The sequence below is a fragment of the Cornus florida genome, unplaced genomic scaffold (genome assembly GCF_030987335.1).
Source record: "Cornus florida cultivar Cherokee Brave unplaced genomic scaffold, ASM3098733v1 CherokeeBrave_3.0.0_Hap2_Chr08, whole genome shotgun sequence".
Lineage (NCBI taxonomy): Eukaryota > Viridiplantae > Streptophyta > Magnoliopsida > Cornales > Cornaceae > Cornus > Cornus florida.
In genome coordinates, this window is record NW_026775578.1 from 63,804,019 (window position 1) to 63,876,107 (window position 72,089).

General features: G+C 35.4%; 5 protein-coding genes across 5 annotated transcripts in view; 2 read left to right on the plus strand and 3 right to left on the minus strand.

Moving 5' to 3' along the window:
- The first annotated feature begins 28,404 nt into the window (after nucleotides 1–28,404).
- LOC132271892 (zinc finger CCCH domain-containing protein 48-like) lies at nucleotides 28,405–37,188 on the plus strand. The gene is made up of 9 exons (XM_059773399.1): nucleotides 28,405–29,243; nucleotides 29,454–29,549; nucleotides 30,085–30,174; nucleotides 30,311–30,412; nucleotides 30,856–31,002; nucleotides 31,146–31,265; nucleotides 31,365–31,424; nucleotides 36,476–36,573; nucleotides 36,708–37,188. Exons 1-9 carry the CDS (start codon nucleotides 28,824–28,826, stop codon nucleotides 36,847–36,849), a joined length of 1,275 nt encoding a protein of 424 aa, XP_059629382.1. The 5' UTR covers nucleotides 28,405–28,823; the 3' UTR covers nucleotides 36,850–37,188.
- Nucleotides 37,189–38,573: 1,385 nt separating this feature from the next.
- On the minus strand, nucleotides 38,574–42,386 carry LOC132271893 (sorbitol dehydrogenase). Its single transcript, XM_059773400.1, has 6 exons — nucleotides 42,172–42,386; nucleotides 41,939–42,006; nucleotides 41,308–41,544; nucleotides 40,013–40,303; nucleotides 39,089–39,276; nucleotides 38,574–38,971 (listed from the first exon to the last, which is right to left on the minus strand). The coding sequence occupies exons 1-6, from the start codon at nucleotides 42,290–42,292 to the stop codon at nucleotides 38,779–38,781; spliced, it is 1,098 nt and encodes a 365-aa protein (XP_059629383.1). The 5' UTR covers nucleotides 42,293–42,386; the 3' UTR covers nucleotides 38,574–38,778.
- Nucleotides 42,387–44,038: 1,652 nt separating this feature from the next.
- Nucleotides 44,039–47,053, plus strand: LOC132271895 (L-idonate 5-dehydrogenase-like). Its single transcript, XM_059773402.1, has 6 exons — nucleotides 44,039–44,234; nucleotides 44,798–44,865; nucleotides 45,000–45,236; nucleotides 45,815–46,105; nucleotides 46,318–46,505; nucleotides 46,625–47,053. The coding sequence occupies exons 1-6, from the start codon at nucleotides 44,054–44,056 to the stop codon at nucleotides 46,815–46,817; spliced, it is 1,158 nt and encodes a 385-aa protein (XP_059629385.1). The 5' UTR covers nucleotides 44,039–44,053; the 3' UTR covers nucleotides 46,818–47,053.
- A 125-nt stretch (nucleotides 47,054–47,178) lies between these two features.
- On the minus strand, nucleotides 47,179–50,264 carry LOC132271894 (pentatricopeptide repeat-containing protein At1g31430-like). The gene has a single exon (XM_059773401.1). It carries the CDS (start codon nucleotides 50,022–50,024, stop codon nucleotides 48,093–48,095), a length of 1,932 nt encoding a protein of 643 aa, XP_059629384.1. The 5' UTR covers nucleotides 50,025–50,264; the 3' UTR covers nucleotides 47,179–48,092.
- Nucleotides 50,265–69,387: 19,123 nt separating this feature from the next.
- LOC132270410 (uncharacterized) overlaps nucleotides 69,388–72,089 on the minus strand; it is a 5,279-nt gene continuing 2,577 nt past the window's right edge. Inside the window, exon 2 of the mRNA XM_059771591.1 lies at nucleotides 69,388–69,731. Within this exon, the coding sequence (XP_059627574.1) occupies nucleotides 69,388–69,731 (344 nt within the window). The remainder of the gene's footprint in view (nucleotides 69,732–72,089) is intronic.

Consider the following 72,089-nt stretch of genomic DNA (forward strand, 5'->3'; position numbering starts at 1 on the left):
AGAACATGGCATTTGCTTGCTCTTGATTTGGATTAGAAAGATTCTCCGGTATGGGGCAATCTTCCAAGAGATGGAAAGGACTAGTGCATGATGTGCAAACCGCACTTGCCGAATTTTGAGACAAAGAGGGGGAGAGATGTGGTGCCATCAATTGATAGAATTTATCAGCTATGGCATCGACTTGAGATGATTCTTCTCTCATGGTCTTCGGTTGACAAGGGTTAGTGTTCTTGGTATAGGTTGGACCACCATAAGAATTATGCTGTAACGAGTTTTCACTCAAATTCTCAAGTAAGGTCCATGCCTTATCCGCACTTTTAGATATGAACATTCTCCCACAAGATGAGTCAACCATCAATCTATGTGGGTCGGTTAACCCAGCATAGAAGGCTTGCACCAATTGCCATTTTGGGATTAGATGGTGCGGACATTTCCTAAGAAGATCTTGAAATCTCTCCCAAGTCTCATGGAGTTGTTCCCTCTCGCTTTGCAAAAAGCTAAGAATGGAACACCTCATTAAATTGGTTTTACTCACTCGATAATACTTTTTTAGGAATTCTTGCTGCAATTGAGCCCAAGAAGTGATGGAATTTGCAGCAAGGGAGTTCAACCAATACTTCGCCCTATCTTTTAAGAAAAATGGGAAAAGATGCAAATGGAGTGCATTTTCAGGGAAACCTCGTAACCTAATGGTCGAACAGATCTCAAGGAACTCATCAAGATGTTTATATGGATCTTCATTATCAAAGCCATAGAAGGATGGAAGCATTTGAATGGTACTTGATTTGATCTTATAGTGAGCCGCATCGATGTTTGGCATCACTATGCATGAGGATGAAGCATAGGTGGTAGGGATGAAATGGTCTCTGAGAGTCATTGGCTCTACATTTGGAATTTCGGCCCTATCATTATTAATTCCCTCATTTCCAACATTTCCTACATTTTCAGCTATTGTGTTAAATTCAGTTTCAAGTTCTCTTACTCTAGAAGATTCCCTAAGGTTTCGTCTAAGAGTTCTTTCGAGTGAATCTATGTCAGCTGGCGAGTCAAGAGTTGGTAAGGAAAGTGATTTACGGCCAAACATCAACAACACATAATGCAATCAACACAACAATTCATCATCATCAACTCTACATACGATGTTCCCTTTCTCCTCAATTATCAAGACAAAAATTAAATGGCCACGACAAGGACCGATGCTTTGTAATGGAAAATAAACAAGACAATAGCCTCAACAAGAGCTTCACAACTAACTAACACTAAGTTAAACACATGCGAGATATTCACAATTTTGAAACTAGAAGGTCAAGAGACTTACCTAGAGTCCTCTAGACTTACGAATTTGCTAGGGTTCCCTCGGCAAACATCAAGTCCCTAGAATCTCACAAACAACTTATACACAAAGATAGTTAAAACCACACAAGAAATATTTACAAATCACAATATTAACAATCAAACCAAAGTTACCCCTAGAACTTCGGTTGCTAAACCGTTTGCAGTTCCCGGCAACGACGCCAAAAATTGATCAACGGATCGATTATCAATTATAAATCAATCCATTTGCAATAGCACAAATCATTGTAAAATAGGGCTATTGGTCGGGTAAGTCGAACCACTGGGACTGCTAGTCTATGGCAACCAAGGTGTCTAGAATCATTTTAGAATGATATGAGGGTTTATAAAGGATTTGTTGGATTGTCACTAAAACTAAGAATGTAAATTGCATAAAACAAAAGTTTGAGAGAATTAAAAGAGATAAATTATGAGTAAAGAAAACTAGGGAAGTGAATCTGCCTCCATCCCTATACACATGCTAGATTAGAACTAATTTAGGGGAAAACCAATATACAATGGTCAAGAATTATATAGCAACACATGGTTGCCATATAATTAACAAGAAGTACATTGAATCACAAACAAGAATAATCCATCAAAGGTGAATATGTTTAGACTACCTAAACTAGAGTGCAGCTTAAACCTACTTACTTAAATGAAAGATTATCAGGCCCTTGATAAAATGATGAAGCACATGAAGCTAGAGATTAAGCATAAACCATCAGAGGGATTACCTAAGCAATAGCCTATCAAAGATATCTACCAACATGCCATTAAACCATTTCATAACCTTACTTCCATTGTCACCATAAAAACATAAGCAATATGATTAATGTAAGACACTATCTAGAACAAGATAATCAACTTAGAAAAATCATTCGTAAACATCAACATCCATTACAACAAATGAAATGCTCTTGATCATGAAAAGACCATAGATTATACATTGTAATCCCCAAAATAGAACTAAGCTAGAACATGCTTACAAGGGAGGGCTTCATCACTCCCTAGAAGAAGAGTTAGTTACCCATGGATGCCCTAGAAGAAGGAAGAAGCTTGGATCCAACCCCCATTTTTGAGCTCCCCTTTTTTAGCCACACAAAACTCTATCTTCTCCTCCTTTCTCTCTCCAAAAATCTTACAAAATGATATATGATCCCTAATCTCTTGGTTCCCCTCCCTTTTTGTAGACAAAAGCCTACCAAACCTCCTCCAAACAAGGCTCCATTCCCCTCAAAAGACATCTCCAACCAACTCATAAAAGAGGGAAATCCGAAGTTGAGGGAATCAAGGCACAAATGGGACTGCATGTTCCTTCGAGCACTCAAAGAAGAGGCTTCGAGGGCTCGAAGATGCTCGAAGTGATTCTGCCCGAATTCCGAGCGCTCGAAGGTCCTTCTTTGAGCGCTCGAAGATGCAACAGATTGCATTCTTCTACTTGTTCTGCTCTAAGCTACTTTAGTAAAAAGGCCATAACTTTCTACTCCGAACTCCAAATGACAAACCATTTGATGATTTGGAAGGCTAATTCAAAGCTTTAAGTACACCATGTTTTAATGGAAGTCCAATTCTCAAGTTTGTTAGGTCAAAAATGGAGAGCAAAGTCGGACTCCACTGCTGCCAGGCTGTAAACTTCAGCATTGCACACTTCGATATTCAAGAACTCATCAAAACATCATTTTTATTCCTTTTGGCAAACAAACCTGAAAATAAATAAAACATGCAAATGAAGATAATCTACATAAAATAATCAAATAATGGACTTAACTAATGTAACTAAGGGCGCTTGAATATGCAATATTCGGCGCTTATCAGATTCAAAGGTTATTAAATTTTCGTTGTTTATCCAGTGGTATGCATGGTAGAATCCATTTCTGTTTGTATTGATCATTTTACTACTAGTGGCATCTTTGACCGTTTTAAAACCTTAGCTTCCGCATTTATTTATTTTTTTAGTTCTATGACTTCTCGGGAAGTCACTTTAGCGTCTTCGAGGTGGTGTCCATCTCTAGAGATCCTTTCACTTTTTCTTGCTTTTGCATTTGGGATCCGTTATCGGGCCAGTTTTTGGGTTACTCGTTGATGCACCAGATTATACCAATAGTAGAAGCTTATACTCAATAAAACCTATTTTCCATCTCTGAAGGGTAAATTTGGAATTTTAGTTGAATCCTGAGCACAACGAAGTTTCAACAAACTTGATACACTTGAACAATCTATCTCAAATGACGGAAAACAATAAAATAGCAAGACATACACTTTTAAAGTTCAAACCAGTAGCATAAAAGCTAAAACCCTAGCTTTTAAGGTGTAACAAACACAACCCTTAGTATCTTTGAATTCTCCTCAACCAATGATTCTCATAGCTTCAAATCAGTGAAATACATTTGCTAATATGAATAAACAAGAGACTCAAGCAAGACAGTACAATATAAGTTCAAGACATTGACTGAGACCACACAACATGCACTATTATATTCTTACTTGTGTCTAATTATCCTTTTTTTAAAAAGGTTGGATACATTACTAGATACGTCTGGACACGCTGGAGGGTTGTAAGGATATGCTGGAGGACACGGCTATTCAAATTTTTTTTTTTTTTTAAAAAAGGAGGATGAGATATATGTGTGTATATTCTTTAATGCAACGTGGATGCTTCTTTAGTAGCTGGATGGTTTTGGCTTTGATGGTGTCTATGTATTCTTCAAAATTTGAGATTTTTTTTTTTGGGCGTTGTTTGGGGACTTTGAGTTACGATTGATCTTGAAAATAGGGGATTGTTTTTAGCCTACTTGATTGGAATATGATCTTCATTATGTTCTTGCTTGTGTCGTCAAGACATAACTCAAATACTGCAAATTTTTATCAAAAAATTAGGAAAGATGAATTACATTGAGAAACAAGAATATAGAGTTGAGGAGATAGAACTTGAGAACGCAAAGAAGGGGGAGAGCGAGGGGCTAAGATTACAATCTTACCATGTTATTAAGATAAAAATTCTCCTACTGGATACAAAAATAAACATATATTGTTTGTTTGTACTTTAATGAATTTTGGGCCTATGGATTTCTATAATTTTTAAAATGAGTATGAGTTATTTTATACATCTAATTTAAATGGGTTATGTTGCCCATATAAAGACTCTAGAGGAAGGGTGAATAAAGTCTTATGCAAACAATACCAAATAATCAGATTAATCAATATATGGCATTTAATAGAAATAATATGCAAAAATATATAAATAAGATTAATGTTTAACTTAAGCACAATTATAAGATTGAGAGAGATAAAGAATTACAAACACTTAACGCAATGATTTTAGCGAGGTTTGGTAACTCCTACTCCTCAACTTAAGATTCCTCTTGAGACTTCCCAAAATCACTAAGGCACCTCCTTAAGGGTGGAGAGCAAACTGGTACAAGAAGCACTCCGCTTTTCTTCTTCTTACTAAGAAAATAGACCTCTCTTAGTCTTTTCTGGGTTCATTCAACTCTTACAAATGAAGGAATTAAGCCTAAGCTTATTATAATCTCTTAAGATAGGATATGAAAAAAAAGGAGCTCAATCTCCTATAGCAAAAGAATAATACAACAAGATATTCTATGCTCAATAGGATTAATAATGATAAAAAAAGGTACGAGGGTTGAGTGATTTTGAATTTTTCAAAAGAAGATTGTTACTGTAGCACACGCACATCCATCATGTCATAATTTTGCACATATATAGAGCCCTATGAAGATCTGGCCAGAAAAGGTAAATAAACTTTCCAAACTGCTATGTGGGGATCTGATGTAGTCAGTTACATTATCCAAGTACTCAGTTAAATTAGATCTGCGATTTCATCTGATCGATTACTTTTTTTATCTGATTGATTACTTTACGTCATCTGATCAGTTAGATTAAGAATCCAATCGGTTAGATTAGATCCAAAAACTTTTACATTTCTCTCTGTGAAATCCAATTGATCGAGTAGATGATTTTAGTCGGTTAAATGAGTTCATCTGATCGGTTAGATCAGTGAACTAACCAGTTACAAGAAGGAGATTGGATTTTTAACATCTTTCTGTTTTCTTCACCTGATCGATTACATGTTTTCATTTGATCGATTACATGTCTCCATCTGATTGATTATTTGGCTGATCTAAATAGTTAGATTGCCAATCACAAATACATGCTCACTGTGTTCCTCACTTGATCGATTATATGCAGGATGTGATCGATTACATACCTTTGACAGATAGTGTAAACTCACTGTAATCCTCATCTGATTGACTACATGGATGATCTAACCGGTTAGATCATTTCAACTTTGAATATAGAGTTGAGATGTATGCATTTGTGAGACACTATATTGAGCTTTTAGATTACTTGTTGTAGATCAATTGCTTTACAAGTTATCTAGCTCTCACCATCCTAAGCTACCCATTTCAATGATTTTCATGAAGTATCATTTAAGCTTTTGTTTGCCATGATTGATTTTGTCAGAAGTTTTCCTATTACTGCAATACTTAAAGGAGAACGTTAAATACATTAATTCTTTGTTTGTTATTATCAAAAATATGAAGGAAGGCCTTTGTGCCAACAATCTCCCCCTCTTTGATGATAACAAACATATAATCAATTCATGATACACATGTATACAAGCAATAAAATATAAACCATAAAATTTGGACAGCCATAAATTTTTGGAACAATATTGTTAACATTTTCAAACATCATGTTTTTATCCCCCTTTGACATCAATCAAAAATAAAAAAATGAAACGATAAGGGAAGTTCCTACTTTTCACCCTCGAAGGAATCGGAAGAATCGGAGGGTATCTCGATGGGAGGCTCTCGTTTAGGCTGTGGAGGTGGAACTTTTGTGGATAGATTGCTGGAAGGAAATAGCTCAAACTTTTCCACAATTGCTTTCAAGCATTCTGCTATGTGCTCAAAGTTGACATTATTGACATCAAGGCGACGCTCAATAAGCTCATAGACATTGTTCGCCCGTTGTTTAACAATGCTCAAGTCAAAGGATTGACATGAGTTGTTTTCAAGAATAGTTAAGCCGATAGATTGAATGGTGTTCTCAATAGATAAGACACGAGATGCCAAGGCTGTAATAGCATTGGTGGATTGAATATGTTGCTGGTCTATTTTTAGAGATAGGAGATCAATTGCCGCCATAGTTTGTTTATGCTGATCCCGGAGTAGTGCTTCAATATCCGAAAACTAACTCGGGGTCGGTGGAATTTGATCATCAAAAAATATTTCTTCTAGGCTGATTTCTTAGTGAGGAGGAAGCATAGAGGTGGGTGAAGGGGGCTGCTGTGAGGAGGATGCAGAGGAAACCTTAGTCCAAACACCATTGACCTTTTTGGATTTCATATTTTTCAAGATTTTGAGGCTAAACTTGTCTTCCTCAGAGACATCCTTTTTATCTATTTCGAAGTCAAGAGGGACTTTAAAATGCTAAAAGATGCGAGTAAGCATCATTTTATAAGGAAGTGAATTAACCTTTGTTTTGGGTGTGGAAGTGGAAGATGTGGGAGTGGGGGCGTAGTTGAATATGATAAACCATAGATTCAACATTTATCCCGTGGACAAACACCACATCAAAAATATATCAAAATGGGATACATGAGTCTATCTGCTTCCACGAGGCAAAATACAGTAAAAGATATTATTCTGAATAAGGCAGTGCTTTAAAGTAAGATCCGATGTGGTGATCGGAAATTTTTTTGGGGTTGAGGGATTACCACAAAGAAATTGGATGGCGCCTTCCTCATTGAAATCGGGAGCTTAAACCCGAACCTTGTGGAAATAGAGACATTCCCCTTCATCAGTTAGGCCCAAGATTTCATTTAACTTTTGATAGTTGAAAGTGATTTTGACCTTTTTTACATCAGAGCAAAGACAAGGGTTTTTGAACTCAAGTTGGGTGTAGAATACCTAGAGTAACGTTGGGTAGAAGGATTCGGAGATGGATATGAATGAATCCCATCTGAGATCTTTGAATTTTTGGAAGAAGGTGAGACCTTCAACGGTGCAAAGATCCTTGGGAAAGACTCGGCCATGTGCGATTTCACGATTTCAAAATTGATTATTGAAATGATCTTCTATATGTGCCGAAAGGAAATCTGCAGCAAGAATGGGGTTAGAGGGAGTTGAAGATGAGGGATTTGTTGAAGGGGCTGATCTTGTACGTTTAGAGGGAGGGAGATCCAGAGTTAGATCATATTCTTCATCGTCACCTCGAGATGGACAAAGATGAGGGTTAGCCTGAGAAGAAGAAGGAAGACGGGGGTTTCTTTCTCCTTGTGTACGAGAGGTTCGGCCTCTTGAGGAAGTAGGGGAGGTGTTGAGATTGGTGTAAGCCATGGAAGGAGATGGTAGATGGAAATCGGAGAAGATGGTGAAGAGAAATGGCCGACGGTGAGTTGAGATGAGTGGAGAGGAAATGATCGAGAGATCTGAGCGGTTAGATGAGGAGAAAGAATAGTGCAGTATATATATAATATGACATCTAATCGATTAAATGAAGCGATCTAATCAGTTAGATTAGATGTGGATCTAATATAGTCGATTGGATAAGGTGATCTGATCGGTTATATTAGATTTAGACCTAATCTAGTTGATTAGATGAGGTGATCTAACTGGTTAGATTAGATTTGGATCTAATCTGATCGGCTAGATTGGCTCATCTACTCGGTTAGATGAATTAATGAAATAATAAAAAGAAATCAACTAACCGGTTACACACCTGATCTGTTCAGGTGGCAGCACTGAGGAATTATCCACTGGAATTCTCATCTAATTGGTTAGATTATGGATCTAATTGATTAGATGACATCATGTGTGCACACAGATGACAATCTACTCGGTTAGATGGTGAAATTTTCAAAGCCTTTTTTCCATCATTCCTAGTTCTCTGTGTATTTGACAAAATCGATCTTTGGGAAGCGGTTTAGTGAAGATATCAGCTAGTTGATCCTCTATTTTGATAATATCAGCTCAATACCCCCCTTTTCAACATGGTCACATAAAAAGTGATGCCTAATCTCGATGTGCTTGGTTCTGGAATGCGAGATAGGATTTTTGGATATATTTATAGCATTGGTGTTGTCACATCTGATGGGAGTCTGGTCAAAAATTAGCCCAAAATCCCCAAGTTCCTATTTGATGTACAATATTTGAGCACAACTGTTTCCTACAGTAATGTATTCTGCTTCAGCTGTAGATAGTGCAATGGAGTTTTGTTTCTTATAAGACCATAACACTAATGATGATCCCAGAAAGTGACCAGTGCCACTTATGCTTTTTTGATCGATTTTGCAGCCTACAAAGTCTGCATCTATATAGCTAGTTAGTTCAAATAAAGTGTGAGATGGAAACCATATAAATATTGAGGATCCGTTTAACAGCAAGTAAATGGGATTCCTTAGGGCAGGATTGAAATCTAGCACATAGGCATACACTGAACATAATGTCAGGTCTACTAGCTGTTAAGTAAAGAAGACTGCCAATCATTCCCCTATATTTCTTTAGGACAATATTTGCCTACTCATCGGTGAGTAGGAAGTACATACTTACTCCTGATGTAGCGTAAAAGTAATGTGACAAGTGTCCCTAAAATAGAAAATAATAAAAATTTAAATGCTTACCGGGTCAACCCAAATGGATGCAAATCAAATATTAATTTAACTCTCCCTCTCTTTCTCTCTCTCAAACTATTCCGCTGAACCCTAATATGCTAATAGTGGAAGTTTTGACTTTATCTTTCATGGTTTAATGTGTAATCCTTATATATACTTATCAGTTATTTTTATCTAAAGTACACCAAATATATAAAATCTGGTTAACATGCTTTGATAGATAGATTTGTTGATTGCAGTATAGATTGTTATTGCTTATTTATGATATTCTTTTTCTTTTGGCGGAAAACAAATATCTATATATCATTACACTTATAGTTATTATTTCTATTCATCATCGCGAGCTTTGTTTGTATCTTTTAATATTATTTTATTTAAGAATTTTAGCTTAAAATGTTTTTTTTTGGACAAGATCCCTTCTTATTCACTCCATGGACAAAAAAAAGTAGCGTGAGAGAGGGGAAGAGAGTTAGATTTGGATTATATTGGGTTTAATCCAGATAACCTCTCAAATATTTTAATTTTTATTATTTTATATTATAGGGACACGTGTTCCACTAAATTTGTGCCACATCAGGGTAAGTATGAACTTCCTACTCACCGGTGAGTAGGCAAGTATTGCCCATTTCTTTATGCCTACTTCTTTACCTTTTTCATCCTTGTCAAGTTTTAAGGATGGACTCATGGGAGTTTTGGCATGTTTGGCATCCTCCAGGCCATATTTCTTTAGCAAATCTTTTACATACTTAGATTGGCAAACAAAAATGACATCAAGTGTTTGTTTGATTTGCAAACCTAAGAAAAAATTGAGTTCGCCCATCATACTCATTTCAAACTCATTTTGCATAATAGAAGCGAATTCTTTACATAGTGACATATCTGTTGAACCAAAAATAATATCTTTTTTTTTTTTTTTTCATAAATGGTTTTTGTATAAAAGGAAAAGATAAGTATTTACATGTGCACAGAGGGCATACCCTCAGAATTTTACTAGAAAGTACAGAGTCTTAATGAAGAAACATTTCCAGTAAATAAAAGAAAATAAAGAAGCTATTATCTAAAGAATGTCTATAAGAGAGACATTGTAAACATCTAAGACCTCAAACATAATTTGTCTAGCCACTTCAGAGGTGGAACTAGAATTATTTCCATGTAGTCTTCTATTTCTTTCTTTCCAAATACTCCAGCAGCTAGCAACAAATAAAGTTTGAATCTTTTGCTAGTCTGTTGTGTGAACTATAACAACATGTCCTCAATAGTATGAACTGAACCTAGTCCAACCCCAATCCAAAAGCATCCTTCAACCAGTTCCAGAAATGTCTAGCAAAAGGGCATTGAACAAAATGTGCATAGTTATCAAATTTGCACAGTTATCAAATTTTTATTTGTGGTTTTGGTAAAGAGGGTGTTATCAATTTTGCCTCTAATAAATCCATTTTTAATAAAAAAAACCACTCAATCTTTCATACCAAGCTCTAGGGGTTTGTTTTAACCCGTATAAAGCTTTAGTTAGCTTATACACATGGTTGATATTCTTGACTTTCAAAGCCGAGTGGTTGTTCAACAAGAACTTCTTCATTAATGAACCCATTCAGGAATGCACTTTTGAAATCCATCTGATACAACTTAAAGTTTGTGTTGGATGTAAAGGCAAGTAGCATTCTAATTGCTTCAAGTCTAGCAACTGGAGCAAAGGTTTCGTCGTAGTCGATTCCTTCCTCTTGATTATAACCTTGAGCAACAAGCCTGACTTTATTTCTTACGATAATTCCATGTTCATCCTTTTTGTTTCTAAAAACCCATTTTGTTTCGATGATAACTTATTATGTGGTCTTGGAACTAAATGCCAAACCTGATTTCTTTTAAATTGATTTAGTTCTTTTTGCATTGCCAATAACCAAGACTCATCATGTTCTGCTTCATGAATATTTTTAGGTTCAATTTAAGAAACAAAGGCTACATAATTGTAGGCATTTCTTAATTGAGACCTAGTTCCAATCCTTTTTTATGGATTACCAATGATTTAATCAATTGAATGATTTTTCACAAATTTCAATTCTTTGGGAAAAGTGTCCTCTGGAGATATTGCTACTAGAGATGTTGTCTAGAGAACTATCGATAGGAGACTCATTTATTTTGAGTTCATCGATACAATGCTCAAGATTAATATCTTGAATATCATCTAGCAAAATTCTTTTATGCAGAGAAGAGGTGTGATGACCTTGTGGGCGGGTGTGCCGTGGGCGGGTGCGAGAGACACTGTCAGGCTACCACACTGGCCAGTTACAGGTGCACAGTCCCACATCTCCTGGGTAGAGGAAAGGTGAAGTGCTTATATGTAAGTGTGTCACCTCCAATTGGTATGAGGCCTTTTGGGGTAAAGCCCAAGAGCAAATCCGTGCGGGCTCAGGCCTAAAGCGGACAATATCATACCATGTGGTGGAGTGGGTCGTTACAAGAGGTTTTATCAAATACAACATGAATAGATTCAACAACAACTAAAGTTTTTTTATTGTAAACTCTATATGCTTTGCTTCTTGAGGAGTAGCCAAGAAAGATACCTTCATCTGATTTAGAATCGAATTTTCCTAAGTTGTCTTTGTCATTTAAAACAAAACATTTACACCTAAATTTTTTGAAATAGCTAATGTTGGATTTTCGATTATTCCAAACTTCATAAGGAGTTTTATTTTGAAGTTTTCGAATAATAACTCTATTGATGACATAGCAAGAAGTATTAACGGCCTCAGCCCAAAAGGATCTAGGAGAGTTATGTTCATTTAACATGGTTCTAGCTATTTCTTGAAGAGATCTATTTTTTCTTTCAACAACCCCATTTTGTTGGGGAGATCTAGGAGCTGAAAGGTTATGATCATATTCGTTAGAATCACAGAATCTCTTAACATCTTGATTTTCAAATTCTCTTCCTCTATCGCTACGAATTTTCTTAATCTTGTACTCTTTTTTATTTGTAACTCTTTTACAAAATTTAGAAAAGATTAAGTGAGTCTCATTTTTATGAGTAAGGAAGAACACCCAGGTATATCATGAGAAGTCATCAACAATGACAAATGTATAAAATTTATTGCCTAGATTGGCAACCCTCTCTAGACCGAACAAGTCCATGTGAATTAGGTCAAGTGGTCTAGAGGAGGTGATATCATTTTTACTTTTGAAAGATGTTTTGACTTGTTTCCCAGCATGACATGAACTGCAAGTTTTATCTTTTATATACTTAGTCTTTGGGAGGCCTTTGACTAAGTCTTTTGTAGATAATATTGACAGTAGGTCTATGCTAGCATAACCTAATCATCTATGCCAGAGCCAATAATCTTCAGATGGTGAGGAAACAAGGCATTTAATATCTTTGGCATGCAAATAACAAAGGAGCAATGTATATTCATTTCCATTTCTATTAGTGGAGAAGACATGCTTACCTTTTTGTTCAACTATCCATTTTGTGGATTTAAAGATAACGTTAAATCCTTTATCACATAATTGACTAATGCTAAGGAGGTTATGTTTCAAACCACTTACCAGTAAGACGTTTTTTATTAAGAGTGAAGAGGATATACCGATAGTGCCGATGCCAATTACATTTCCTTTTGAGTTATCTCCAAAGGTTACATTTCCTCCATTATAAGGTTTGAGAGATAGTAACGTGTTTTGGTCTCCTGTCATATGTCGGGAACATCCACTGTCTAGAAACCATTTGTCTTTTGAAGATAGTGATGTAAAGCATAACTGAAAGACAAAATTATGTAACTGGTTTTGGTATCTATCTAGATTTGGATCCAACCGGGTTAGGTATATGAGATCCTTTAACCACCTAAATTCTTTTTGTCATATATTTTTCTTTAAAAGGACAGTTAGGGAATTTATAACCATTTCTTTTACAGTAAATGCATTTTATATTAGAAAAAGTAGAGAATGAGCTTTTGACAAATGCATTGTGGAAGGGTTTCCTTTTCTTGAGTAAGCATGCATCTTTTGTGTGTGGATTATATCCTAGTCCTTCTTTAAAATAGGTGCCTATTTGTTTACCAAGGATTATTTCCAAGTTGTCTCTTCCTTTGGTGAATTTTGCTAGAGTGTCAATTTGGTCTTCTATTGTTTCCCTGAGATTCTCATTTTCTAAAACAAGCTTTGATGAGGACTCATTTAATAATTTTATTTGGTTATTAAGTGAGTCATTTTCACTTTCTATTGTGGAGAGCTTGCACGAGAGAATATGATTCTCCCTTTTTAAGGTCACACATTTTGAGACACTCTTCTTAAGTTCATCATGCAGTTCAATGAATGTATTGTGCAAGGCATTATAAGATTCAACAATATCATCATAAAAAGGAAGCTCATCAGAGTTAGGTGATACCTTATCCTCAAATACCATAAGGCAGAGGTTAGCTATTTCATCTTGGTCACTATCACATTCTGAAGATCTTGATTCGTCGTCTTCCCAAGATACCTACATAGCAACCTTTTTCTTTTTGTTTTTGTTATATTTTGTGCAGTCGGATTTGTAGTGCCCCAGCTTTCCACAATGGAAATAGGTGGGAATTTCTTTTCTGGGTTGACTACTAGATGATTCTCCCTATCTCATAGGGTTTTTCCTTTGAAGCTTTCTTGACTGAAGAATTTTTCTGAGCCTTGAGTGATGAGTGCAACGTCATCATCATTAATTTCAGCATCAATGGTTAATTTCTTCTTTGAGTGCGGCTTGTAGGGCTAGTCCTTTCTTTTGATTTGATTCACCTTTTTAATTTTTTAAGGTGATTTCCCAAGTAAGCAGTGAACCGAGTAATTCATCTATTCCGAGTGTGTTCAGATTATGAGCTTCCTTGATTGTAGTTGTTTTTGCATCCCATTTGGCTGAAAGGCTTTTGAGAATCTTTCTGGCAATATCTGAGTTAGAAATAGTTCTACCAAGATGCTTTAGACCATTTATAATATCAGTAAAACAAATGAACATATCATTTATGGACTCGTTATCCTTTATGATAAATAATTCATATTGATGCATTAACAGATCAATTCTAGACTCTTATACTTCTAAAGTACCTTCATAGGTTACTTCTAGTTTATCCCAAATTTCTTTAGCAGTCTTACATGTGGAGACTCTATTATATTCAGAAGGACTAAGTGCACAATTCAAATTAACTTTGGCTTTAGCATTTATGGATATTAATTAGCTTGTAGTCAGTTGTATCCCATTCATCCATTTCTTTGGGGATTTTCTCTTTATCAATCTCTTTCATAGGGACATAGGGACCATGAACAACAACATGCCAAATTTAATAATCAATAGCTTGAAGAAAATCAATCATTTTATTTTTCTAATAACTATAGTTGGTTCCATTAAACCAAGGAGGTCTAGTGTTAGATTGACGTTCTTGAAAGTTATTACCATTTAAGTTTGCTATGATCGATCTCTAAGACGATTAAGTCTTTTACTAGAGATTAGGCTCTGATACCAATTGTTGCCCAGATAATGACTCTAGAAGGGGGGTGAATAGAGTCTTATGCAAATAATACCAAATAATCGGATTAATCAATATATGGCATTTAATAGAAATAGTATGCTAAAATATATAAATAAGATAAATGTTGAACTTAAGCACAATTATAAGATTGAGAAAGATAGAGAATTGCAAATACTTGACGCGATGATTTTAGCGAGATTCGGTAACTTCTACTCCTCGGCTCAAGATCTCTCTTGAGACTTCCCAAAACCATTAAGGCACCTCCTTACGAGTGGAGAGCAAACCAATACAAAAAGCACTCCGCTTCTCTTCTTCTTGTTAAGAGAACAGACCTCTCTTAGTTTTTTCTGGGTTTATTCAACCCTTACAAATGAAGGAATTAAGCCTAAGCTTATTACAATGTCTCAAGATGGGATATGAAAAGAAAAGCTCACTCTCCTAAAGCAAAAGAATAATACGCCAAAAGATTCTATGCTCAATAGGATCAACAATAATCAAGAAGGTACGAGGGTTGAGTGATTCTGAATTCTTCAAAAGAAGATTGTTACTGTAGTACACGCACATCCATCATACCCAGTGAAGATCTGGCCAAAAAAGGTAAATAAATTTTCCAAACCGCTGTGTGGGGATCTGATGTAGTTGGTTACATTATCTAGGTACTCGGTTAGATTAGATCTATGATTTCATCTGATCGATTACTTTTTCCATCTGATTGATTACTTTGAGTCATTTGATCGGTTAGATCAGATCCAAAAACTCTTACCTTTCTCTCTGTGAAATCCAATTGACCGAGTAGATGATTTTATCTAGTCGTTTAAATAAGTTCATCTAATCGGTTAGATTAGTGAACTAACCGGTTATAAGAAGGAGATTGGATTTTTGACATCTTTTTATTTTCTTCATCTGATCGATTATATGCTTTCATCTAATCGGTTTCATGTCTCCATCTGATTGATTATTTGGCTGATCTAAACTGTTAGATTGCCAATCACAAATATATGCTCATTGTGTTCCTCATTTGATCGATTATATGCAGGATGTGATCGATTACATGCCTTTGACAGATAGTGTAAATTCACTGTAATCCTCATCTGATCGGTTACATGGATGATCTAACCGGTTAGACCATTTCAACTTTAAATATTGATGAGTTGAGATGTATGTATTTGTGAGACACTATCTTGAGCTTTTAGATTACTTGTTGTAGATCAATTGTTTTACATGTTATCTAGCTCTCACCATCCTAAGCTACCTATTTTAATGATGTTTATGAAGTATCATTTGAGGTTTTTTTGCCATGATTGATTTTGTTAGAAGTTTTCCTGTTACTACAATACTCAAAGGAGAAGGTTAAATACATTGATTCTTTGTTTGTTATTATCAAAAGTGTGAAGGAAGGCCTTTGTGCCAACAGGTTATATTTATGAATGTAGATTAGAAAAATCCTATCAGTTTTGCTACTTCTTCACTCCCTGAGAAAGGTTAAGTGTCCAACCCATTATAAGTGATATTAAAGGTTTCGTAGAAAAAGCGTTGCAAGTTTGAGCGAGAGTTACTTTCCCACACGATACCATTACACTACGCATATGCAAACCTATGTGCATAAAAGGCCCAACTCATCTTATACCTAAGAGTAAGTATAAGGTAAGTCAGACATATCTAGTGCTAGATATGCCCACTCAATAAAAAACTAATAAATATTTGGGTAAATTATACTGACACCCCTTAAGGTTAGGTTAAATCTCACCTAGATGAACATTTTGGTTTTAAATTTCACTCACATATGAAATAGTGGTTTCATATTTCACTTACATCTCAAATATTAGTTCTCAATGGTGTCAGACTACTTTTTTGGTGTAAAATGACTATGTTATCCTTTTGACCTTCTATTGACCTAAAAAAAGTGTATTTAAATTTTTTTCATGATAAAAATACCCTAAAAGGACCATACAAGTAGCTGTATGCATGCAACCATATAATCGTTGCCCTTCGCACCAAAAGAAAAAATAGAGCAGTTGAAAAGTGTTGTTAGTTCTGTTGGACTTGCAAAAGAAATACTTATATCTTTCTTCATTACTTGCATATTTGAAGCTAATGAATGTGAAGGAAGGTTTACATGCTTAAGGACCAAAAGGTTGGTTTGCAATATTGGTAAAAGAAAACTGTTACAATCCAAAAGTTTTTTTATTTATAAAAACTTGTAAAAAAAATTGGTTAGGAAGCTATTACAATGTCCACCTTTTTTTTTTTTTTTTTTTTACTAAACCTGTAAAGCAATTGGTAAGGAAGCTGTTAAAGTCCAAATTTTAATTTAAAACTCGTAAAACAATTGGTTAGGAAGCTGTTACAGTCCAAAATATTTTTTTTAACCTATAAAGCAAATGGTAAGGAAGCATTTACAATTCATTTTTTTTTTTAAACCTGTAAAGCAGTTAATAAGGTTTGCAAAAAAATTTTAAACCTCTTACAGTCTAATTTTTAATTACTTTCATATTTGAAGCTAATGAATTTGAAAAAATACAGGGCATCAAGTGAGTAATTTAAGCTTAACATAAGTCTCAGAATATCATTCCATTCGCAACTTGAAATATTAAAATATCACAAAAAATACATCAATAACATTCTTAACTTAAAATCTCAAAATATCACAAAAAAATACATCAATACCATTCCCAACTTAAAGTCTCAAAATATCATAAATACCAAATACCAACTTAAAGTACTAACAAGTTTAAATAACTACCACAGACATAAAATAACAACTTAAAGTACTAAAGTCTCATAAAATGCCATTAGATTCATTACATCTTTAGTTGGGACTTATAATTCATATTATAACCAAAATGTGTGCTTTGTGTGTGAAAGTCAGCTCATATTGCCAATTAATTGGTGTTAGTACTATACTAAAAAAAAAACCCATCTCAATGGTTTTTAGGTCCTACTTCATGGTGCAACATGAAGCTTGGAATGAAATCAAATACATGTATTAAAATACAATTATATACCTGAGAGCTTTGTGTTTTGCTGTTAATAGGATCAATAAATAAACTACATACCTAAGAGCTTTGTGTTGCTCTTGTTGCTGCTGCCCTACTTCCTGAAGCCTAATATGAAAACAATAACATAAATAACATATAACAATGCATTAGAAATCTAAACAAAAGAAAATTGAGATGAAGATAGCTTTATTCAATGAATTTAATACCTCAAAGCCTTGTGTTGTTGGTGTTGTTGTTGTTGCTACTCCAATCCTTCTTGATCTGTTACTGATGATGATGATGGGTTTACTGTTGCTATTGCCTGTTTTGTAGTAGGAGCCTTTTGACATCCCCTCTTATTGTGTCCAAAATATCCAGATACATTGCAATTCACAACAGTTGTCCTTTTACTTGCTTCTATTTCACTATCCTCCCTCTTTCTTGACATTCTCAGTCTGCCACATAGTCTTTTAAACTCTGGTGGATCTAATTCAGGTTTGTTAACCTCAGTCTACATACTTTTATGGTGCATGGGGTGGATGAAAGGAGTGTCAGTCTTTGTATATACATCCTTACTGTAGAAATCTGAACATAATTTCTTAACATCTACCATTGTGGTAGTAATAGTTGCACATGCATGCATACATGGAACTCCACTCACCTACCATTCCCTACAACAACAGGTCCTCTCCCCAAGCATAACAATATAACTCTTTTGTTTGCATTATCAGTTACTTTATACACACCTTTAGTGGGTCATATCAGTTCATAAGTACCAGCTTTGAATATATTGGAGTTCAATCTTTTCTTAATTTTTGGCACTACTGTGGTTATCCAATTTACTGTCCTTTGAAACCTTTTGTTGAATTTGGACATCAGTTTTGTTCTTATACATTAAAAAACAACAGTGATTGGTTTTGCTCTGACTAATTGCCTCAATTTGCCTCATTGCAGTTTTGAAATCTTCTTCATTATATGCATTCACAACTTCCTAGAATAGTTTCTTGTACTTCACACCAAGCCACCTTATCTTAAAGTTAGCATATATGTGACTGCAGCATCTCCTAGTTATTGCCTGTGGAAAAATTGTAGAGAGAGCAGCTAAAATGCCCTTTTGGCCATCTAACATAAAAGTCCATGTCATATTAGCTGTTGTATCACCTAGGAATTTATACAAATGATCCAAAAACCAATTCTTACTATCTTTAATTTCAGACTCAACTACAGTTATTATAAATGGATACGATCTATTATGCCCATCAAGTCCTACTGCACTCATCAAAATATTCCATATAGCCCATTAAGAAAACATCCATTAATGCTAATAAATGGCCTGTAACCATTAATGAACCCATTTTGTCATGTTACAAATGATTAAAAAAAAAAAAAAAAAGTCTCTTAAACTTGGGAGGGTCATTTATAGTTGGTTTTATAAAAATTGAACTCCTAAGATTAGATTTAACCACCTCAGCTATAATACCCCCAATTTTAAAAGGATAGTCTCGGTATTTATTTATTTATATTAATTGTATTTTTATTTAATTATTTGCTTATTTGGCTATGGTTAATTGAATTAATTGTTTAAATTAAATTGTGTGTACTTAAATGTTTTGTTTGAATGAAATTATTTATGATGTGTTTGTTTAATTGGTTTAATTACTTAAGTGTGGTATTTGTTTAAGTGTAATTATTTTTTAAATTAAATTATTTGTTTTATTTTATTTTATTTTAAAAAAGATATGGATTTGGATAGTAGTAATGGACCAACCCAAAGAGTCACATGGACTACTTGAATAGGAAGTTTAATGGGTATGATATCTACCCATATATGGATAGTGGTATATACATACACACACACACACACACACACATATATATATATATATGAGTATATATGTATATAAAGATAGAGTAATATTATTATTCTTAAAGGTAATAATAATAATATTAGGATGACTAATATATTTTATATAATTATAAATTATATTATAGTTATATATAATATATCACGTACATAAACTATACCTTATGTATATATGTATTATTTTATTCTATTCTCTTTTTCTTTTATTACAGGAATTGGTTTTTATATAGGATTAGGGTTGGAATTTAACTTACATATACATAGGATATATGTCTGCCAAGGGTTTAGAACCCTATTCACGTATTATTGGTGGTAGAGTAGGTTTGAGAGAAAACAGAGAGTTTTTAAGAGAGAAAAAATTAGGGTTTTGGCCAAGGACTTAAGGCCGAACCAAGGAGGAAGATTGAGGGTTGTTCAGGGGTTGGAACCAGAACAGTAGGAGGCTTCGATGGCAGCCAAAGATCGCCGAAAAAGCTAGGAAGAAGAGGTTAAGGTTTCAATCCGAAACCTAGAGGCAAGTTTTACTTCTATCTCCTTCCCTTAGATTCGTGTTCTATACATGCCTTGGTAGATTCTAGGTTTTAATGGACATTAACTTGATAATGTATGTATGCTAAATCAGATTAAAACAGTGAGTGTACTAATGAAATTGAATTTTATTGATGTTGATTGTTCTTGCATAAAATCTAGTTTTAATTTGTGATTTAGATGTGTATGGACTTTATATAATTATCTGGGATTATTGGGACGTAGAATAGAGGCTTAAGACTATTAATAGTGGCGATCGGAATGTCTGAAAGTCGTCAGAGACGAAGAAGACGGAGGATAGCAGAAGTAGAATCGGCTCTACTTGGAGTAGAACATGCTCTACTCTTGGGGCTTTACCTAGGATGCCAAATTTGGCTATTGTTTGGGATTTTTGGGATTTTAGTGATGGTTGGTTGATGATGGGAATAATATTAATTGACATGTTTAAATCCCAGGAAACATAATTTACATGCATATACTAAGGATTGGAACAATATGAAATTTTATATAAATTTGCATATGGTTATTTGATAATTTAATTGCTTAAATTTTTTCTAGTAATTTAAATGGATATTATATAATTTTGATCATGTATTAGTAGTATAATATGTTTAGTTATTTACCTGATTTTCATTATGCTAAGGATTTAATCAGTATGAAATTCTAATTACATTTGCATGTTGATAATAGAGGATTTAATTGCTTAAAAATTAATTTAGCAATTAATATAGATATTATGATTTTAATTCTTGTATTGGATGCATAATGTGATCATGTACCTAAGTGATTTTTATTATGCTTATTTCTGGATTTTTGATGTATTTAGATTATTGCATCAACCATAGATTTATTTGATGTATTACTTTGGATATTGCATCATTTATGAATCATATGTATTATATGCACGGGTATGGGACGGTGGCATATTAGGGATGGATTAACTAAAAACATTAAGTCCTACCTATTTATGTAACAGAATGGATTAACAAACAAATGTTTAATCTTACATATTTTCATGTTAGGTCAACGGAATCAGTTGGATGACATACCGGATGTTTATTTTCTGTTTTAGATTAGGATGGATTATATATATATAATTATGGTGCCATGATATGAGCTTGAGTCTTAGGATCATGGTTATGTGCGTATATTGCCTAAGATGGATAACTGGATATAGTAGACATCTGGGTGCCCTGGTAAATCTACGTACTTATGCCCACTTTATGTGCGATTTGCATGTTACCTTCTATTCAGGTTGAAACAGACCTATAGTTCAGTGAGCGTCCTATAGTGTGTATCTATATATGTATACGGACTACTAACTATTATTGGATTGACTAGTATGTATACATATATCAGGTCTATGTATACATATATCAGGTCTCTGTTTGGATTGTAATAGAGTAGAACTTGTTTGTGGGCCTGACCCACCATTATTTTTTAGGTGTTCGTCAGGAGTAGGGGTTGTTCGTGCTGAACAGGGATCAGTCTAATTCACTCTTCTGAATTATCTACATAGGAGTTTCCTTTATGTTTTAGTGTTCTGATGTAGACAGTTATTGCTGTCACTTGTTCAGTTGGGATTTTCTAGAGGTCCATATAGTATGGATTCCCAAGTTGTATTATTATTGGAGGATTGGATGTATCAGAATATTTTAGTATTTATGAAAATTTATTTTGAGTATTTTATTAATGGATTATTATTTTAGTTTCTTTTAGCAATTTATCTATTCTTAGTTATCATATTTGTATTCTATGTTCGATTGTTACCGATTTGTTTTTTATATCCTCGGGTATTCGGGCGTGGGCCTAGCCAACCCGCATCCGAAAATTCGGGAGTATCACATCAGCTGCATATGTCCACAGCTTTTTATATGAAGCAGAATGGCTCCCTAGAATTTGATCTCAATATCAGTTGCAAATGTAAGAAGTTTTTCTCGAACTTTAGCTTTCACTTTTTAGACAATAATATCAGGATTCGTTCTAAACTTCTCCATTATAAAGGTTAAGTCACACTCTTGAGTTTATATGTTTTAATGCAAGTGTGCACTGGGCCTATATATTTCACCTTATATGTCAACTGATAATCCAATATAGTTGCATGAATTCTCCAACTAAAGCCTGGGTTGGCACAGTGACAAGTAATTCTATCAATCTCATTTTTTTCCCTAGCAATGTTAAAACCTTTTTGGATTGAATACTCCACCAAAACCTCTCTAAAATGGTGGATGTCATAAAAAATATGGTCCTTCTCAAATTCAGTTTTCCCCATTTACCATATTTGAACAACTTCCTTTTAATGGTTTATGTAGATATTCCATGGTCGTTCTTGCTTTTCTTTTTCTCCCTTTCCTTACATTACTTTCTATTTCATCCTCACTTTCTCTAGTCTGATCTTGATTCTCACTATAATTAGATAACCCACCATTAGTGCTCACATCTGAAATTTCCTTTTCTAAGCCAATGTTTTCAAGATTATTGTCTCCCAAATTCTCAGCTCCTTCATGATCACCAGTCCAATCTTCATCATCACTGTCAAAAAAACTATACTCAGATCCACCACTATAACTCTCAATGTCCTCTTCTTGCCTCACCTCTTCACCAATATTTTTTTCTTCACTCATCTCTTCACTAATATTCTCTCCTTGCCTTACCTTTACTTCATGGTGTATCACCTCCTCAACATCACTATCCCTATCCAAAATATTACTAGTACATGAAGCTAAACAATATTGAGCCACTTTAACATCAATGTTTATATCAGTACAACCTATCATCATCTCGAATATGATGATCACCTCTTCATCTATTTCTACCAACATTCTTTGATCAGTTCTAGAAAATTTAAAGAAAATATTAAATGTCACACCTTTCTGAACATCATTACTCAACAATACAATAACATTATTATTCAACATGACATAGCTATACTTGTCTGGATTAACATTCCAAATTACATGTATGTGTCCCTCAAAATGAACAATTATATCATGCAATCTGTTAGATGCCATTTCAAATTGGAATAACATACAACAAACATGTCAGCTAATATCTTTAAAAAAAAAAAAAAAAAAAACATGTAAGATAAGTATAAATATATATTACAGTAACAAATTTTATGTCATAACAGATAACCTACTAAACCATGAACATAAAGATGCACTTGAACCAAAACATGAGCATGTAGAAACAATTGAACAACACTTTCAATAAATTAGGATTTATTAACCCTAATTAAAGCATAACCCCAATTATTAACCAATAGTTTCAATAAATTAGGGTTAATAAACCTTAATTTAAGCAAACCCCCAACAAATTAGGGTTAATAAGAAATGAAAGGCAAACAGAAACATAGTTAGATGCAAAAGACCTAAGATACCTAACCAAAAAAAAAAGGGGTTAGATGCAAATACTTAAGATTAGGGTTCTTCAATGACCGTGCTTGTGTCTCTGTTGACAACACCATCCTTACCTCTATTCGCAACACCTTACCTCCATTCATAACATGAAATTAACCAACGATTACAAACACAAATAAGAAAAAAAAAATAGGGTTTTTAACTGTTAGAAGAAAACAGGTTTGATAGTACATACAAGAGCTTTGATGGCCTCTGAAAATGGGTTTATTGTTGAATGAAGGGGGTTTGATGGAGTACAAACATGGTTTTGCTCGTAAATAAAAGGGTTTGGTCGATCAAACTTTGAGGTAAGTTTGATTGGGTTTTGTAATGACCCGGTCATTTTCCTTCCTTTTCTTTTTCTCAGATTTTCACGGATATTTTTTTTCCGTTGATCTTTTCCTTTTTGAGTTTAGTTTCTCATCACTTAGTGTCATCTCAAGTGCTCGGGAATGGTTTTTAAGACTCTTTCTTAGGGATTGACAACTTCCTTAAAAGACAGCGTCATTTTCGCATTTTCATTTTTTCGGCACTTTCACTTTTTGTCCTTTTCCTTATTTTGTTTTTTCCCCGTTTGTCACTTTTGGGCACAACTTCACTTTTTGTGTTCAGAGTTGATTTTTGACTTCACGTATCTTCATTCTAAGTAGTTTCGACGAAATACGTATCTTTACGTTTGCAGAAAAGTACTTTGGTTGCTCCCGGTGTCCATAGGGATATGGATGCACAGTTCTTCAGAAACATTTTCCTTTCTTGGGGTATTTTTCGTAAATATCTTTTAAAGATATTTTATTTTAGGAGTTTTTAAGAAAATATTTTTCTGGGTCATTAGTGCAGTTATCACTTTTTGGATGGGCCATTGTGCAATTAATGAAAGTTATTGTTAAATGCCTTGTTCTGAGCCCGAATCCTTGTATGGGATTCATTTTCACTTTTTGTCAAGTCGGGTACTCTTATAATTTTCTTCTGGTCGTTTTTCCCAATTTCAGGGTTTCCGGCCCCGGTTGCCTCCGAACTTGTTTGGGGCATATCTCTCTGCTCGGGACTTGGTTTTTGATGTCGTTTCTTCCATTGTTCATTTTATCTCATTTCAGTTCTTTTTTGTTTACAGTGTTTTACGGTTTGACAGCGTCTAAATAGGGGGTGAGATAAGAAAAATCAGATATTTTATTCTTCTTCCTCCATCTTGGCCGGCAGTCATGGAAGCCCATGGGGATGCCACATTCTCTCTTTTCTTTTGGACTTCTTCCCTTTGTTAAAAAGTCGTAGTGCCTTTGTGTTTTATGTTTGTCTTGACGACGCACATCTTTCCCCCTCATTAGAATCCATTTTTGGCCATTTTTTGAGTTCCGGTTTGAGGTCAAGTTTGGATTTTGGTATATCATCTTTGGAGTTTAATGTTCACTGTCTTGTCCCCGACATAACCTAGGAGTGTCGTCGGATTCAGAGCACTTTTCTTTCGGTGGGGAATTGAGATTTCATCTTAAATAGAGGTAGGGGATGTTATAGTTTATATTTTTGTTATCTTGTATGCTATTGATGTTTATACAACTTGTACGCATGCTTTAGTTCAAGTTCTGGAATTTAATTTAATTATTTTCTATATTTAAGATTTAATTCTCATGATGGTGTACAACTTAGAATTAAATTGTGGCATGCTAGAAAATTTGGCTTTAGTATGTTTGTTAACATATATTAAATTTGGATTATTTGAAAAAGAATTGCAACTTTTATTTAATAATTTTCTTTTGTGAAAGTTTAATTCTCATGGTCGTACCTTGCATGGAATTAACTTGTGATATGCTATTAAATTAAGTCTTGGCATGTTCTTTAACATACTTTAATTTGAGAGCATTTAGATAAATATGAAAATTTAGAGATTTTAATTAAAAGAATTAATTAAAATCTATTTAATTGTTCCATTGGCTAAATTAAGTTTTTAACTTGATATTGTTGATAACCATGCCATGTTCTTTAACATACATTAAATTGAGGCCATTTAGAATTGTTTTAAAATCTAGAGATTTTAATTAAAATGAATTAATTAAAATCTATTTAATGGTTCCTTTGATATAATCAAGTATTTGAATAGATATAACTTGTGTAGAGAAGTTATTTGATTTAGTAGATTAATAAACTCTTGTGATTTCATAGTATTATGAATGTGAATGCTTATTATGCATTATTGGAAGTTAAATTGCTAACTTGTTGCTATGTAGTAGTAATATGAGATTCTTATGAATTATTAATACTATTAGCCTTGTAAACTTATTGTTACAATGTCGTAGAATTAGTGTTTAAAATTTACCATGGAGGCATGATTTAAATTGTTAAGTAGATAATATTATATTGTACATTGTATCATAGTAAAGACTTGACATTTTATATGCCATTTTAGAATTGAAACTCTAAGGCATGGATTGTGTAGTTTCAACCTACTTGTGCATGGAAGGTGGTTTCGTGCATCATTTAATTGTGTATAAGTTGTGAACTTAGGACATTGTTAAGAATTGGTGGCTAAGGTTTGGCTCTAGTACGGGGACAAGAGTCCTCTAAGTCAATTGTACGTGCATTGGGTAGGCTGCCCAGGGGTTAGTAGCCCAAAAGTAGCCTTTGTGTCGGTCTGATCCGATTGATGTCCAAGTATATCCGCCTTTGCTGATTTTGCACTTTAGATTTCAAGTTGATAACTTTGAGAATCTATGTCTTGATGTGTTGTATTATAAATCCTAATTTTACTAAATTGTTGTATTTAATTGTTATCGCACTTTAAATTTCAAGTTGATGACTTTGAGAATCTATATCTTGTTGCGTTGTATAACATGTTTCTATGTTATTTAAATTACATGAATGATGTGATTTTATGCTAGGAATGATCTAAGGTAGCTTAGGATGCTCCCTGAGTCTCACCTTTGACATAGATGTTGGTGGCATGACCCTTTGGAATTGTTTCACATTAATGTGATAAGTTTGTAAAACGTTAGGTCCTTGCATGCTCATCTCCTATGAGTAGCTTTATGTTACTCACCCCAAAGTTACTGAGGTCATTTTTCAGGTACATGATTCAAGATTTGAGGATTTGCATTTGCCTTGGGTGATTTGTAGACTTGGAGTCCATTTAAATGTATTCTTGTTCACATGCAAGTGTTAGCATGTTTGAGTTTTACCTTTAAAGTTGTAATACTTAGTTAGGTTCAATTATGTCATTTTTGCCTTATGTTATGTAAAGTGCACTTGGATACACTATTTGGAACCTATTTGATATGTATGATTTGAGGCCAAAACTACAAACTTTAAAGTTTAAGTGTATGCATTTAAATTTCAAATTTTGCCTTTGAAATGTAATTTTTCTAACTTGGAGGTTTGACATGTGATTTGGAGTAAATGATATGTAATGATGCCACAAGCCATTGTAACACACTTCATTTTGTAAAATATACTTGTTGGCATGCTTGTATAGCTTTAAATCTTATTTTTGGACCAAATTCATGTTGGAGTTTGAGGCTTGGGTGAAGCCTTAACAATTCTTGTTCATAACAGGTTTTTCAGCACCATTTCAAGTCATTTCAGCTGATCGAAAGGTCATTTCAGTCGACTGATGGCTTTTGGGAATTTCATTGAACAGTAAAACACAAATTTCAGTAGCCAAAATCACTGTTTTGGTCCATTTCGGTCGACTGATGCCTTATTTTGGTCTACCGAAGTGACCTCCCCTCAAAAACCAACTTTCAGGAAAATTTATGTTCATTTTGGTCGACCGAAATGCCATTTCGTTTCGGTCGACTGAAATAGCTCTCATGCACCAACTTTCCAGATTTTGTTTCAACATTAATGTTCCGACTTCAAATGGTCATAACTTCTTCATTTCTAAACCAAATGGGGTGATTCTTGAGCCTAAACTCAAGAATTTTGAGTCAGCTCTCCAATGGTACTAATTTCATTCTCAGATTCAAATCACAGTGGGAGTTATTTATATTTTAGTAAGGTAGTGTTAGTTTTTACTTAAACCGGGAAAAAGGGCATTTTTGTGGAATTCTTGGCCAAAGTTTTTAGAACCTCTTGGAATGTTGTGAAATGATTAGATTAGGTTGTATTCACTTTGTTTGACTTATTTAGAGTAAATTTTCTCCTTTTATTTGTGAATTGACTATTTTGCCCTTAATTGACGGATTTTGCCCGTTTTGACTCTCGTTTGCTCATTCACTTTTCTTTGAGTTCTGTGATTTTATGGAAGGTCACTTTGGTATCTTGGGGATGATTTATATCTCTATAGACTTTGGTTTTATCTTTCGCTTTCGCATTCTGGATTCGTTATCGGGTCAACATTTAGTTCATTACTAACGCACCGAGTTAAAAACTTGGGCCGTCACAGGTTTGATGGTGGTTGTGTATGCTTAGTGGTTAGGGTTCTATTGAAAGGTTTTCATTGTCACGTGGTTCTGTATGTGTTAGATGCAGAGCGATAGATGTGTGGAGCGGAAAGGGAAAGGAAAGGAAAAGTTTAAGAAACTGAACGGTTTGTGTGTTTGGTTTTGTGTGTATGATGAGTACTATGGAGTTAGAGCGAGAGAGAGATATTGACAGTGATCTGGTGGGAGTTGAGTGATAAATAGGAGTTGTTTTGTCTTTTAAGATTATCTATATTTTGTGTTAAATTGTATTAAAAATGAAGAGTAAAATGGTCAATTCGCATGGGTAAGAGCCCAAAAAGTAAATTAATATGTAAGCAAAAATTAAAATCAAAATGTTCATTTAGGAGAAATATGATCTAACCTTGAATGGTATCAATATAATTTATCCCAAGACTCCGTTTGTTTGGATGTAAAATATTTTTTAGGAAAATATTTTTATTTGATGGTGTTTGGTTGTCGTAAAATATTTACGAAGAAAAAAAATACTAAAATTTAATAAAAATAATTTATCTATTAATTTTCGACAAATTATTTTACATATCTCGTTCGATAAATTCGACCTTAATTTGAACGTAGATCTTTACCGAATACCAAAAAATTAAAAATTAAAAAATATTTTACCTTAAAAATTTTTTTTTACGTGAGCAATGTTTTTGCAAAAAGTGTTAGGACCACTTTCATTGTGAATGTGAATTTTTGCAAAAAGTGTTATCAAGCTGACGCGGAAACCTTGTCAAGTTGTTTTTATTTTAGGTTCAGAGATCTTTCTTGTAATATTACTAATAATTTGCTTGGCTCGTCCTCCCGCAGAGGAAGACTTAACTTTGCCTCTAAGGCAAAAATTAGGGTTTCTGATTGCATTTTCAAAAATCAAAACACCAAATCACAACCGAATCTCCTCTCTCTAAACTCTCTCCTCTCTCTAAATTCCCTCATCTCTCCATAGCACACACACACAAACTTTTGCCAAACCCGATCTGAGTGTCCAATCTCGAGCCTTCCTACACCGCAAAGCCGTTAATTTGAATCACTTCCTGTGATGATCGTATCTATTCAACCGACTGTTTCAATCTCTCATACCAAGTGGTTACAACTCTCTATACCACCTTCCGATTGTTCTCAATCCAAAGATCCAAGAATCGAGTAATCTTGATAAATATACAAGATTGTAGATTTGTAGTGATTGATTATGGATGTTGAGGGAAACAAGCGTGTGTTCCAACGTCTGGGGCCTTCAAGCGATAACAAAAACCAGAGGGTTTGTTACCATTGGAGGGCAGGCAAGTGCAGTAGGTTCCCCTGTCCTTTCTTGCATAGAGAATTAACGCCGGCGCAACCATCACAGCCGCCCATCAGCAACGGAATAGGAACGTCGAAGCGGCCTCATGGGTTTGCCGACGACCAGCATTTTATCCGGCGGAATACTAATTTTAACAATTCTTCGACATGGGGGCGAGTTCATGGCAATAGGGTTCTGAAGAAGACAGAGAAAGTGTGTAATTTTTGGCTTCAGGGAAGTTGTAATTATGGGGACAAGTGCAGGTTTTTGCATATTTGGAGTACTGGAGATTGTTTTTCATTGTTGACACAGCTTGAAGGACATCAGAAGGTGGTGATGTTTGTTATACACTTATATGTCAATTCAATTGTTTATTTGTTAACTTTGAACTTTTTCTGGGATTTGGATTTGATGAATGTTGGGCTGTTCTTTAACGAAATTTACATTCTTTATCTGGAAAGGGGTACTGATTCTTGGCATTATTACTTTTTGTCTTTGTATTGCTGCAATAGTTGGGTTAATTAGTGGTGCATTGAACAGGTTGTTACCGGGATTACTATGCCATCTGGGTCCGATAAGCTTTATACTGGGAGTAAAGATGAGACCATGAGGGTCTGGGATTGCCAGTCTGGGCAGGTTGGTGTTCATCTTTTGTGATTCTTTATTGGACCAAATTTTTATTTTTATTTTCTTTTAATCACTTAATGCTCTTTTGATGTGGAAAAGATGTTGGAGATGAAAAGAAACTAAAGCTTTTAATTTTAGACTTATGATTGGTTGGAACTTGTAGTTATGGATGTACAATTGCATATCCATCTAACATGGTTCATTTCATTAGGGCTGTCTGGTGCATCATCGTAACATGCATTTTGAATAAAAATAGAATATGTCTAATTTGTGCTTGTTTTGGAAAATTGAAATTAAAATACGTGCTAAGATAAGTACAATAAAAAAGAATGACACCTTGGAAACAGGAGCTAACACACAAAAGCGCAGTTAGTTTAGTTGTTATGAGTATTTGTCTTTCATAAAACAAAGCAAATTTCCACGTGTGAATATATATTGAAAAAGAAATGGGATCATATTTATTTTCGTTTCCTTGATTTTATTGGCTACTAAATGGATTGTGGTGTATTCCATTCATATATTGTTGTGTCTTTGTTTTCTGTAGTGTGCCGCTGTGAGTAATTTGGGTGGTGAAGTAGGTTGTATGCTCAGTGAAGGGCCATGGGTATTTGTGGGCCTACCAAATCTCGTTAAGGTAAGGTGTGAAACAAAAAATTTGTTCCTTTTGTCTTGACTTAGTTCATTTTTATTGTTTTTGTTTCTTTTAAGCTTATAAGCTGCAGGAGTAAGCTATTTTCCTGTTTGTTGGGCTTGTGATGGTGATATTGCAGGCATGGAATACTCAAACGTCTAGTGGTCTAAATCTTAGTGGACCTGTTGGACAAGTCTATTCCCTGGTTGTGGGGAATGATTTGCTCTTTGCGGGTACACAGGTACTCTTTTTATCATAGTAGATTGTATTAGTTTTTCTGGTTTACTGTATTATTCTGTTTACATAGTCTACCTGATCGTATAGGGGTTTTTAGTGATAGATTGCACAAGTTCAAGAGGACCAGATCTCTGTGTAACTTTTGCAATTTATTGTGTTTTCATGGATGAATTACTACAAAACGACTTCTATAGGAAGTCACTGTGCTGTGTATTGGTTAGTTAAGGTTTTCCACAATACATACATGCATACTTATATGTATGTTCTCCCAAAAATCATGGTTATCTGGAGACTCTAGTGCCCTAGACTCTTGCTGGAGTTAGAATTGTGCCTCTGCAACTTGGAACCTGCTAACGAAATCCGTTGCATGCTTAATTTAGTTTTTGTTCCTTCTTTCTCTGGCATTTGCATGTTTTTCATTTCATGAAAGGAGAACTTCTGCTGCAGGATGGAACTATATTGGCATGGAGATTTAATGCAACCACCAACTGCTTTGAAGAGGCTGCATCACTTAAGGGTCACACTCTGGCAGTTGTGACACTTGTTGTTGGAGCTAATAGGCTATACTCTGGTTCCATGGATCATTCTATAAGAGTAAGTTTGTAATAGTGAAAAATGCATCCCAGTTATCTGTGATTGTTAAGAAGAGGTTTTAGATGACTTTGGGCATCATTGTAATATTGCTCGAGACTTGTCATTTCTTACATTTTGTTTTCATATCTGCTTTTTGCTTATAGGTATGGAGCCTTGAAAACTTGGAGTGTGTACAGACTCTGACAGAGCATACTTCAGTTGTAATGTCTGTTCTATGCTGGGATCAATTTTTATTATCATGTTCACTTGACAAGACAATAAAGGTTTGTGTTTTTACTTAATAATGATGATGATAACATTCTTGCACCTATATGGGTTGTAACATCTGTTACTTATTCATTTAATTTTTCGTGTTTGTGCAGGTGTGGGTTGCTACTGGGAGTGGGAACCTAGATGTAACATACACCCACAACGAAGAACATGTAAGTTTATGTTAAAGTATCTCCATTGTCTTATATATATTTGTGTGTGTCTTTCTGTTAAAAAAATAAAAAAAAAAATAAAAAATTTTAGGCCAGCTTTTTGGCCCCCCTTTTGCAGGACTTCTAATTTTGACAATGACATTAAATTAAAAGGTGTTGCTTATGCCTGGAATATTTACATACATACTTATCAAAAAAAAAAAAAAATTTACATAAGTTCGTTGTTACTTAATTAACCTGAAGATGCTATTAGGTCCTGGTGTTAAAGTCTTTTTTTTTGGTCACTCCTGTGTATAACGGCCTTTTATATTCTCTTATTTGAATTTGTAAGGTTTATTATTTATTAGGAGTGAATTTTTACTTTTAATTCAGTATTACTTCTTTGTTGTGTAAACTAAAAATTTTAGGCAAGCTTTCTGGCCCCCCTTTTGCAGGACTTCTAATTTTGACAATGACATTAAATTAAAAGGTGTTGCTCATGCCAGGAATATTTACATACATACTTATCAAAAAAAAAAAAATTTACTAAGTTCGTTGGTACTTGATTAACCTGAAGATGCTATTAGGTCCTGGTGTTAAAGTCTTTTTTTTTTTGGTCACTCCTGTGTATAACGGCCTTTTATATTCTCTTATTTGAATTTGTAAGGTTTATTATTTATTAGGAGTGAATTTTTACTTTTAATTCAGTATTACTTCTTTGTTGTGTAAACTAAGTTATTCGAGTAGTTTTGTTGTTCTACTGAAACTTCCCATTTTTTAGTCTACATGAACATAAATTTAGTTTGAGGTTGTTTTCAAACAAATAATAATCCTGAATTTAATAGTTGGTTTAACTCTAGCATGCAATGAGTGGAAATAAATCATTTATTAGCTAATCCCATGTGGTTGGGGTGTAATGATTTGTTAAGTTGAGCTGTATGCATAGAAAAATCCTTTAGGACAAACTATCTTTTATGGAACTATAGGACCACTAAGAATATATATCTATATATATATATATTATCTTTAGTTAATAAGTCGATGTACTTTGTAGTGTTCCCTTTTCACTCCCAATGGTCTCTTAAGTTACATGGACAGTCAATGTGTGAGGAACATTCATGTCATTCTGTCATGGTTATGGATATAGGGTGCGTACATTTCCCAACAGACAGTGGTTGAACCAGAAATTTCAGTTCACGTGAATGCAGGGAGGATTATTAATATGTAAATTTTTGTTTAAAAACATTATAAATAATTGAAATATTTTTTTCATTGCAATATATGTTTGAAATGATAAAAACCATGATCTATATAAGGTCTTGAAAAATTATAGATGGTCCAAATATTTTACTTCTGGATTGCAAGTACCATTGGATGGCGAGAAAGAGAACAATTTAATCAACCTTGTCTAATTTGATACTTAAAATCCATGGAAGAATGGGAATTAGTGGAAGATGTTCCCAATAATGCAGAACTGGCTAAAGCAAAGTTACTTCTTATAGGGGAAGAAGTAACCTTCTTTTAGGATTAACTAGAGCAACTAGGAAAATTATAGATAATAATAATAATAAAAGATTTCTATAAAATGTCCAAATTCAAGTTCTTTTCAACATAATACCAAATTATTTCTTTTTGTAAATGATTTGAATCTTGAAGATTCAGTTAGAATCAGGATTCAAACAAAAGGTACAGAAATGAAACTTGATTCCTGTTATTTAGCAATTCACTGAAAACCGTCCTGCCTTTATCGTAAGAAATCATAGCAAGATAAGATAAGGAAAGGCTGTAATCGTCATTAACTTAAAAGACTAAATGAACATCTTGAATTTGATGGGTATTTTATACCTGGAAAAGATGTTCTGCTTAATCAAACTAAAGGTACTAAAATTTATCGTAAATTTGAGTGTGAATCAGGATTTTGGCAAATTAAATTAACTGAAGACCCAAATTATTGAAACATTAAGGAGAATCTGTCTGAACGTCTTATTTGATTTTTAATCAACATAAGGATGTACAAATTTTTGATGAAGGAAGTACAAAAGTAAAATCGTAGCAACCAGTTCGTCTGAAACATAAGGCTATATATTGGTTAATAGTAGCTTTCTGTTCAGCTATATTATTAGCTAGTATTTATAAGATGTTCCAGGCAATATGGGAAGTGTACATTTTTCATAGCAGTAGCTTCTTGATTAGAATTTTTGCTAGATTCTCCTTTAAGGATCTAGCTTCTCTGAAATTTAACCAATAAAATTTGGCCGAACAATATAGACAATTTCCTTCAAATTGCTAATTTAATTGAAAATGATTTTCCTGACTTGTCAAAAAAAAAATAAAAATGTTTTTCCTGTTTCACTATTCAAAAAAAATAAAAGAATCTGTTTGTTTGAAGAAGCAAAAACTATTCTTTCTCAAGACGATTTTGAATTCCTTCATCCAAATATTGAAGATCACTAGAGAAGGTTACTCATTCCCCTTAAGAAGAAATCAGGGGGAGGAAAATTGAACTGAGTCGATATTCAGTCTCAAAGAAAATTGATTATATGAAATACAAAATATCTAAGAGAGCTTGATGACAAAAAAAAAAAAAAAACACGAAAAGTATCATAGTTAAATTTCTAAAAATATCTCTGCAAAACATTAAATGCAGCCTCATCCTTGTCTCATTGCAGCTTAGGATAGCCGCCTACGTCTAGTGTAGGTTCTTAGGCTAGCCTTAGGGTCTTCATCAGGGCTTTAATGGGAGTTTTAGATTTGAACTTGAGAAAATCTTTTAACTTGTGTGTCAAGATGTTGTGGAAGACATCTTCTTTTAAATGTAATGGAGAATCGGTGGATCATCTTCTTTTGCACTGTCCAGTGGCTTTTGATTGTTGGTGTCTATTGTTAGGCATGTTTGGGGTGTCGTGGGTGATGCCTAGATCTACGAGAGGATTGATTGAGGCTTGGAGAGGATGCTTTGTGGGAGGTCATGCTCGTGGGTTTTAGAGGATGGCGCCGTTGTGTTTATGGTGGTGTCTATGGAGGAAGCGGAATAAAAGATCCTTTGAAGGAGTGGAATCCTCGATTGTGGTTCTTAAGTCAACTTTTATTACATCTTTATGCTTTTGGGGTTCCGGAAGGCATTGTTCCTCCCCGGAGGAGACAATTGATTTGATTTCTTCTTTGGGTCCATAGGATCCTTTTGTTACTCATGTATGCGTTCCCCTTTTGAACGCTTTTTATTGAATTTGCTTATTTATTAAAAAAAAAAAAAAGATGTTGTGGAGGAAGTTTGTTGAGCGGGTAAAGAGAACAATGGAGGTTTGGTTTTTCTTGTTGCTGAGTGTGTTGGTAACTTATTTGGGTACTGTGTATAGATATTGTGAAAGAAGTATGATGAGACTGGGTAAGGCGAACTATGAGGGTTTGGTTTGTCTTGTTGCGGTTTCACAACTCTTCTGAAAGAAGGCATTTTTTTAATGAACACAGTGACAATATCTCTACTGATGCAGTTGACATCCTGTTTATCACTATAGCCTTCAATTTCGTTTCAGCCTTAAAGAATATGCAGTGGCTGCAAGAAGCACTCTGAAAACTTCTGTGAAATGTTTTACCTATAATGTGCTCCACAGCCCAAGAAATGATATAATTTGGATCACCAGCATGGAAAATGGCATTTGGGTAAGAGACACAGCCATACTCTGGAGGTGAAAGAACACTTTAAAACAGATGATAACCTTCTCTCTATAAAAAATTATGGCTAACTTATGAGATCACACCAATCTGCAACAATCTTTCCTGAGCTTAGTCTATTTTAAAAAAAATAGTCAGCCACAAGTTTATAGCAGTCCTCCCTACTCTGCTTTATCTAATCTCTATCAGCAGAATTAAAAAATCTAGTCTGGAACCGTAGTAATAGGTTTTGGTTACTAATCAAAATGTGAGGGAGACATTAAGAGTAGCACCTTTAGTGATAAGATGAGAGAGTAAATTTAGGTGTTATGGACTTGTACAAAAAATACTTACTTATTGATGCACTGGTAAGAAGAGGAAGACTTATTTGCAAAGAAGGTAGGAGAGGGTGTGGGAAAATGATATTAACACGGGATGAAATTATTAGAAATGATTTTAACAAGTTAAATATTGCAGGAGAGATGGCTTGTAATAGAAAAGAATGGAAAAAGAGAATACATGTGGCCGACCCCATTGATATGATTGGTCACTCTGTACCTGGCTGGGATTGTTCTGTTTGGAGGTGGGAGTAGTTAATCTTGAAGCTGATTTCTAAATTTTGTGCTGAGAAATAAATAATCAAGGCGTGGGTCTTTTTACTTATGGGTGATGTCGATCTTCTGTTACCTTTGTGTTGCCCTCATAACCCGATTGAAGTTGGAGAAGTCTCTGTATCATCTGATGTTTGGCTAATGGAGATTCTCACCTGTATATCAGATAGCTGACCTAATGCCGCCAAACCTTAATTGTCCAACTGAAGAACCTTACTAGGTTCAAATAAAATACACTTTTGGTTTGTAAAATCAACTATCTGGCATGCTGTTGACAAACCAAATATATGGTCAAGTAGGTTTTTCAGATATGCATTTGCTCATGCCACCCGGTAATGGGAGGAAAAGATTGTCAGCATTTCCATCCTTGGCCTTTTTTGAGTCATGTGAAAACACAATATTGCATTTGTTTAATGGGTAGAATTGATCTGGGCATTGTTATTTGTGCTATTAGGCATTGTTATTTGTGCTATTATGGAATCTGAGCTTTTGTCCTAGTTTTGAGGCAGTGGACAATCTGTTTGGTCCTAATGGCTTTCCATCACATGATTAGGATTTTGAGGTACTTTAATTTCTTATGGTAGAAGAGATGACCATGTTCCATGGAATATGTAGGAATCTCTGACCATGTTCCATGGAATATGTAGGAATCTCCAAAGTGGTACAAGCGCATCATTGTTAATACAGTTGGCTGATACGTTTGCTGTCTGTCAAAGTCTTGATATTGCAGTTCTGTTTTAAAAATAATCGTCTTTAAGTATGTTCTTAGAAATAAACATGATGTTAAATTGTTTGACCTGCCTGGTACAGGGCTTGCTCACCCTCTGTGGGATGCACGATTCAGAAGGCAAGCCGGTCTTGCTGTGCGCTTGCAATGACAATTCTGTCCGTGCCTATGACTTGCCATCGTAAGTTTCTATATTCAATTTTATATTATTGTATCAGATGTAAATTCACATGTTCCTTTCATGTTCAATTTTTATAAATTCTCGTACTTTCTACTTTTTCCATTTTAAATGGAGTTCTGTTTTACTTGATATAGTTTTTCTGAGAGGGGCAAGATATATGCAAAGCAGGAGATTCGATCCATACAGATAGGTCCTGGTGGTCTGTTTTTTACTGGTGATGGAACCGGTCAAGTGAGAGTATGGAAGTGGTTGGCTGAACCAACTCCCGCTGCTTGATGAACTGCAATAAATTACATTTATGTTAACCATGATGTATTTCTTTTCTGATTTATTTTGATTCTTCTTTATAAGGTGCAGCTTATGGAAGATATCCTAAAATGTCGGTAACAGTTTTGAGTCTATATTGTTAGTTTTTTAGTCTCATAAAAACCATTGGCAACTGCTTTAGCATGTACTGTAATTGTAGAAGAGAGACTTTCTGGTCAGTAAAGATTTGTGTCCCTTGCATTTGTTCGTGCTACGCTTGCACTGTGGTATTTCTGTGACTACATCTGAGTTTGTAAATGTTCCAGAATTCCCAGTGTTTGCACAATATAAAGTTGCTTTCTGATGAAATTATAGACTTGTTAGCCTAGTTTTGAAGTGCTTATTTTTCTTTTATGATCGATTTTTTGTGGCTGGTGAGCATGTAATGAACAGAAAGCAAGTATGTTTCTAACCAATCTTGTTATTAGATCATCAAATTTACAGGAGCGGTTTCCACTTCTTTATGTAATGGTCTTTTTATTTCTGTTTTCCTCAAGGCTAGGCTTTGGAATGTTCTCTGTTTAATATGTAATGTGCCTGTGTGAATCTTCAGTGTTTTGTTCACTGTCCAATACATGTATAAAAACTGTCCAATACATGTATAAAAATATGCATATGCATTACATGTAGATGAGCTAGTTGAAATGAGACTAAATACACGCCCACATACCTACAGTTTCGTACATGGCATAAGTTTCAAGGATCACATGTATGAATGAGTCATCTGTGCACTGAAACTTGTCAATACTATTATTAAAAGTACAACAATTTCCATCCAATATTGAATTTCTATCCTTTCTATCCTATATTTATATATATATATATATATTTTAAAAGACTTTTTAGAAGAGAGTTTCTATAAAACTCTTATCACATTTTAATTTTTTTTATTGAGGTTTTATTTAGATGAGTTTCTATAAAACTCTTTACCACATTTACATATATATATATTTTTTTTTCAAAGGAGGTTTTTTTTATTTAGATAAGAGTTTCTATAAAACTCTACCACATATTTACATATTTATTTTTTTCAAAATAGTTTTTTATTTAGATGAGTTTCTATAAAACTCTTATCACATATTTATTTATTTTTTAAAAACAATTTTTAGAAGAGAGTTTCTATAAAGCTCTATCACATATTTACATATTTACATATTTTTTCTTTTCAAAAGAGTTATTTACATATATATATATATATATATATATATATATATATATTTTTTTTTTTAAAAAAACAGTTTTTAGAAGAGAGTTTCTATAAAACTCTATCACATATTTACATATTTATTTTTTAAAAAAGAGTTTTTATTATTTTTTTTTTAAAAAATTTTAAAATCTAATTAAAGAATGATATACATTACATTTAAAAACTTATTTAATAATAATCAGTAGAAAATAATAATAATAATAATAATAATAAGTGTTAATTACACTACACCCTTGAAGTTTACCTTATTAACATGCGGATGAAAGTGATCAAGCTCCTGTCTCCCTATTATCAAATGAATTCCCAAACATCACGAAATTATGAATCTTTTCTAAGAATGTAGTAGGGATTCTGATGAATCTTTCACTAATTTGCAAGAAATATTTTCGTTATTAATTTGAAGGACAAGAACATAAAAAGAAACATAAATTGATTACCACATAATATACATATACTTAGCGTAAACAAAAAAAAAAAAAAAAAATAATAATAATAATAAAAAGGACTGAAATTTAAAAATATAGAAAATATAATAATTCTATGTCAGCAGATGTGAATATTGGATACATAAGCAAGCATTTATTTGTTTAAACATAGCATACACCATTTTTCTATCCCATCTTCTGTTTTTCACTTATTTTATTTTTTATTTTTTTCTATTCTCATCTTCTGTTTAAATTGTAGAGCCAACTCTACAAATTAAACATAACCTTGATGGCATTACCACCACGAGCGCTGGTTTCAAATGCTTCTTCCACCTCCTTCTGAGAGAAACCAAACCTATGGGTTATAAGGGGCTTCACGTCAATCTTACCACTCTTCAGAAACTCGAGGCACAGCGGCCATGTATTCTTGTAGCGGAAAATGCCTATAACATCAACCTCCCTGAATTTAATTAAAAATCACGGTTGTTAGCAACCCCGAGCATAATCTTCAGACGTCAAATTTGTGATCATGATTTCAACTAAGATAAAAAGAAAAAAGAACAAAGGACTCAAATACCTCGCAGCAGCTGGAGTGAGAGGGACAGTCATCTCGCTATGACCCATTCCCACGAGGCAAACTTTGCCGCCTGCACTAGTGACACTCAGAGCTGTTGTCATGGTTTTGTTAAAGCCAGCACAATCGAAGCTCACATCCACTGCAGCTCCCATAGCTCTACGGATCTGTTCCACTTCTTCAGCTACATCCTGTAGGACACTTATTCTCTCAAGAAATGGCAAATGTGAAAGAATTACCGCTGAAATTAAACTAGATGTCGCGTTTAAGAGTAGGTAAGTAACCCTTGTTTCTATTGCATTCTATGTATCACATTCTGTTTCGGGATACTTGAGAATCGCCATCCATACCTCAGTGTAGGTCCGGGATAATTCTTTGTTCCATAGCCCTGGGGCTATTTACAACTAGCCAAATCATACATGATTTACATTACAACCCAACAAAAATGAGAGGTTGTGGAACAGAACAAATGATGTCAAGACGAGCACCTTCGATCAGGAAGTAAAATTAGAGAAGAGAAGTTGTTACCTATAGAATCTTTGCATAGGGGCTTCATATGTCTTTTCACAAGAAGAAGAAATATGAATTTAGAGTGTGTTACAGGCTTCTTAAAACAGTTTCAGGGATATTTCTATTAGAACACTACTATCAATCAACTTTTTCTTGAGTCACAAATCAAAGGGGAAACATCTTTAGTAATTAGATTTTCAGAATACTAAAAGGCGGCATGAAAAATGTATGTAGTAACTTGAACAGGGAAGAACTGAACTGGCATTGATGTGTCAGATTATTGTTGGCATTTAGAATTATACACAGAATAAGTATGAGAAAAATTAGGCATGTCAATGAAGGAGCTTTTCGCGAGATCTTTCACATTGCATACTTTTCACAAATTCTAGGCAAACATTTCAAATAAATTGTATAAACCTGTATATTTGTTGAAACTTTGACAATCCCATCTGCACCTAGATCCTTTGCAACAGAAAGACGATGATCATCCACATCCACAATCACAATTCTGGCAGCTCCAAAAGCACGAGCTGCGAGCAATGTCACAAGCCCAATGGGTCCTGCTCCCATAACCAATACATTTGTCTCGGGTCCAATATTAGCACGGCGACAAGCGTGGACACCAACACTCAGGGGCTCACACATTGCCCCTTCCTCCAAGCTCACATTGTCAGGCAGTTTAAAACACAGATCTGCAGGATGCACCACCTGTTTACATGAAAAATTAACACCTTAATACTGCCTTTATTTGTCAAAATTGTTAAAATCACATAATAACTTTAATTCATCCACATTCAGACAAAAGGAAAGCACTCTTGATCCTATGCATATGTCCCAAAATATTCATACTTTATTCCAAACTCTGCTAAGATACTTAAATTGGTACTGCTATTGTCTAAATTTTACATTTTCTTGTCTTACTAAACACTAACACAGCCCTCTCAACATCCACATTCGTACCGCACCCATTCCATCAACATAATGTCTCTTTGCTGCCCGGTATTATGCCCCATACATCTACACCAGTCTAATAGATATAAGAACCCTTGCCCATTTTTCAACACATTTATTCACAAGGAGGTAGATAATGGAAATGGTGTTCCCATAGAATATATGAGGATTGGCTATGTGGAGTTTACAGATAGATTGTTTGATAGATGTAAACCTATAGGGTTCAGAGGAATTATTTTTTTTTCAATATATATATATATATATATATATATATATATCTATTAGAATTTATATCTAGTCCTTACTTTCTCTTCCTCTCTCTCTTATCTACTCAGTTTCTTGTACCTTCTAATCAAAGTATTTATCAACTCTATTCTCCAAAATATCAATTTTCTCCCCAGTTGTAAATTAAGTCTATTATTCTGGACTGTCTCTTTACCTTTGCTCGTCCTCGTTCAGATAAATATAAGAACCCTTGCTCATTTTTCACCACATCCATGCCTTGATGCTATGGTGCCCTTGCTTATTTTTCATTACCCCCGGTGTGATATGCAACAATTTTTTACTTGAATATAGAAGTGTGCCAAAAGATTTATGCTAGCCCTCAATTACCTAATCCATTTGAGACTTGGACTGTCCGTAAAATACTAAGGACAATAGAATTTGGATTATGCTGCTCCAAAACCTAATTCAATTTAACTAACAGATCAACTGACCATAAAATCCAAGAACATTATACAAACACTACACATTTCAGTTACCTGATGGGCAAGTGAACCATGAACTGGAGGAGTCGCGAAAAACTTCATCTCAGGGCACAGATTGTATCTGCCTTCTTTGCAAAGGCTGCATCGCCAGCAACTGATGCCGGGCTCCAGTGCCACCCTATCACCCGGAGCCAGCGATTTCACATCACTCCCAACTTCTTCTATGATCCCGGCACACTCGTGCCCAATTACCATTGGCTCCTTAACAATAAAATCTGCACATCTTAAGGTCTGAAATTATGCAAAACATTAACTATGTCAGTATACTGTTTGATAAAACAATTTTCACTAATCCCACTATTTTTTCTAAATTTTTCATATTGAATTACTCTTATCTAAAATCACAAAATATAGGAGAACAAAATATTCATTGTAACTATAGAAAATTGATAATATCACAAACACACACACACATATATCCATGAATAAGGTTAAGAGGGTTTCGCTTTCAGGTAGTGAACATCACATATTAATTAATGGGATTAATTAATCCCATTAATTTTTTTTTTTTTCTTTCTATTTTTTCATATTGATTTAGGCTTCATATTCATTTAACTATCTCACACACACACACACACACACACACAAACATATATATATATATATATATAAAAGAAGGTTTTACCCTGAGGTAGTGAACATCACTTCCACAAATACCTACAGCTTTCATCCTTACTTTAACATCATGGGGGCCTATAAAATAGATAGAATTAACAGAAATAGATGAACTTTGGAACATATAAAGCAACAAATTAAACTATAAAGTGTAATAATCCATGAGTAAAAGAACATAACAATATAAATTAATTATAATAAACATGAAAAGAAAGAATGATACAAAGAGGAGAAGATTAATACCCAGTAGAGGGAGCTTGAAAGGCTGAATTTTGAGGGTATTGATACTAACTAGCCAAGCTGCCATGTTCTCTTCTTCACCACCACCACCACCACCACCATGAGACATCCCTCCCTTACCCATTCTCTCTCTCTGTCTCTCTAAATTTTTCCAGTGAACTGTGAAGGGTGAGGTGATGGATTCTTTAGCAATTGTTTTAGTCAGATTTGAAAAAAATGAATAGAATACGAGATGAAGAGTTAAGGGTGATGGAGATTGTGCGTGTGGGACAGCCTGGACAGGCTAACGTTGGATAAGCATCAAGTACTTTGTCTTTTATGCTTGATTGGTTTTTTTATATTAAAATGATTTGTTTGGGGGATTTTGATTCTCATCCAAATTGCTGTCCTTTTGTCACCAATTACAAGTATTTATTTATTTCTTTTTATTATTTATTTTTCTCGATAAAGGGGAAAAGTAATTGCCACCAATTAATTTCAGCCATATCAACGGCCCAAATTTCAGGTGGTGTCTCTGATTTACTCTAGTGCTGTCTTTCGTGTCCTGTGGGGTCAACTGGTATTCGGAAATATCTACTTCTTTTCAAAAAAAAAAAAAAAAAAAATTTATGTCCACCGATTTTTGTTATGGAAAACGTTGAGATAAACACAAATACTTAAAAGAGAGAAATTTTAATCATATTTAATCCTTTTTATAATTTTATTCCATTGTTTTAAGTTGCCACAACTACTTGTTAAGTTACGTCAGTTAATTATTTATTCTTATCCAATGATGTGATCTCAGGTAAATTTTCTGATATGAAATTCGTAATCATTTAAAGAATGAAATTGAAATTGAAATTATAATTGTCCTATGCAATCTTTTTTCAGCATCTGAAATAAAATTTTCAATGAAGGCAAGACTTATTGGATTAATGTTTCATCAATTTTTACTTAATTTTACAGTGTTGAAATGAAATGAAACTTAAAAAATTTGTTAATTTGTGAGGTAGATTTTAGATCCTTTTACATGGAGTGAACAGTACAATGCATAGCAAAGGGTGAAGAACACTTTAGAGGGAGTTAGGTTCACTTTGTCCAATCATATGAGGTGATTTATTTGCACTTGACTATTATTATAAGAAAAATTTATTTCATATCGGATTCAAATGAAAGAAGTGAAGAGTTAAATTTTTAAATCTAATAGTGAAACTAAATTATCAAAAGACCAATGATCAACAATGGATACAGGGTAAATATTATTGCTAGAGTTAATAAATTCATGCTATTTTCCTTTGAATTCTTTCAACTCAGAAAATACAAAGTAGGTGCTCTAAAATACCTGTGCAATGAAAGGAAACATCTTTGACAATTACCCTTTCCATTAACGAGTGGTGTTTATGTAAATATACTAACCAATGGGAGAGAATAATCTGACCTGACGTGGCACTCACTTAGAACTTGAACTTAGCATATGCAAAAATTGAATAGAGACCTCTGTTTTTTATTATTATAATAATTATTTTTTTTTTTATCGATATTGACATGTAGTTAGTGCATTTATATACAGCTATCACAAAGTGAACTTTATATTTATTCTTGTGTCAACAACACAATATCACGAATAGTAGAAATCACCGCACGTGAAGTGTGGTTTTTACAAAGAAAGTGAAGCGATTTTCACCTTCCTAATGTACACCACCATACTGTGGGGTGCGCAGTATAAGATTAATATGTAAATTTTGGATAGTATGGAGATTTAATCCAAAATAGTGGCTGGACTTGGGTGGATAGACTCAATAATAGAATATGGGTAGGCAGAATATAGTACAATGAAAAACAAGTGATAGGGACAACAATCATCAGCAAATTTAACTCATCCCCACCCCAACACGCGCTGAGAGAGATGATTGGCTCCATTTTGGGAAATTTAACACACACACACACACGCACAGAGCACACAGAGAGGGAGAGAATGTCACAGAGTAATGGGGAAGGCATGGATGCAGGAGAAAAGGAGAACATGGCAGTTTGGCTACTTGGTGTCAAGACACTTAGTATTCAACCTTTCAATCTCCCTCCTCTTGGTAAGGGTATTTTTTTTTTTTTTTTAAAATTTTTTTTAAATAATGTAAAAAAAATTATCACAGGCTGATTTTCACCATAATAACAAGTAAGGTTTATGCAATGATAGGTCATGATGATCATTTCAAACATATATTGTAAGTGTTGCAGGAACAGCATTATTTTAGTACGGGCCACAAAAAATGGAATGTTTAATACACAAGAGGAGCTAAACCTAAGAAAAAGAAGGTCAACCAGAGTAATTCATCTTAGTTTACTTACTATTGATAAATATTAAATACCTACCTAAAGCAAATTAAAGGGAAAAAAAAAAAAGAAAAGAAAAAGAAAATTACTTCCCAGAGGTGCCTCAATCAAATATTGTAACAGATTTGCATTCTTAATTACAGACAAAAATATTTTAGACTTCTTCTAGTGATCTCTCAAATCTTACTCATATCTGCATAGATGCTTTGCAAAACCTTTTTTTTTTTTAAAAGCATTTATCCTTATAAGTTTCAATTATGATCAACAAAGGATAACAAAATTTAACTGTGATTGCTTGTAATTTTACGTTACGTTTTAGGCCCCCATGATGTCAAAGTCAGGATGAAGGCTGTTGGCATATGTGGAAGTGATGTTCATCACTTCAAGGTAAAAACTGGAGGGAATGCTCTTCAAATATCTTTATTTATACCACTATTTGATTTTCCTTATTTTTTTGAACTTGACAAAATTTTAAAAGCAGATAGAGATGTTTTCTTAGTGATGTCTTACTCTATTCTCAGAATATGAGATGTGCAAACTTCATTGTCAAAAAGCCAATGGTGATCGGCCACGAAAGTGCCGGTGTCATTGAAGAAGTTGGAAGTGAGGTGAAGTCTCTGGTTGTGGGCGACCATGTCGCGTTGGAGCCTGGCATTAGCTGCAGGAGGTGCCATCTTTGCAAGAATGGCCGCTACAATCTGTGCCCGGAAGTGAAGTTCTTTGGCTCTCCTCCAACAAATGGTGTTCTTGCTAATCAAGTAAATTGAACACTACATTGTTTGTTGAGCATAACCTTCTCTTGTCTATTTGACAAAAAAATGGTCTCAACTCTGTGATAAGAACTATCCAAATTCTCAATTTCATTTTTACCATGTTAATAGGTGTGTGTGTGTGTAGCCAGTTGCTTCATAATTAGACAACCTAGACATGACCAATTATTAGACATATGCATAACTAAACAGCATCTAACCCAATAATATAACCTCTCCGTTCTCAAAGAGTTTGAGAACAGTAGGGTTCGAAGTCGGGAAAAAAGTGTGTGCGAGTGTATTTCATGGCAAGAAAAAAAAAAAAAAGAATAAAAGAGAAAAGAACTACAAGCATCATTATCATACTTCAATGTACCTTTTATTAGATGGAAAATACCAATTTAGAAGTCCTATTTGTTAGCTTGAAATGAAAATGAGGGATGAAACTTGGTATTAAACTCTGCAATTTGGGTCATAATTCAAAACCAATGTAGATTTATATTCAAGGTAAATTTAGAATTATAACCTGAGTTGAAAATGTGTTTGGAAAGTACGGGCAATGCTGAGAAAGTACCTTCTTGAACCAGGTGGTGCATCCAGAAAATCTTTGTTTTAAACTACCAGACAATGTGAGCTTGGAGGAAGGGGCAATGTGTGAGCCCCTCAGCGTTGGCGTTCATGCTTGTCGCCGTGCTAATATCAATCCAGAGACAAAAGTACTAATCATGGGAGCAGGACCTATAGGCCTTGTCACCATGCTGGCAGCTCGTGCTTTCGGGGCTCCCAGAATTGTCATTGTTGACATAGATGATCGTCGTTTGTCATTTGCAAAAGATCTTGGTGCAGATGAGATCATTCAAGTTTCAGCAAACATCAAGGTTCTTCTCTGCTATGCAGAGTTACTTTCCCTTCAATTAAGCTTGTGCAAGTCTTGTTGTCACTTCAGTGACCAGGAAGAACTCATTCCAGTGTCCAGGGCCTGAGAAAAATGAATCAAAATATTGATAATTAGCCATAGATTTCTAATTTCAATGTTCAATCTCATACACTACAGATTTTCAGTCCATTATGCAAGTGTACTTGTTTACAGGATGTAGCCGATGAAGTAGTAAAGATTCGTAACGCCATGGGTAGCAGTATTGATGTAAGCTTTGATTGTGTTGGTTTTGACAAAACCATGTCAACTACTTTGAATGCCACCAGAGGTGGTGGCAAAGTGTGTCTTGTGGGATTAGGCCAGAGTGAGATGACTGTTCCTCTTTGTCCAACAGCCGCAAGGTATTTCATACAGTATTTTCTTAATGCACTGTTTGCAAAGTTCTTATGATGTAGCTTTTGATTGAGATTGAGATTCTGGTTGTGATTGTATTTTGAAAATTTTTCTTTTGGGGTGACAGGGAAATCGATATAATTGGCATATTTCGATATAGGAACACATGGCCTCTCTGCATCGAGTTTCTGAGGACCGGTAAGATTGACGTGAAGCCCCTCATAACCCACAGGTTCAGGTTTACCCAGGAGGATGTTGAAGAAGCCTTTGAAACCAGTGCTCAGGGTGGTAATGCCATTAAGGTCATGTTCAATCTGTAGTAGATGTAGCTTCAATAATGTTGCATATGCTGGGGGCTGTTAATGCCAATAAGGTCATGTAAATAGTCTGGGAAACTCTCTGCATTTTGGGATCAGCAAATATATAAAACTAAATGAATAAAAGATGATAATAATGTCTATGCAAAGAAACTCAGCTGATCTAAATGTCTAATTGGATCATGGACATATGTATTTCTGGAAACTTAAAGAAAAATGACATGAATTCGTTATTGGAAGTGTCTATTTATTCAAATTTGTTGAACCCTATCATTGAGCCAAAATTAAATTTACAAATCAGAGCTATTTCAACCAGCAACAATCATAAATGCATACAGATTTGTTTCTTTCTATGTGGAACCATGAGTTGGAGCATTGTTATCAAGAATACCAACACTAGGATTCAACCTGCATCTTCCATCACCTTGTCCTGGCTTCAGCTTAATTTCTTAGAACACCAATGCAGTGTTCTTTCTGAACTTGTAATCTTAATCTGAGCCTTCACTTGGATTAATATGTTTCCGCAAGCACAAGCTCAGATTAATCTCTGCCTTGAATCGTATTGTTTATCGCCCACAAATGATATCCACATCTAATCTCGTTCTTGGAGAGCATATGCATTCAATATCGGAGAATTAACACTGGGAAAAAAATGGCAACGGGCATCCAACATAGGGACCAGGAAAAAAACGAGGTCTGAATAGGAATGGTCCAATCAAGCACTTCAAACTTGAACCACCAAGCAGCATTCTTTTCCAGATAAAGCTCTTACGGTTCATCAAGCCCATGTTCTATCACCAAAAACAAAAGCTGCTTTCATAGCCTTCTAAATGTCTTTGGATAATATCTGTATAAATATACCAAGCAAGCAGAGCTCAGTATTAGGTTAAAAAACATACAAAACTTCTCATTGCCGAGTACTGGACCTTGACAAGCTGTTTCACATACCCATCAAAGCTTCGACCAAGTAACAAACTGCAATCAAGTTGGGATAGGCAACTCCAATATAATTTACCCTGCCAAAGAATGCACAACACAAAAGACGCATCCATTCACTGGCCCAGAAGTACCGCAATGCAGGCATGGGTAACATTTAAATCTTGCATAAAGCATCAAATAGAGTCACACTGCAGCCACTACCGACCTTAACATGAGGGCAAGTATCAATTCAACTTTGCAAGCGTTTTGCTCGCATCTGTTCAGTATTACTATAACCATCGGTATACCATGTTAATATAGAAAAATCCTTCAGTGTCAGCTTCTGTATTCATTTCTGTTTCAAGATTGGAGAAGACACTGTTCCTGAGAGCTGTTAGATGATATACCCACTTCTATAGAGCTCCAACCCAATGGCTTCTGCACATCACCATCCTCCATCAATTCTCTCATTTTTGTTGCATCATCCCATCTATCTGCACTGGCGTAAGAGTTTGATGAGAGAACATAATTCCCACTGTTACAAGGATCCAATTTAAGAAGCTTGTTAGTGGCTATCTCGGCTAGGGCCACATTTCCATGAAGGTTACAAGCACTCAATAACATCCTCCATATTACAACATCTGGAGCCATAGGCATTTGCTTTATAAACTCATATGCCTGATCTAGATTGCCAGAGCGGCTCAAGAGATCAACCACGCACCCATAGTGTTTCATTTCTGGCAATAATCCATAATCGTTCTCCATACTTCTAAAATATTCCAATCCTTTTTCTACCAAACCGGCGTGGACACAAGCAACTAATACCCCAACAAAGGCTCCATGAGTTGGCCGAAAACCTTCTCTTAACATTTGAGAGAAGAGCTCAATAGCATGATCACCAAAACCATTCACAGAAAGGCCAGAGATGACTGAGGTCCAAGATACAGAGTCCTTCTCTTTCATCTTGTGGAACACCTCCAATGCCCTCTTAACTACTCCACATTTGCAGTACATATCTATCAGAGAGTTCCCAACATAAACATCTTCTTTTACATTATTTTCTCGAATATAGTCATGAATTCCCTTGCCCACATCAAGTATGCCTAAATGTGCACAAGCAGAGAGCACACTAGCAACTGTAATTTCGTCAGGTTTAACCTTAGCCACCATCATTTCCCGAAAAAGCCTCACTGCATCAGAAAATTGATTAGCTTGAGAGTAACCTGTGATCATAGAAGTCCAAGATATCACATCCCTCTTCGGCATACCATCAAAGAGTTTCCTTGCTGCAACTAAATCCCGCACTTTTGTATACCCCATGATCATAGCATTCCAAGAGACAGTTTTTCGTTCCTCCATTCGATCAAATACTTCCCGTGCCAACCCCACCAAGCCAAACCGTCCATACATATCTATCAAAGTATTCCCCAAGTAAACACCAATCTCAACATCATTATCCTCAATGTACTTAACCATAGAATCTGCAATCTTCCTATCACCTAAATGGCTACAAGCTAATATAACTTTCATCATTGTCACACCATCAGCCTTGACATTTGCAACCCGCATAGCATCAAAAAGACCCAAAACTTCTTTATATCTCCTACATTGACTATAACCACAAATCAATGAGTTCCAAGAGACTAAGTCTCTGTCCGGCATTTCATCAAACAATTTCCGAGCAGAACCCAAATCACCACAGGACGCATACATATGAATCAAGGCATTAGAAACATAAAGATACAATTCAAACCCGAGTTTAAGACCATGAACATGAACCTTCCGTCCATGAACAATATCTGAAACTCGACCGCAAGCCTTGAAGACGAATATGAAGGTCAGATTGTCCCCAACTAATCCTTGGCCTCGCATTCGATCAAACATGCGAATTGCTTCAATGGGTCGATCGCTCTGTGACGTGCCACGGATCATATAGTTCCAATTTGGCAAAGCGGGACGTATGATTTGGTCAAAAGCGAGATGGGCTTTGGCCAGACTGGTTGGAGACAAAGCGTATGCTCGAATGACGGCTGACATTGAAATTGAATCAGTGTGCCGTTGGGTTCTGATGAGGTGTGCATGAAGCTCTTCAATGGCGTCATTGGAGATTAAGTTCTTGAAAACTCGCTCCGGTTGAGATTTAGGTGTGGCAGAAGTGGAGGAACGAGGAAAGAGTCCTGCGAGTTTCATGAAGAATACAAGAAAAATATAGTGAATTGGCAGCACATAGATGATCCGAGACCAAAGAAATCGACTATAACTGTCCCTACAATTAACAGTATATTGTTGCATCTACTAATTTCAAAGATATATAGAAATGTTTTAGAATTATTTTTTCAACTTCTTGCCTCCCTCAATTCTTCCACCCTCAAACATTCTTACTCTTACATTATTATTATTATTATTATTAATCATCTTAACAAAGAGTCGAAATTTAATATCTCTCTCTTTCTTTTTTTATTTATGTATTTATTTATTTTAACCATTTTATTTGTCATTTTATTTTTACTTTTAATTTTTTTAGGTGAAGTGCCAAAAAAAAACTGTAATTTAAAAAAATTGCTAAAAAACAAACAATTTGATATTCAAATTCCACACCCAATAGAGTGTGCATTAAGGGTTCTCACATGAAAAACGTGCATTTTATAGGCCATGTGTGAGTCATGTGACCTAAAAGCCTTTTTTAGTTTTTACTATCAAATTTACCCTTTGTGTGTTCCCAAACTGCTCCTCTCTGATTTTTATATATAATACCCTATTTATCTTTTATTTCTCTTTTTAACGGCTCTCTCTATGTGTATATACCATTTTCTTTGAGGATATGTGCAATTATTGTTTAATAAATTTCCCTACATTTTAAAATTTGTGCAGATAAAGACTTTGTTGAAATTGAATAATTAGTTGACTTTATAATTAAAAAACAAAAGGAAAAAGGTGGTAAAACGCAAAATGATAATTTTACCCTTAAGCTAATAAGGGAACAAAGATTTTGTATTACTTGAACCAAATGCCAAACACCACCAAACACACCCACGCTTATATACCCCACCACACAAACTGACACTTAACCTAATGTTTGATTAGGTTCGTTGTTGACAACATCGTTACGGATTCAAAACTCAGAAAAGATTGGAGATTCAGAAAATCATCTCAACCATCACCCCCGTTGTTAGTGCCGCCGTCAATGAGACTTGCAAAGAAGGTGTTTGGGGATTCAAAAAATCTGAAGAGAGAAAGAGAAAAAAAAGGAAAAAAAAGAAAAAGAAAAAGAAAAAGAAAACGAAAGACGAATCTTTTAATTAAGAAGGCTTACGTTCTTTAATGGAAGATGGTTCCAATTCAGTTCCAATTCAAAAAGGACATTATGCATAAAAAGATAATTATGAACTCACCAACCCTATTTATTCCATTATTTTTAGACGAATAAAAAGATGACATGTGGCGAGTTTCAATGAGCTTGCCACACTAGATTACTGCTTAAATATTCATCTCCTTGGTGAGTTGGTGTTCAAGCATTTTTGTTTTGGTCTTCCGACGTAACTTTTCATCTTCCCAGGTGAGTTGGTGCTCGAGCACTATGAGAATTGCTTGAGCTCTGGCAATTGGAACTTTCGAAGCGTCTTTTCATCTTCGTAAGGGGGTTTATGCTAGAGCTCTTTGGAAAAGGCTCGAGCGCTATGGTCTTTTGCTCGAGCAGATAATTCTATGCTAGAGTATTTTTGCCTTAGTGACTTTTATTGCTTTATTCCACTTTGTGCTTAAGCATGGATACTTGTGCTCAACCTCTTGCACTTGAACTTCTCCAGAATTACCTGTTGGACTCCAAAATTGCTTTAGATGGTTGAGGACAACTCCATAAGCCTCGGTAACAGTCTTTAAGTTTCCAGAATCACTATTTTATCATTTTCTTTGGGAAAGTACCTACAAAAGCAAATAAACTAAAATCAGTCTAAAACTAGATAGAAGTATCACTTAAGGCCTTAACATACGCATGTTTAGGGACTTGAATATGCAATATTCAATGCTCATCACACATCATTCCTGAACGCACCAAACCTCTGTCATCTGGGCAATTTGGTACCAGAATCACACAACCATTTGTTCTTTCAATGCTCTTTCCTTTCCCCCATATGGACATTTATTTAATCACGTTATAGGTACCTCATTCTTCCCTCCTTATGGAATGACCTGGTTGCCTCGGTTGCTCACCGTTGAAAAGGAAAAGCTCTTGACTACAGAACACATACATCTCGGTTGGCACTTACCTCACTAGTTTACAATATCTGGTCAGAACGTAATCGTAGAATCTTCAAGAAGAAAAGACTCTGCAAATGAAATTTTGAACAAAATTACGGAATCAATTCGACTCAAACTGATAGCTGATCCTCATCTTGATTCCCTAATTAATAGACACGTTCTAAGTGAGTGGGACATTCCTTGGTCCATACTTCGTCCTCCTCTAAGATTGTCGGACTAGGAATGGAAAAGTGAAGCTTCTTATACCTGGTTGCTTCACTCGGTTGGTCTAATAGCTGTTTTAGCGGAATTGTGACTTGTGCTGTTTGATAAAACTGAAAACTAAGAATGAAAATTTTAAGTACTAAATTTTAAGCGCTGAAATTTTAAGTACTGAATATATTAATCTGTAAACTTGTTTGATATTGTATTAATTTTAAGCTCTGAATTTATTAAGATTGTTTGTTAAATGCAAAAGCTGAAATCTGAATGTTGTATATATTACATTTTTGCCTTGAATATCTTCTGCACATAATATTATTATAAAAGATAATATATTAAAACATAAACATATATATAAAATAATGAATTTTACCAAAGAAATATATCAATTTAACAATGGATATTAATGTTGTAGGTATCAAATAATGGTAATGCCACATCATCAACAATGACCCGCAAAGCTTGTTCAAACAGTCAACGGACTATGCCACATCATCAACGGTAAAACAATCAATCAAAGTTATGTAGCACTTACCACGTAAGTATACATCGAATAGAAGATCAAATACTTGAAGGAGTTGGGAGAAGGACTCAGGATTATTTGGGATCTGAGGAGGTTCTTGGTTAGTGGATGAAGTTCAGGAATCTTCGAGTCAACTCTCGACTTGACTTGTAGAGAGAAAAATACCATTTTGACTCCTATACAATTTAGACCCATCTTAATTAACATTATTTAATAATGTTAATGAGTCCACATGTGATGTCATATGATGATGCCACCCAACCTCTCACTTGGCCTATATAAGGAGGTTCTCCAAGGTCAGGAAGGGTAGAGCAAGAAGGGAGGAGGAGAGAACTTCTCATGTTTTCTCCATACACCTTCATCAAGGGAGTCAATAGTGTATTATTACACTGCTATATTCACCATCTCTCTCGAGTTTGCTTGTGCTTCTACCTTTCTCAGTCCACCTCAGATTCTATTATGTTGTCTGGATCACTCTAATTTGTGTATGATATCACCATTTATATGTATTTTATTGTGTTACTAAAATAAACCCTTACAATTTGGCGACTCCGCTAAGGATATCAACACAAAGCCAACGAACTCAGGCAACCATCCTTCTACAATATACCCTGGAACTTGAGGTTAACTACCTCATTCTGGTGAGCACGTTCTATACTTTAAGCCTCCTCAGTTCTTTACGTTTCATACTGTCGTCTGCTTTGGTTATTACATCCACTTGTTAATTGGTGTCGGTCGTTGCGGTGTGCACCAAAGTTGCAATTGAGGTGTAGTGTAGCCAAGTTTAAATTTATAGAATGCCACTACCACTACTAACTATAAATGTAGTTAGAGTGAGTAAGGATCGTCCCAAGGGATATGGAGTGTATTTTTGCTTAGAAATTAAGGTCGGATTAGTAGTTCGAGTGATCAAAGATGGTTTGTTTGGTTAATTAAACTACAATTTAAACTAATTAAAAGCAATGTGAAGCGAATAGAATAATTGGAGTGTAGAGAATATGAGAGAAAAGTCTTGAGACTTAGAGTTTACCATTAAGCATCACCTTCCTAGACATTCAATGTTTGATAGATTAGGGGGATTTTATGTTATAATTGAAAATGTGTGCCATTAATTGAATTAACAAGCATGGATGACCAAATAAGTATATATTGTCTAGCCAAACTAGATAGTAGCACAACATATCAAATCAAGCCACATTATTCATTCCTTAAGGTTCACAATTAATGCACATCATCATATTAGAGAAATATACTACTTGTATTCATAAGCATGGAACATCAAGCAACAAACATGGATTGTCCTCCCATCTAAGAAAGTAAGGCAACTATACTACAACTAGGCTAGTGACAGGAAAATTAAACTAATTAAACTAAGGAGGAGGCACAATCCATCAAGAAATAAGTATGAACCATCAAACAAACCATAAGAGTAATCTATTTAAGCACCATGCCTTGACCACCACTAGATTCATAGCATCAACACACATAGACATGCATTAATATCATAAAATTTAGAAATAAATACATGAACATTCATTCTAGCATACATAGACATATGGATAGAATTAAATGATCAATTGAAAGTATTTAACCACACAAATCATTGTAGAAACAAGATTTATATATAAAAGATGTTAAGACAAACATTACAACACAAATCCCCTTTAATTACAAAGCATCAAAGTTTAGGAGGTATGTTTAGGGTTATTTCTAGCCCCAAGAGAATGGTTTAGCCACTCATTGATGTTGTCATCCAACCCTCAAGGGCTATCTCCATGGTAGAAATGATCTTCTTCTCCTTGGTAGAAACCCTAGATGAATGGAAGAGCTCTCTCGAGATGGTGTGTATCTCTCCCTCTCTAATATTTAGACTCCCCTCTATGGTTGTATTATTCTATATGGTTCCAAATGGCTAAAATCCTTATATAGGTAACTTAAATGTCACACCCAATGGTCAAACCTCGTACACTAGGACCTCCAAATGATTGCACCACGAGTACATCTTTTAATTGGCTGGAACTCTGTTTTTCTCGCACTTAAGGAGGTTCGATCGATCACAAGGTTGGTTCGATCGATCGAACTAAGGCGGCACCTTTTTGGAATAAAGATAAGGCTGAGATATTTTTGGGATATTTTGGGAAAAGGACAAAAGTGGTAAGTAGGGATAAGATCAAAAATGTTTGATCGATCGAAAGAATGTTGGATCGATCAAAGAAGGAAATTTCCTGAGGATAAGGACAAGAGGCTCGATCCATTTTGGCATTGTTGTAATGATCACTATGAGATCGATCGGAGTTTGGTTCGATCAATCGAAGAATGCTGTTTTTCACCACTTTGCTTCCACTTTGCTCCTTTCTTCCACTAAGCTTGAGATTGCATCTTTTATGCTCTAATTCAGCTGAATTGACTTATTTTAGGGATAAGTGCCCGAGAAGGGAAATAACATGAAATTAGACTAAAATGGTAAAATAAGATAGATTAAGGTCCTAGAATGCTCAAGCTTAAGGGGTTTAAATGCACACTTTTCAGCACTTATCACACCCCCAAACTTAAATATTGTTAGTCCCTAGCAATGAACTATGAGGTAAAGAAATGAAATGAACAACTAAACAACTACAACTAGAAAGCAATAAATGGATAACGCTACTTTTGTAGGGAACACGATTGCATTTAGCACATGCAACAAGCCTTTTAAACCCCTAGGTTACCTCTAGTGGATGAGTGAAGTTTTGTGAGGGTTTCCAGAAATGATACCCATAAACATTAAACTCATTCTCACTAAGAGGCACCAATATTCCAAATAAGTATTGAGAGAAAACTACCTCAAGTATGCAAATTTTCAACTATTTCCATGCAATCTCCCAAAATCTCTACATCAAGTAAACAACTATGGTCCTCTACATATCAAGAAAATGATGATACAAATCAAAACAACTCCAGAATCCTTTTTAAGTGGACCGACATCAAATATGTTGTTATCTAAGCCAACTAAAGAAATGATCACATCCTTACCCTCTAACTAGCACACAGATCTAGTGCCGATCATCAATACAAAGAATGGACCTTTTATTAAAACTTTATTCAATTAGGTGTATTTTTTTAATTTATTTATTTTTATCCTAAGGATCAAAGATGGAAACATGGTGCAATGTGCTATCTATTAAGCTTTCTAGTGATCTATGAGGTCAAGCATTAGGTCAATGACTCCAAAACCGGACGGCTTTAGGGCATTAGGTGTTCAAACACCCCTAAAAAATTACAAGCTCAAATCAACTAGGTTACAAATCAAAATAACCTCCATCTAATCATTTCCCACTTCTCACCTTTTGGGAGAAGTCCTCACTTTTTTTTTTAACCTTTTTTTTTTATTATTATTTTTTTTAACCTAGAGTTTGGGCCCTCCACATTTCGGCGCGAGAAATTTAGTGCTTGATGAGGCTAGAATCCCTGCTACTCAATAAAAAGGGTTTGTTATCCACCTTTATCAAGAATGAAAGCTTTCAATGCATTACTAACTCAATTAGGATATAACCAATCATTAGTCAACAAAGCATGTACCCCACAAATGAATGCTAGTGTGCGCCTATGCTAGTGTTGAATCTTAGAGTGAATCTCAAAACAATCACAAAATTAAGATGACGTGGACCACAAGTATGAGCATGATATCAATCTTTCGAAAAATTTACTCCTAAATGGCATCCACAAGGCATACAAGGAGTATTGGACTCTTAGTCAAGCAAATTTTAAATTCTAAGCAATATAGTCATCAAAAGATCAAAATCATAACTAGTCATGGACCAATCATAGAAAATCCTTTAAATACACAAGTCATACTCAAAATTTTGAATTGAATGCAAGCAAATAACATATATTACCCCCAAACTTAAATGGCACAGTGTCCTCAATGTGCAAAGAGAACAACAGAAAAATGAAAGAGTATACCATTGCAGTTGTGGCAAAGAATGGTCGAGACACAAGTATCCGAAGTGGGTGGTATAACCCCCCCCCCCCCCCCCCCCCAAACTTGGGATTAATTGTGGTCCTGAAAAGATGACACTGGGATAAAGCCTCGTCAGATAACGAATGGAATAATAATAGTGGACAGTGGACATGCTGGTGCACAGTGGACATGCTAGTGCAAGTGGGATAGGAAAGAGAGAGATGAATAAGGGTGGTCTTGAAAAGTTTTGGGCAGCACTCTCTCATTGAAGTTACTGGGATGCACCTAATAATGGAGTCAATTACAAATAGATATATTAATATAATAATCTGACATCCAAAAATACTATACATAGAAATAGAAATAGAAAAAGTATACAGTACATCACAGTATTGGGGCCATCAGACTGGCCACAAAAATAGACTAACAGTATCAAAATAGCAGTCAAATAACATAGATATATAATAATGAAAGAGAGAGAGAGATCAAGCAGAGGAGGTCGGTCTAGTGGGGCGTGAACCCCGAATATCTCTGGAAATACTCTACAGCGCAGTCAGCACGTCTGTACGGAGAGTAGTCACATCTGTGCTGAGAGAGGCCACATCTACTCGGAGGAAGACGACCACATCCTCCAATGTCTGGATATTCTCCCCCAAGCTGGGTGTCTGAGCTGGAGCATCAGGAATGGCAGGATGGTGAAACTGATGCTCACCTTGACTTTGCTCCTGAGAATGTAATGGAGACCCCACTGGAGAGTGACGTGGTGACTTCTTTGGAGGCTGCTGCTCCAGGTTAATGTCTATGAATGCACCCTTAGCCGCCGGTACGTCTGCCGGATCCTCGGCTGCTGCTATTGCCTTTGCCTTTGCCATCTCTGCCTCATCGACTGCCAAGACGACTTCGTCCTCTAGGCTCTTAATAAGAGCATTGTATTTCTTATTCCAGTGGCAAACCCCTGTCTTAGAATGCTCCTCTGGATGGAAAGGATAGCGCTAGTCCCGGAGGATTTGAGTAATCAAATGCACAAAGAGGAGAAACTTGGCCCGCTTGGGCTTGTTCTTGCTGATCTAATTTGTGTAGAGCTTCATCATAACACTCCAATAGAGTGCCGGGACAGAAAACTAGTGGCCTATGTAGAAGGCATATAAGGCTGCAAGAAAATTTGATCTCCTCTGAATCTTGTGCCCCACCATAAATACATTTTGGTATAAAACCGAATCAAAGAACCATAGGCTGTCGGGCAAGTAAATCCTGTGGTAAATGTGTCGCCGGCACTGGCAGGACCATTTAGAGTTGTGGCCATGTCTGCATCGGATCGCCGTCGAAGGATAGGATAATGAATGCCAGGAGGGCATACATGTGGGCACTGAGAGGAGGTGGCCAAAGTCTCAACAGTGATGCATATAAGATTGTCATTTATAGTGGTCCGCAACTCTGCCAGGTTACTTAGGGCCGGCCAGAGGTTCTGGTACAATAACCGAACGAGCCGCCGGTAAACCGGATTGGCTACCGGGGCTAGAATAGGAGAGATGTTGCGCCGGTAGATCTCATCATAGGCCTCATTGGTCAGAATCGACCGGGAGAAGAAAGTATCATAAAAAATAGACTTATGCGCCAATGAAGGACGTGAATATCTGCTGTCCACTCTGTCACGGACCATGCCATGCTATGCCAGTGATGGAATAGGTGATGTCGGTAACGCATGCTCGGCCTCTTAAGCTGATGAAGATGAAGAAGTAGATACAAAAGAGGAAGAGCGCTCAGACTGAGCTGGAGCTGGCTCTAGAGGCTCCTCCACTCGATGCCGGACTCTGCCGTCATATACCCCTCGGGCAGTGGTCTTGTACCGAGTCATGGCCTGCAAAAAGAAAGAATCACTTGCAAATATAGTCAGTAACAGGAAATAGAATTGAAAGCACACAGATAGAAACATGTTTGTCAAGTTAAGATAGACAACTCAGAGTAAAAGACATGAATCAATGCAAGTGATAATGCAGCCAAGTATAGACAGTGAATGTTCAAATATGTGAAACATACTAGACATGATAAGTATGGAATGCATCCAATGTGGAAAACACAGGCATTGGGCAATAATATGATAGCATGAACACAAATGAGGGAGCAGGGGCTCTATATTCCAAGTTTGATCGATCATGACATAATTGGGATTGATCGTACAATAATCGATCACGGTACTGGTGTGATCGATCAAACCCATGGAAAAATTTGAACAATCACGAATCTGTGACGTGGACCACACGGGGGTATCCGATTATACTCGAGACCTCGTACACACCTCAACAAAGCAAGAATGGTCACTTAAATCGGCATGTGACCCCCGGATCTAAATTTGGAAATAAAATATATATACAAATATATACATATATATACACATACTTGAAAACTTCAAAAATGGCAACAAATCAAATATAAAAGCTTTAAATTGAAGCATGACAACATCCAAAACATGTGGATCAACTTGAAAATGAAAAGAGAAAACCAAAAACTTACCAAAGCGAGATGAGAGAGGTAGACTGAGAGAGAAAAGATGAGATCAGGACCAAGAAGGAAGCTTTGAAGCTTTTGAGATGTAGTCGGAGGTTCACCGGAGGTGGGGAAGATGAAGAAGACGCCGGGAGAGAGGAAAGGAGTTTTGGATCGATGTTGAAATCGATATAAATGACCCTTAGGTCTTTTTTTAAAAATTATTCCCAACCTGTTCGATCGATCACAGGGGTGATTAGATTGATCGAACACAGATCAATCATGATGGTGCTCAGATCGATCGAACCCACAAAACGACAAAGTATTTTTGAAAATTTGATTTTTTTTTTTGGAAATTTAAAATATTTATAGATTTTTGAAATTTTTTTTGAAATCTTTTTTTTTTTTTAAAAAAATATTTTTGAATTTTTGAAATATTTTAGAAACTGAAAAATATTTTTGAATAATAATTTAAAATTCAAAAAGTCAAAGTCAAATGGGGCACACAGATCGATCGAAGGTAGATCGATCCAACAGGTGAAAACCTGTAGATATCTTCGAACGATACAGAGAGAGGTGTTTTTTTTTAGAGTTTAAAATTTTTTCTAAGTATAGAACAAAATCGATCGAAGGGAGAACTGAATTGATTGAGAAAAACTTGGATCGATCTGATGAAAAGTTTGCACGATACACAGAGAAGTGAAATATGCAGAGATTTTTTGCACGATGGAACTGAGAGATGGGAATATGCAGAGACGGTGTTCGATCGATCGAACTTGCTTTTGTGATCGATCGAATAGACACTAGATGCCTAATTTAAAGATGAAAGTGCATGCCTTCCCTAACAAAATCCTAAACAATGGATATGATCCAAAAATAAAATATATCTAGACGATGCAAGAAATGAAAGTAAAATATAAATAAGGGAGGAATAGGGTTGAAAACCCTACAGATCGCACTAGTGTTTAACGTCTCTAGCCAAAACGTTGGGCTCTTTTAGCCCAGATCGAAAATCTTATTATGCATCTTCTCCTTGACGAGGTGAATTGATCCTTGAACCCCACCTAACAAATTATTCCCTAGGGAACTCATTGGATTTGATTCAAAAGGAATTGACGGTCCTTGATCAAAGTAATTCTTGGGCGTCTATGCCCTTTCAACACCCAATTTGAAAACATTTGTCCTTGAAGTCTTTTCGGAAAACAAATCATTGGAAGTTTGAACATCACACAAAGACTCATTTTTGGCAAATTCGGTTTCAAGGTGATGAGCACTGAAAAGTGCGCATTTAAACTCGTTAAGCTTAAGCATTCTAGTACCTTTATCTATCTTACTTTGCCGTTTTAAACTTATTACGTGTTATTTATATTTTCAGGCACTAATCCCAAAATTGAGCTAACTCAGCCAAATAAGAACTTAATTGAAGCAATCCTGAGATAAACCAAAGGAGGGAGCAAAGTGGAGAAAGAAAGGAGCAAAAAGGAATCAAGTTGTGCAGCTGAAAAGTTCGATCGATCCAACTTAGAGTTCGATCGATCGAACATCTATGATCGATCACGGTACTTCTCGATAGATCCAACCTTGGCCTTTGCTGAAATTCCAAGTTTGATCGATCGAACATCACCTTCGATCGATCGAACCCTATTTTGTCCTATTCAAATGATTGATCTTATCCACAGCTGTACGCCTACCAACCACTTTTGTCCTTTTCCCCATAAATATCTTCGAAATATCTCAGCCTTGTCCTTATCCGGAGGAGTCAGACCATCTTTGATCGATCCAAGATTCAGTTCGATCGATCGAACCCATTTTCGATCGATCCAAGTTAAGGTTCGATCGATCGAACTTCCTCCAGCGAGAAAAAGTTAAAGTCCAGCTCATTTATTCCGTCCTTCATCCAATCATTGGAGAATATGCCTTGCACGACCACAGCTCATCATGGGGTGTATTTGACCTACCTATATAAGGAATATGATACACTTTTTGAGAGAGTCTCTTGTAACACATTGAAAATTGATCTTAGAGGCTATTCTTGGAGAGGAGGAAGGAGGGAAGCTAGAGCACCATTGGAGGAGATCTAAACCAACAAGGAGCAGCCATGGAGTTAGCCCTTGAGGGTTGGATCATCACTACCATGAGTGGCTAGACATCCTCTTGGGGTTAGAGTTAGCCCCAAGCATGCTTTCTATACTCTAATCTTGTGTATTATTGAGGGATTAGTGTTGTATGATACATCTTGATATTCATGTATATATAAATCTTGATTATCTCATGGTTTGTATGGTTTAATGCTTCCAATTGACTATTCTATTCTATCCATATGTCTATGTATGCTAGAGTAGGATATTCATGTGCTTATCCCTAGATTTAGTGTTTTTGATGCATGTCTATGTGTATTGATGCTATAGATTTAGAGATTATCAAGATAATATGCTTAATGAATGCTATTTTGGTTCATTTGATGGTTTATGCCTATTCTTGATGGTTTGTGCCTCTCCTTTAGTCTAGATAGCTTTATTTTCATGCTAGTAGTGTAGATTTAGTGTAGTGGTAGTGTAATGTTAGATGGGAGGACAATCTACTCTTGATGTTTGATGTTCCATACTTGTGAGTCCAAATGGCATATTTTACTCTAATATTGTGTTATATGTGGATTGTGAGCTTAATGAAGGATTAATGACTAGTTATGATATGTTGTATCTTTCACATGTGTTTAGACAATTTATTCCTCTCCCAATAGATATTTTGTACCTCTCACATGATGTTTAGATAATGCATGTTTAACTAAGTCATCCTTATGGATTGCTTGGACTATGAGCTTAATGAAAGGTTCAATGACTTGAATTGTTATTTGTTATCTTCACGTGATGTTTAGACAATATATTCCTCTACCAATAGATGTATTGTGGCCTCACACATGTTGATTGAGACAATTTGCACTTGTTGAGTCACCCTTACCAATTGAATGTCTTTTACACACACAACATTGTTGCAACACATTCATTTCCCTCATTAGTCACTTGATTATGGTTTGGAATAGTATTGTTTGGTGGTGATCTCTACACCCCAAGACCTTTCCTTCTTACTTACTCTTTATCTTATTACATTGCTTTATTATAGTTTAGCTCATTTAGTATAATCAACCAATCCAATTCTCTTTTGCAATCATTTGGTACGCTAGAGTCGAAGTTGAAATTCCAACACGTATAATCCCTTGGGACGATCCCTACTCACCCTATCTATATTTTATATAGAGAAAGGTAGTAGTGGCTTTATAAATGTAAAACTTGGCCACCTCCTAAATTCACAACTCTTCAAGCTTGACTTGGTATCGTGACCCTTGTAAAGGACCCGGTCACAAGGCATTTCTCAACAACACACACTTTTTCATGCTTATCAATTGAACTGGGGTTGGATTGAATATGTTCAACTTCACCCTCATATGCCCAAACGAAATTTTCATTATTCCCGTCCTATAATTAATGTTGGCATTAGCGGTTGCCAAGAAAGGATGGCCAAGGACAACGGGAATTTGGCTCTTGGGATTGGGGATCGGTTTCATGTTAATGACTACGAAATCAATCGGGAAAAAGAACTTGTCAATTTTAATTAAAACATCTTCAATTATACCCTAGGGCTTTTTGATGGATTTGTCAGCTAGTTGCAAAACTACCGACATCGGCTTTAAGTCGCCTAAGCCTAATTTTACATACATCGAATATGGAAGAAGGTTCACACTTGCTCCCAAATCAAGAAGAGCCTGGTTAATGATATGATCACCAATGATGCAAGAAGTAGTAGGTGAACCAGGGTCCTTACATTTTGGAAGAGTGTTGTGTTGCAAAATGGAGCTTACTTGTTCAGTCAAGACAACTTTCTTTGGGGCATGGCTTTTGTTTTTCCTCTTTTGGGTGCAAAGATCTTTCAAGAATTTGGCATATACTAGAATTTATCTAATTGCATCCAAGAGCAGAAGATTAATCTTCACTTGCCTAAACATTTCAATGATCTCATTCACTTTGCCTTGTTGTTTTTCAAGAGAATTGAATCCTTTTAAGGTATCCGGAAATAGAGCCTTTGGCTCAAAAACTTTTTCAAAATCCTTTTTGGAATTACTTTCAACACAAGAATTTTTCAAAACTTTGTCAACAAAGGGGTCATTCACATGCAATGAAAGAGGAATAGAATGTGAGACGGGATGGGTGTCAACTTTTGGTTGCACCGGTTCACTCTCTTCATTTTGAATACCAACTTGATTGTCAACAATTTTTTTACTTCTCAAGGTTGTCACCACATTGATATGCTCGATTGTGTGACCTTTCGATGAGGAATTGGTCTCCGCAACAAATTGTTGTTTGGGTGGTGGATTCAATGGCATCTTTCCCTTTTCCCTAGCATTCAAGGTACTAGCTATTTGCCCAACTTAGGTTTCTAGCTTCGCAATGGACTGGGAATAAGAATGAAGTAATTGGGTATTTGCCTCTAAAGTACCTAAAGCGGTTAACACTTTTTCTTCAAAAGTGGGACTTCTAGAATTTCTATGAGAATAAGATTGATTTGGAAAGTGAGTATTTGCAAATTGGTTTCCATGTGATGATTGATAAGATGATCTATAACCTTGGGAACCTTGGCTTTGCATTGGGGGCGGAACAAACTTGCATTGAAAACCACTTTGGGGAGGGTTTGAGCCTTTCCCTTGGCTTTTCCAAGAGAAGTTTGGATGGTTCCTCCACCCAGGATTGTAATGGGTGCCATAGGGATTATTCCCTTGATTAACAAAAGTGGCATTTACTTATTCTTGATGTTCACTTTGCATATGTCCATAGGGACAATTGGAAGTAGAATGTAAAACACTAGAACAAGTCATACATGATTCATTAGATGGATGATGAACATGATTAGGGGAGAAAGACACTTGATTCACCAAATTTTGGTTGATAAAAAATTGATTAAACCTTTGAGATAGGGACTTGACTTCGGCGGCTATGTCATTGGAATTGTCAACTTGATACAAGCCGACATTATTCTTTCCACCTAAATTTCTACCTTTTTTAGATGACAAAGATTGATGCATTGAATTGTCACTCATGCTCTCATATAGTTGCTAAATATCATTTTCATGCTTATCAAGATAAGAACCACCCATGGATGCATTAACCATACCCTTGTGATTATACGGAAAGCAAAAGAAGTATTGAACTAATTGCCATTTAGGAATGTCACGATGTGGACACTTCCTAAGCAAGTCATTAAATCTTTCCCATGCCTCATACATCTCCCCATCCCCTTGAGAAAATTCTTGAATTGAAGTTCTCATAGCATTGGTTTTTGAAACCGGATAGTACTTTTTCAAGAACTTTTGTTGCATTTTCGCTCAAGAAGTTATCGAAAAAGGTCTAAGATTGTTAAATCAATATTTTGCCTTATCTTTAAGGGTGAAATGAAAGATTTTTAATCGTAAAACCTCTTTCGGCATGTCCATACTTCAAGAAACTCATCCAAATGCTTGTAAGGTTCTTCACTTGGAAGTCTATGATAATTAGGAAGCATTTGAATAGTTTGCGGTTTAATCCCATAGTGATGTGTTCTAAAAGGGGACAGTTGAATGCATGTTGGTGCATTATACTCATTGGGCACATAATGATCTCTCAAAGCAAGAGGAGGATTCACAATTGGTGGCTCAACATAAGCACTATGATTAACTTGAGCAACGGGAGGTGGGGGTGGAACAAAAATTGGCCGAGGTATTCCCAATGGAACTTGGCTTTGTTGTTATGGAATGAAAGGTCTTGGCATGCCTAATGGTAATTGAATGTTGTCATAATGTACATTAGGGTGGAGGATACCTTTTTGGTCGATGTGACCAAGGTCCTCCACATGGTTCTCATTAATGTCCTCCATTGATGAAATTGAGTGATGGGAGTTACCCCTTCCCCTAAGATAGCGAACAATGGATTCAAGATGAAAATTAAGTGGGATAAGAGTAGGAATTAATGACCTACGATCATGCATGCACAAACAAAAATAAGCAACAAGCAAGTAGCAATCACTTCTCCTCCGTAACAAATCAATCAATAAACCTCCACATATATTGTTCCCATACTCCCATGCCTTGAACAATATATAAGAAAAATTAAATTGCCTCCACGCAGGCTCACGATCTATCTAGGAATTTAAAAACTTGCCTTCACTTGGGCCGACGATTTAAGTACGAAGAGAGTTAGAAAAGCTCACAAAAGGGTCTTAAGCAACTTCAAATGATTTTTCAAATTTTTTTTTCGCTTTGCTTTACAATTTTTTAGATTTTAGCTTTTTATGCTTAGCTTAGCTTGCCTCTTTGCTTTTGAATTTCCCTTTGCTTCACTTCTCTTGGCTCAATTCACCTAGCTAATTAAGAACAAACACAATAAGTAACCAAAGTAAAATAAAAATAAAAATAGGATTGAAAGAGTACTAATTCCTAATTGATTTCCAAAATACAACATTGCCAAAATCCCCGGTAACGACGCCAAAACTTGGTGTCGATCGTCGTGGTATGCACCAAAGTTACAATTGAAGTGTAGTGTGGCCAAGTTTAAATTTATAAAATGCCACTATCACTACTACCTATAAATGTAGTTAGAGTGAGTAGGGATCGTCCCAAGGGATATGGAGTGTTTTTTTGCTTGGAAATCAAGGTCAGATTAGTAGGTCTAGTGATCAAAGATGGTTTGATTGGTTAATTAAACTACAATTTAAACTAATTAAAAGCAATGTGAAGCGAATAAAATAAATGGAGTGTAAAGAATATGAGAGAAAGGCCTTCAGACTTAGAATTCACCATTAAGCATCACCTTCCTAAACATTCAATGTTTGATAGATTAGGGGGATTATATGTTGTAATTAAAAGTGTGTGCCATTAATTGAATTAACAAGCATGGATGACCAAATAAGTATATATTGTCTAGCCAAACTAGTGAGTAGTATAACATATTAAATTAAGCCATTATTCCTTCCTTAAGGTTCACAATTAATACACATCATCATATTAGAGAAATATACTACTTGCATTCATAAGCATGGAATATCAAACAACAAGCATGGATTGCCCTCCCATCTAAGAAAGTAAGACAACTATACTACAACTAGGTTAGTGACATGAAAATTAAACTAATTAAACTAAAGAAGAGGCACAATCCATTAAGAAATGAGTATGAACCATCAAACAAACCACAAGAGTAATCTATTTAAGCACTATGCCTTGATCATCACTAGATTCATAGCATCAACACACATAGACATGCATCAATATCACAAAATGTAGAAATAAATACATGAACATTCATCCTAGCATACATAGACATATGGACAGAATTAAATGATCAATTGAAAGTATTTAACTATACAAATCATTGTAGAAATAAGATTTATATATAAAAAATGTTAAGACAAATATTACAACACAAATCCCCTTTAATTACTAAGCATCAAAGTTTAGGAGGCATGCTTAGGGCTATCTTTAGCCCCAAGAGAATGGTTTAGCCACTCATTGATGTTGTTATCCAACCCTCAAGGGCTATCTCTATGGTAGAAATGATCTTCTTCTCCTTGGTGGAAACCCTAGATGAATGAAAGAGCTCTCTCCAGATGGTGTGTATTTCTCCCTCTCTAATCTCTAGACTCCTCTCTATGGTTATATTATTCTATATGGTTCTAAATGACTAAAATCCTTATATAGGTAGCTCAAATGTCACACCCAATGGTCGGAACTCGTGCACTAGGACCTCCAAATGATTGCACCACGAGCACACCTTTTAATTGGCTGGAACTTTGTTTTTCTCGCATTTGAGGAGGTTCGATCGATCACAAGGTTAGTTCGATCGGTCAAACTAAGGCGGCACCTTTTTGGAATAAAGACAAGGTTGAAATATTTTTGGGATATTTTGGGAAAAGGACAAAAGTGGTAGGTGGGGATAAGATAAAAAATGTTGGATCGATCGAAGGAATGTTGGATCGATCGAAGAGGGGAATTTCTTGAGGATAAGGACAAGAGGCTCGATCCATCTTGGCATGGTTGGAACGATCACTGTGAGATTGATCAGAGCTTGGTTCGATTGATCAGAGCTTGGTTCGATCGATCGAAGAATGCTGTTTTCCACCACTTTGCTCCTTTCTTCCACTAAGCTTGAGATTGCATCTTTTATGCTATAATTTAGCTGAATTTACTTATTTTGGGGATAAGTGCCTAAAAAGGGAAATAACATGAAATTAGACTAAAATGGTAAAATATAATAGATTAAGGTCCTAGAATGCTCAAGCTTAAGGGGTTTAAATATGCACTTTTCAGCACTTATCATTAATCACTTGCAATGACTTTCTATTCTTCAAATCCTATGCATACACATACAAATATATATAATTGTTGCCCAAGTATTGACTCTAGAGGGGAGGGGGGTGAATAGAGTCTTGGCAATAATGATCAATTTTCGATTTCAATTAGAATGCAAGTATTAAGCTACTTTTCTCAACAATCGTTTAATGAAATAAATAGAGTTTTAAACAACAAAAATATCATTCTATCAAGTGATCATACATGCCGAACTTTAAGCAGTAAATATAAGAGATAAAGAGAGAGATTGCAAACATGTACTTAGCGATTTTAGCGAAGTTCGGAAACTCCTACTCCTCGGCTCAAGACCCCTCTTGAGACTTCCCAATCCATTATGGCTTCTCCTTACAGGTGCAGAGCAAACCTTTTACAAGAAGCACCTCCTTGCTTCAAATTGCTAAGAGAAACATTTTCTCTTAGTCTTCCTTGGGCCACACCAGTCCTTATAAAATTTGAAGAAGAGAATAGAAGTACAAGATAATCTCTCACAGATTTGTAGTACAAATTTCAGCTCACTCTAGAGTATGTTGAATAAATTGAAGCTCAATACTCTATTGATCATATGAAGTGTATGAATGGTAGGATAAAGGCTCTTTGATTGCAAGGATATATTTCTCAAAAGTTGCAATACTCTTTTGTGAAGACTATAACTCATTATATATAGTTTCAGTTGTGTCTGATATATTTTCTAGCTGTTGGACACATAATTCGAGCTAATATAGCCATTTGAATTTGAATCTGCACTAAGTCGGTCGACCAAAATGAATCATTAGTTTGTTTCGGTCGTCCGAAACAACTTAAGCCTGTCTTGCAATTTTTACTTCGGTCGGCCGAAATGAATTAAGCTTTTATTTCGGTCGTCCAAAATAACTTGAGTCCTTATTGCATAGCCACTGTTAAAATCGGTCGTCCGATTCATATTGTCTTTCTATTTCGATCATCCGAAATAGCTTGAGGTCTTGTTGCATAGCTATACTTCGGTCTTCCGAAATAGCATTTCAGTCGACCGGTTGTGACTTAAGTTTTTAGCTTAGCTACTGTTAAGATCGGTTGTCTGTTTCAAATTGTCCTTCCATTTCGGTCGACCAAAATGGAACTTCACCTTCAAGAAATTTGTTCTAAGTTATAAATGAAGTTTATTCTTTATGTTTCTTGATTATCATGCAAGTGATTAATGTATAACCCTAGATATGGGCTTCAAAATGTTTATACATACTTTGACAAAAGTTCCTAAAAGCTCACCATCTTATGACCTTTTCCCGTATCTTCATGATGCTCCTTTTTATTTGTGCTTTACATGTAATGTCTTGTCTTGATGAATGCTTAGATCTGTAATTTTGCTCAAGGTAGACATTAGAACTCATAGAACATCATTGATGAATTATAATCATCAAAATCCTTAGATTCAAGGTCAATAATCTCCCCCTTTTTGATAATGACAATTTATTGATGTGTTCGATAAACAAGAGTAAAAGTATGAGCAGTGCTCCCCCTATCAATGCGCATAGTTTTGAAAATGAAATCATACATGTAAGAGATTACAAATCTCCCTCTTTCCTTGTGCATCTATTTTATCATTATAAGTAAGTTGAGATTTCTCATAGCATATTCAAAACATATATAACTTTGAAATTCCACACATGATTGATACAAATTCATAACATCCATTTCATTAGAATAATAAAGTCATATCTTAGCATTGACATCAAAAAGAGAATTTCTCTTAAAATAATCAATAACATAGAGAAATTAAGCACAATTGACACAATTGAGCACCAACCAAGATACACATCACCAAAAGACAAATCCATCACACATCATCCTTTCTCCCCCTTTGTCATTAATCAAAAAGATGGGTGGGGAGGGCACAACAGACGATAATTCAGAAATGAAGGAGTTCCGTAGCTCGAAGACCAGCAAGATCGTGCTTTACAAGGTCAATTTCATTTGTGACTTCTTTAACTCGTTCACGTAGAGCTAGAATGTGTTCCCTATTTTCTTTGCCAACGTCAATTTGCTCTTTAGAAAGAGTGATACTTTCTAATAAAAGCGCATGAAGAGAACTTTCTTCTGCTGGAGGAGCTTGATAATCATGGGTTGCTTCTTGTTCTCCTCCTTCTCCTTCTACCTCTTTTTCTTCTTCTTCTTCTTCTTCTTCTACAACATTTACCTTTGCATTTTCTTCTTGTTGCTCTGCCATAGCAACAATCTCTTGGCCCACATTTGCTGGGTCACCAAATTTAGGGAAGTATTATCTTCAGATTTTTTGAGACCCATTCGGCTAAGTAGATCTTTGTTAACCCGATAGAGATTAGTTAGTTCTTTTTCATCCTCTCCCGCTAGCCGTACTTTGTTGGCTCTGAATATCATGGTAAGAGCCATGGCATAGAATAGATGAGTTTTCTGCTTCTTTGCACAATCTTGTATGTGATGAAAGATGAGGAAGGCGAGGTCAAACTTTTTTCTGTTTAGGACACACCAAATCATAAATGCTTCTATAAAGGACACATTCGAGCGTCTGTCAGAATTTGGAAGTATGGTATGAATGATAACATGGTAAATAAGGCAAGGTTCCACGGTTAACTGACTTGCAAATATCTTATCAGTGTATTTGTTAGGAAATTGGCTCATTTGTTGAACCGCTTGTAGCTCATCAAATCCTTCCCCATTATACCAATCATTGGCAGTATAATAAGTGATATCTCCTTGAGGTATTTTCAGAATACGGCGAATATCAGATAAGGTGAGTGTAATGCTAGTGCCTACGACAAAGGAATTGAAGGTGTTTTGCCCTAGAACTCTCTCAAGATGAGTATCTTATAAGTTTGGGGTAATAAGGAACTTTGAGGGATACAAATCCACCCAAGCCAATAGCATCAAATAGAGCGTAAGTGTTCCTAATCAATTCTTCAATTTCACTTCTATCGAAGAATTTACTTTTTGCAACTATCTTATGGAGGAATTTAGTTTCATAGGTTTCTTTGAAGTGTGGTTAGCCCGAGTGCAACAACAAATATTAAATAAAATTAATCGATTTTGAGAAGATGTGTTGGATCTTACCTTGGATGCGAAGAGGAGAAAGAAGGAAGTTTTGCAGTCGCCTTTCGAGAGAGAGAGGGATGGTATATGAGTTAGGAGAGAAAATGGTTTGCGGATTACTTAAAGTCAATGGGCCCCGAAGAATCGGTCGACCGAAATGACTTCATCAGTCGGCCGGTTCGCATCTTAAACCATCTTGACTTTCTCATTTCGGTCGGCCAAAATAGAATTTCAGTCCGTCGAAATGCTTATTTTGGACGGCCGAAGTGATGTTTCGGTCTACCGAAATAAGTACAGAGGCAACCTTTTGAAGGATTTATCAGTTTATAGAATCTCACTTTCCATGGTTATTCCGATTTCCCGTCGAAGAGTGCAAAATCTATCTTCTTGAAGTGGTTTCATGAGAATGTCAGCTAATTGATTTTCAGTGCTGATGAATATCAATTCAATATCTCCTTTTAATACATGATCCCTTAAGAAATGGTATCTAATTTCAATGTGTTTTGTTTTGGAGTGCTGAATGGGATTTTTTGATATACAAATGGCGCTGGTGTAGTCACACTTGATAGGAATTTTTCCGTAGAACAATCCAAAGTCCTCAAGCTACTGTTTAATATATAAGATTTGTGCACAGCAGCTGCCAGCAGCAACATATTTAGCTTCAGCAGTGGATAATGCAATTGAATTTTGTTTCTTGCACGACCAAGACATGAGGGACTGACCTATAAAGTGACAGACACCGCTTGTACTTTTTCTATCAACTTTACATCCGGCAAAGTTCGCATCAGTAAAACTAACAAGTTCAAAGGATGTATGCCTAGGATACCATAGTCCTAAGTTAATAGTGCCATTTAATTATTTGAATATACGTTTGACTGCATTTAAATGAGACTCTTTAGGACAAGATTGAAATCTAGTGCATAAACACACACTAAACATAATGTCCGGCCTACTAGTCATTAAATGCAGAAGACTTCCAATCATCCCATTATATTTTTTAATATCAACATCTTTGCCTTTCTCATCCTTATTAAGCTTCAAGGATGAACTTATGGGAGTTTTGGCATGTTTGGCATCCTCCGAGCCATATTTCTTTAGCAAATCTTTAGTATATTTTGATTGGCAAACAAAAATACCATCAAGAGTTTGTTTAATTTGCAGCCCTAAGAAGGAGTTGAGTTCACCCATTATGCTCATTTTAAACTCGTTTTACATTGAGGAGGCGAACTCTATACTTAACAAGTCATTAGTTGATCCAAATATAATATTATCAACATAAATTTGAATGATCAACAAATTGTCATCAATGATTTTGGTAAGAAGTGTATTGTCAATTTTTCCTCTACCAAAACCATTTAAAAGTAGAAACCCACTAAGTCTTTCATACCAAGCTCTAGGAGCTTATTTCAAACCATATAAAGCTTTAAATAGTTTATAAATGTGGTTTGGACTTTCATAGCTTTCAAAGCCCTGTGGTTGTTCTACAAATACTTCTTCATCTATAAAACCATTTAAGAAAGCACTCTTTACATCCATTTGAAATAA

Bases quoted from the DNA above. Each gene is read 5' to 3' on its own strand.
- LOC132271892 (XM_059773399.1), top strand. From the start codon at position 28,824: ATGGATGTTGAGGGAAACAAGCGTGTGTTCCAACGTCTGGGGCCTTCA. The intron at 30,413-30,855 runs GTACTCTTTTTA...CTTCTGCTGCAG, and splicing joins TGCTCTTTGCGGGTACACAG to GATGGAACTATATTGGCATG. The intron at 31,003-31,145 runs GTAAGTTTGTAA...TTTTGCTTATAG, and splicing joins CCATGGATCATTCTATAAGA to GTATGGAGCCTTGAAAACTT.
- LOC132271893 (XM_059773400.1), bottom strand. From the start codon at position 42,292: ATGGGTAAGGGAGGGATGTCTCATGGTGGTGGTGGTGGTGGTGGTGAA. The intron at 40,304-41,307 runs GTAACTGAAATG...TCATGTAAACAG, and splicing joins ATGGTTCACTTGCCCATCAG to GTGGTGCATCCTGCAGATCT. The intron at 38,972-39,088 runs GTATTTGAGTCC...AATTAAATTCAG, and splicing joins CTCACTCCAGCTGCTGCGAG to GGAGGTTGATGTTATAGGCA.
- LOC132271895 (XM_059773402.1), top strand. From the start codon at position 44,054: ATGATTGGCTCCATTTTGGGAAATTTAACACACACACACACACGCACA. The intron at 45,237-45,814 runs GTAAATTGAACA...TTCTTGAACCAG, and splicing joins ATGGTGTTCTTGCTAATCAA to GTGGTGCATCCAGAAAATCT. The intron at 46,106-46,317 runs GTTCTTCTCTGC...ACTTGTTTACAG, and splicing joins AAGTTTCAGCAAACATCAAG to GATGTAGCCGATGAAGTAGT.
- LOC132271894 (XM_059773401.1), bottom strand. From the start codon at position 50,024: ATGCAACAATATACTGTTAATTGTAGGGACAGTTATAGTCGATTTCTT.